This window comes from Scardinius erythrophthalmus, assembly GCF_964197995.2.
Source record: "Scardinius erythrophthalmus genome assembly, chromosome: 10".
In the NCBI taxonomy this organism is placed as follows: Eukaryota; Metazoa; Chordata; class Actinopteri; order Cypriniformes; family Leuciscidae; genus Scardinius; species Scardinius erythrophthalmus.
The window spans coordinates 9,259,824-9,331,912 of NC_138230.1; the positions used below are offsets into that span (position 1 = coordinate 9,259,824).

Genomic DNA, 72,089 nt, shown 5'->3' on the forward strand with positions numbered 1-72,089 from the left:
TATCTCACTATGGGATAAAGACAACTCCCGTATTGCCGATATGCTGACGAAGCAGACTGAACGAGAGGGTTAAAGAATAAAACTGCATCACTGACCCAGACGGAGAAACAGAATAGCCTGAGAAATTCAGATTCACCCTCTCACGGGCCAGGCCCAGAGAGCTAGTTTCTGAGGGGAGGGATGGAATATTTCCCCCCGTGTTTGTGAGAGAAGATCCCTGCGTGCTGGTAACAGCCATGGCCGGTCGTAGAGCAGTTGCTCAATCTCCGCCACCCACAGTCTCCCTGGCCAGTAAGGCGCGATCTGAATCATCACATGTCTGCATTCCCGAACCCTCCGTAATGTCGGCTCGATCAAGCTCAATGGAGGGAACGCGTACAGAACCCATCCACACCCAATGGTGCATTGTCGCCGGCCAGGGAGAAGAACAGGGGACATTGCGCGTCTTTGCGTGATGCGTAGAGATCTACAGCAGCCTGGCCGATTCTCTCCCATAACATGAGGATCACCTGAGGGTGGAGTCTCCACTCCCCGTACAGAGGATTCCCTCTGGATAGTAGATCCGCTCCCCTGTTCATTATTCCCGGGACATGTGTCACGCGTAATGAGAGGAGAGACCTGCTGCTCCACATTATTAGTCTCTTCGCTAACATGTGACTCCTCCCTGCCGATTTATGTAGGCAATCGCCGTTGTATTGTCTGTCCTGACCAATACGTGATGATTCTTGAGAAAATGCACAAAATGTCTCAGAGCTAGAAACACTGTCAGTAGCTCTAGAAAATGTATGTGCCTCTCTCTCAGTGTCGGAGACCAAACTCCTCTCACTGTTCTGCCCTCGAACACTGCGCCCCAGCCTGTGAGAGATGCATCTGTCGTCACTACTTTTCTCAGTACAATAGGGCCTAGAGGGCATCCTGTCCTGAGAAAGGATGGGGCTCTCCAATGACGGAGAGCGCTCGCGCATTCTGGTGAGACGCGCACTCTGCGGTTGAGGCGGCTCTTGGGGCGAATGCCTTGTGATGCTGTCCAGTTCTGAAAATCTCTCATTCGCAGTAGTCCCAGGGGAACCCCGGACACCGTTGAGGCCATCAGTCCTAGTAGCCGAAGACACATCCTGACCGAGACTGATCTCCCTCTTTGAAAAAGGGAGAGGCAGCTATGAATCGTCTTGATGCGATCCTCTGATAGGAAAGCTCGAAACGTCACAGAATTCAACCTGAGTCCCAAGTAGACTATTTCCCGAGACGGAGATAGACAACTCTTCGTCTGGTTTATTTTGAAACCTAATCTCTCCAGATGCGTCACTAGTGTGTGTGTGTCGCTCTCTGCCTGGCGCTGGCATGGCCCGCAGATGAGAATATACACAATGGCCCTCATTTATCATTCTTGCGTAGAAACGGGCGTATATATTGGCGTAAGATTATGCTTACACTCCTCTCATCGCCTGATTTATGAAGCTGTGCGTACCTTTGAAATCCAGGTGTACGCAATACCTGCCCTTGATAAATGCCGCGGCTGAAAACGATCGTCATTAGAATAACACGCCCCTATATATTCAAGTCTCCGCTCCCCCCACGCCCTCATTTTACGCCATGGACACACGGAAGACGGCAAAGAAGAGAAACTTCTTTGAGAAAGAGAAAGCGAAACCAGGGAAGTGGAAAGAAACAAAATTGATTTCTAGATTTTTATTGTTAATGACGCTTATTGTTATTTAGAAGAAGAATGTCGTTATTATTATTTGTATTATTATTATTATTTAAAAGAAGAAGAATGTCATTTTTTTTTTGGTCATTGAAAGCCTTTCATTACTAAACCCAGTCCGTGCACATCTGCCGGGCCTAACCCTGGCCTAACCATCGTTTCAAAGAATAGTACAACGGCGAGCGCGTCGAGTATAAACGCATCGTCCGTTTGGGGAGGTGCGCGCGCAGTCTGTGCGGAGACTCGCGCTGCGGAGCCAGGCGAAAGTATTTAACAAGACTTGAAACGTCAGGTAAAGCGCACAGGCTCGCAACTTAAGGAATACATATGCCTACAAATCAAATGCTTTGGTAAAATCACAAAAAATAAAACATTGAAGTCCATGTTGCACAAAAATAAACACTGAAGTTTATAATTACTATGTTGTTGTTTTTTTTACAGTGGGTCATAATATATCATATCTTTTAGTTTGTCAGTGCGTTTTGTGGTGTTAGGAATTGTTTTTCTGTGCATTCCCGCACTCAAAACGTGCGAAGGCTACACTACACCACCTCCTGAGCTGGCGTAGGATTTGAGCGTGCCGTACGCCAACGTCCATATTGATAAATCTCAAAGTCACCGTGGTTTTGGGTGTACGCCAGGTGTACGCTGGAAATTTGGTGTACGCACTTTTGATAAATGAGGGCCAATGAGTGTATATTAGCACCGTTTGTTGTTTGTTTTATGCATCTGATAGAGCTTCTGGATTTGGAAACGGTGACGTCAGACTTAACAAGCTTAACAAAACTTAAGTTAAGTGAAGATGCACATTTTTAATTAGGGTAGTCAAAATGTTAATAATTTTTTTTTTTAACATTGATTTATTAAATGGAACATGTGTTTCCATGCATTTTGTTGAGATGTCTTTTCTTGTGTAGCCTATTGTATATACATGGTTGATTATTCATGTTGCTTATGCATTATACAATTTTTTTTTGTGTGTGTGTGTGTATTCACTGATGTTAATCTATTACTAGCTTTTTTTCCCAAGTGCATGGAAGTGTATGTATTAAAATGGATCTAAAATATGAAATCATTCTTATTTTGTATTTGGTTCAGTTTGTTAATTATAATAGAAGTTAATGATAACCATAGCAACAACATTTTTGGTTCCTGGAGGCACCCAAAACTGTTCCACACAGTGCCTTATATAAAAGTTCCTCTGGAAACCTGTGTGGTTCCTCAGAGAACCGGCCCTTTTTAAAGGGTGCCTAGAGGATCTACAGACGGTTCCGCCGGTGTGGCAAAGTGAAGAACCCCAAAAGGTTCCTTCAGGCACCTTTTATCATTAAAATAGAAACAAATGCATACTGAAAACATCCCACCCTTACCTTCGTGCCGAGAGCAGTTTTCACCCGAAGCAACTGGTGAAAGTGTGAAATCAGTATTTTCATAGATTGGATCCATTTCATGAGCCTGACAGAAGACGTGTCCGCTGAGACTTCAGTTCTGCTCGAGTTTGTTCAGAATAAGGAAGTCACATTCAATGTCATCCTTATTAATACAGACTGGAAGTAATGAAGTTATGAGGCTGACAAACAAATTGGGCAACTACATGTTTGACTACCTCTAAAAAATAAGGTATAATTATATGTTTGTGTTCTCCAAAAGTGAAGAATGAGGCTGATTAATATTGATTTACAACCCCCAACATTAAGCATAAAATCTCATATTGTTGGCATTTAGATTTTGCTGCAGCAGATTTTGAAACCTTTTAAAATAAATTTCAACATAATTTCAAGCCACATTGTGTCACATTTGGATTGGACAATATTACACTTTAGTATATGTATAGTATATAAGTTCATACATGACACATGTTGCATAGGATCATTCTGTGATACTTTTGTATCTTTTTTTTTAAAGCTTGATGCTGGTAATTATTCACTGCCATATAGATAGACGAGCACAAGCTGAACATTTAAAAAATATATATGTTGTGGTCTGAAAAAGAAAGAACAATATACTGCATTAACAACACCAGGGTGAGTAAATGATGAGCATTTTCATATTAGGGTGAACAAACCAACTTTGCTTTGTTTTGTTAAACCTAGAACTCAATGTTAGGGCTGTAAAAAGACTGAAATAATTGAAAACAATTCAGCAGATTTTTATGAAACACATCCAGCTACTTTTTAAGAAAAGAAAACAAAATAAGTAGTTCTGTGTAACATAATGGTATATAAAGACTATGGACAGATATATTATTGCTGAGTTGTTCTTTGTTTCTATGAGACTTTTCCCTGTTTTCATCTCTTCAGATGTCTCACACAATCATACCAGTATCAGACTAGAGTAAGTAATAAAATATCATAACATTTATTCATTTATTACACTCTTTTATCATTAAAGTAACTTACAAATTATGAACTTAACAAGCAATGTATCATACTCGAGCCTGCAATAAAGCAGACAGAAGACATTTCATTATGGAAGTATTGTGGAGAAAAGAACAGAGAAATACAAAGTGACAGAACAGGCAAAAGTTGCATGGTCTAAAAATGCTAAATTATCAAATTATTAGTGATTTAATTCCATTCTGTTTTTCACACAAACCTATAATATGGCCTCAAAAGAGTAGCGCACATTACATTTACAGTATTCCTTTAGCTATAGCACACAAATCTTATAGTTACACTATTAAAAAGGCTGGGTTGTTTTAACAGAAATATGGTTAATGAAAAACACAACCGTTGTGTTAAAAAAATCTATTTAAAAAATTTAACCGTACCACGATGTACATTTTAGGACTACTAACTACTATTGCTACTAGCTAGCTTGTATGTTGGCAAACTATTGTGAAGTGAGAGAAATATTTCGAGACCTGTTGTTGTTTTGTGTACAGAGGTTTACAAGAGGTTTTGTGTACAGAGGTTTTCTTGGGGAAACAGGTTTTATTTCTGCTGACCAGTGTAGGCTATTTAATTAAAACTAAGAATAAAATATCAAGTACAGCTTGAAAATCATCACCTGAGGCTCAACCATCTATGGAATTCTTGGTGTTTTGAATTGTTTTTCTTCCTTATTTGTAAGCTGTGAAAACAGGGGTAATATTTGTTGTGTCATAGAGAGTTGCAAAAGTATATCTTGAACCTTCATTTTTGGAGTCTTTTTCTTTGGAACTATATTTTTGACAGATAAAACTGAAGTGGTTGTAGAAATGTAAATGCTTTTCTAAAGCAAACTTTAGTTCCAAAAAAGGTCTTGCAGTTCAGTCAGCCTCTATTCTCAAAATAGCTTAGCAGCAAAGATGATGGTCTTTAACACCGATGTTCACACATCTAAACCTGTGAATCCACAGACTGCAGATGTACGAGTTCCTTCACACCGCTACAAGCGCTGCAACATATAGCCTATCTTATGGCATTTGGAGTCAATTCTTAGAATTGTGTTAAGGCCTAGTGTTCTTTTGTGACCCGGGGCCAGGGGCGGATCTAGAAAAATATTTATGGGGTGGCGAGAGGGGGGCAGGAATTTTTGAGGGGTGGCAACATATGGCAGAAGTATATACTGAATTTAAATCGCAGTTAAATTGGCCATAACTTTTAATTCGTTGCTGCCAATAGGGATGGGTATCGTTAAGGTTTTAACGGTATTACTACTCTTACCAATACTCCTTATCGATCCGGTACTTTAACGGTATTCTTATCGGTTCTTTTTGTTATATAAAAAAAAGGGGGAAAAAACTATTATGAACACATTTAATATTGCTTTATATTTTGAAATGTAAAATAAATATCTATAGCAAAAGAAAAAGCAATGCTTTAACAAAACAAATAAAACATGCATGTTATGCAGAAGGGTGCAGGCTTTTGTGTTTTATTCAGAAGACATAGGACACCAAAAACAAAGTACAAACACATGGTCAAACAAAAAAAGTATGCAATTAAACAAATATACAAATTATATACCCAGTGCTTTAATTTCAGTAATGTCGGCATTACTGTTCAGGAGTAATATGGGCTAAAAAGACATCTAATAAAGTCCGATTTAAAATAACACTGCATAGGTTATCATAGATTAAAGTTATAAAAGCCAAAATTATTCATTCAAGAGCTGCGACTGATTTTCTCTTTGCCTTTTGTTGTTTGATTCACATTAATGGAGCAATCGTCAGCAGGTTTATTAGACTGCTGCCCCTTTAAGACCAAATGCAGATCTAATCATTATTACGCATCATATTTTCTCCCAACTATTAACACCCATTTAAGACATAAACTGTATTTAAGTGAATAAACTGTTTAGTGAATCTCCAAGACAGCCATTTTGACATATTTGATCGTTTAGATGTGCACACGAAGCCCAAAATATACGTTGCTTGTCTCGGTAGTTGAACTTTTCTATTGTAAAACAGTCAAATATAAAACAAAAAATTCTACTTACATTTTACCAGGCATTCGTTAACTTATTTAATCATTTTGACATTGATGAGCTATACCGCTGAACTTTTAGTCTTCCTAACAACAAACAGAGCGTTGCGTAATGTAGTGCATCAGAGCAGCATCAATAATAATATCAAGTGAATCTCTTATTTGCATCTTAAGTTTATTGCCAATAATAATGACAGGTTTGCGAACGTGAACTCGCGCAAAACACATCTTCAGCACAGCGACTCATTTAAACGCCTCTGATTGGCCGATGTGATCAACAGACATGTCTGTGATTGGCTACAATGCTCAACGCTGCAAAAGCACGGCAAAAGTACCTTCAATGCAAAGGGAAAAATATAAATAAAAATGTAATATGCACTGTTCATGATTAGGTAATCGCGGCCGCTGTAATCTTATTCACATTTGTTTTTCTGATTAATTGCTTTGCTCTGTGAGAAAGACAATTGAACAACATATTCGGGGCTTTAGGCTACTAAAAACATTCGGGGCTTAAGCCCCCTTAGCCCAGCCCTAGCGCTGCCCCTCAATATTTTATATTTTTTATTAAGCTGTTCTTGTCTTTACTAAAATCAAAATTAGGCTAATCAAAGGGAAGAGTGCTCTTACAAATCACGAGGGAGCGATTTGACCGCTGATTTTGGCTAACGTAATAGACTCGCTATTTTTGCTGATGCTGAATTGTCTTTAGCATACAATACATTCACAAATGTAACTTTAAGTTAAACATGTGTTTAAACTACACCTGGGGAAACTCACAGAGGCTCTGTCAGGGGCAGCTCAGTCTAGTCAGGTTGCAGGACCACCGCACCACAGCAGACTTGCTGTGTGTGTGAGCCAGACTGAGCGAACGCCGCTCTGCACGTTTGAATCAGGGACGTAACTATTTGAGGGGCAGGGGGGAGGGGCGAATAATACATTTAAAATTAAAAATTAAATTGTTCACTTTTGGTAAATGTATTGGACATAGTGGTGGGTTGTTTTTGTAAGTACAGTTTTTGGATCATCAAAGTTAGGGGGGCAGCTGGGGGGGCAAGGCTCTAGAGTTGGTGGGCACCTGCCCCCCCTTGCCCCCCTGTAGATCCGCCCATGCCTGGGGCCTCATTTATAACCGTTGCGTACGCACAAAACAGGCCCTGAAAGAGGCGTACACCACTTCCGACGCATAAGTTGTGATTTATAAAAACAAACTTGACAGGAAAATTTGCGCACCTGCACGCAAACTCTGACCCATGCGTAGCCTATGAACGTTTTGGAGATGGAGCAGTTTGGCGACACCGATGTTGAGCTGGAGTTAAATGTCTTTTTGGTCACTTTTAGACAGAAAATCTAAAGAAAATTAAACATATACAGAAAGATAATACAAATATAATTTCACTCAAGCCTATCACTTGAAGCAAATATCCATCCCTTCTAAAAAGTCCGCGCCAGCGAGTACGTTGGGCCGTTTAGTGAAACTGACGCAAATAACAGTTTAAATAAATACAATAATGATTTAAACTATGTTTTACTTCTGATTTAAACATTTAGATTAAATATGCCATTCAAATTAATGGAGTTAAACACTTAAACATGAAATCATTACTGAGAAGTTACAACATTTTTTATATTCAATCAATAGAAATATTTGTTGTGGATGCGATGTTTTTTTTTTAACACTTTTCCTGTGGCGTGCTGTGTTTAAATGTTTTAACCACAGAGATAATTGCTTATCATGATAATACCAGATTGTCTGAGAAAAAAGTTTCGTGCAAATAATGCCCAAGGCCTATCTATTTCCATTAAAAATATAAATCAATTAAAAATACAATTCAGCCAGTGGAAAAGATTGAGAAAAACTTTCTCTGATATGTATTTTACACTATTTGATTTATGTATTCAAAAACAAGGCAAGGATAGTCAACTACTTGATTTTTATTAATGTAGCCTAATGTGTCTTGTACCGTTAAACGTTATCACGTGGATGAATAATCATATGCAAATGATATGCAGATGAGGATCTGCATAGTAAAACTATAGGCGTTGTAAGCTCCATATAATTATTTCGGGGTGGAGACGCATGTGCGCACAATCTTCCGCTGACTGGGATTTATAAAGTGAATTCTGCGCAGGTTCTGGCGTACGAACGGTTCTATAAGTCTGAATATTTTTTGGCCTACGCCATTTTTGGCTTTTAGGTGCACGTACACTTTTAGTAAGGATCCTACGCACATTTTTATAAATGAGACCCCTGATCTGTGTCTTTTGCAAATAATTGCCAATATTTCTATTTCTATATTATCCCCAAAACACTGAGACGGTTGATGTGACATGTTCAACAACACATAAATAAAGCTGTAGACACAAGTATTAGTTTGCATGATTTGAAAGCATTTATTTGAATGGCTTTGAAGTATTCAAAGAAATAACAGGGTCAGAGTTAAAAACAGAAATCTGTTATACTCTTTTTATTTCATACCAACTCTACATTTAGACAAACTAGCCACATATCCAGGCCCAAAATGCTGCTGGTAAATTTCTAATGGTGGACCACTATGATTATTCCTTGACGTCAGGCTCATCATCACAAGCCATGCTTCTAGAGGTGGACTTGCATCTGCTTTTAAAAGATCCAAACAGTCACCGTTAAACAGTGAGCTTTCTTTATTATATTTGCTCTTCAGAAAGTCCTGTAATTCCTTCAGGGTCTTTACACTGATCTTTTTGTCTTCCTCTTTTTTCTCATCTATGTTTTCAGCCAACATAATTTAATGTGTCAATCATTCAATATAATTTAGTGTGTGACCACAAGTTATGTTCTGTTAGCTTTATGGAAATAAACTTTTTGCAATACGATATTGTAAAATGTACAATGAATGATATCAATATATCTTTTTTTAAAAACTCTTTCTGTGTTCTGAAAGCCTACATGCAAAATTACTGCAGCATCTAAGCTGACATTAGTAGAGTGATTTGCTTGTCACTTGTGCAAGCTGTGAAGACTTGAAACGACTGTGAATGTCCCACTTGCTAATACCAAAAGTAAGCGAGTAACTTCTCTCACGCTCTGAACAGCAGGATTTTCTGCGAGGGGAAACAGATTAAAGAACACGTTGAGAATGCAGTGGTGAGAAAGCACTCCACCACTGGACTCTAGAGTAGTGGAGACGTGTTCTCTGGAGTGCCAAGTGTAAAGTTTGGTGGAGGTGTTTATGGTGTTTATGGTGTTTTTCAGGGGTTGTTTTTAGTTCCAGTGAAAGGAACTTTGCGGGAACAGATTGGGGATGTTCCTGTTCCAGCATGACTGTGCACCCGTGCACAAAGCAGGTCCATAAAGACATGGATGAGCGAGTTTGGTGTGGAGGAACTTGACTGGCCTGCACAGAGTCCTGACCTAAACCCCATAGAACACCTTTGGGATGAATTAGAACGGAGACTGCGAGCCAGGCTTTCTCGTCCAACATCAGTGCCTGACCTCACAAATGCGTTTCTATAAGAATGATAATAAATTCCCATAAACACACTCCTAAACCTTGTGGAAAGCCTTCAAGAGTTGAAGCTGTTATAGCAGCAATGGATGGGCCAACTCCATGTTAAACCCCATGCGCTGAGAATTTGCTTTTCTCCACTCACATTTTATTTTAAACATGTGGACCTCTAGTCAAAATGTGCTTCTCAGTTCCTTATTTGTACATCCTTGTTTCCTTGTCTTGTATCCTACTGTAGTTCCTACTTCTTTGGATGCAAGGAAAGGAAACAGATGAAAGGATTGAAGGAGCATGTATTTGTAATTTTAAATAGCCTTGTTCAGTCAAACATCCATTCAAAGTAACATCAGTTGCACTTAAAGGATCTGTCCTTGTGTTGTTGGTGTTTGCTTAATTAAGAAATATTAAAGGGATAACTTGAATTAAAAATATAGCAGCAAGCTGCAATCATCAGGATTCAAGCACCAATAGCTCATGTGGACAAGGGGATACAATTGAAATGTATCTTTTCAAATATGCAAAGTTATGCCATGAAACTCTAGATGGTGCAAGCTGATTCGTCCTTAACTCAATAGAGTGATGGAAGATGTTTTTTGTAGGCCAACCCCAGAAATTAGAGTTAACTTAAACTTAACTTAATCCTCTTCATCCCGTGTGAGCCATGAGGCCACTATAGCTCTGTCCATCTATGTCTGTCCTGAGCTGTGAACTGTGCTTCTCCCTTTGAGAGCCCCATTTCTTCCAGCTCGGTCACCATGTTGTTCTTTTCTCTTGCCAGGCAGTGTCCAAAGCAAAGCCACTTTAGATATCCTTTCTTGAGACATCCTGAGTCAGTCCGAACCATCTTAATCTGTGTATCTTGATCTCCTGATAGGCTATATGTTTTTTGATCTTGTCTTTTTGTACAGGTTGACATTAGAGATGGTATTGGGCAAGTAGATATTGCAGATCTTCCTAAGGCAACTGTTATGAAAGGCTTCTACCTTGTTCATGTTTGCTTTCACTATTCTCCAACATTCAGAGCCATTCAGAAGCACTGATTTAACACAAAACCTTTAAAAATAGTGCACAGAGCAGGAGAGGATTTTTTTTAAACATCACTGAATCAAAGTGAACTTGGACTAGAATAATTTGCTGATTTACATCTCTGCTGATTTATAGGCAATTTGAAGAATTATTATTTAGCATATTATAGTGCCTTGCAAGAGGACTTCACAATACCAATTCTCATATTAACACGGTCGTGAAAGGACGGAGAATATTTAGATTTAGGAATATGTAGTGAAAATTTCCAGCGAGTCATCTATTCACAAATAAGAATAGGTGTGAAAAGGTCTTGAGCGAATAATCTGTTCTTTTCATGTCTCATGATACTCATTAACACTAGGTCATGAGTCATGACCAAGGCAATATTTAACTTCAGCCCCTGCAATCCAATATTTTTCTTACCATATATGTTTTTTAAATATGAAGCAGAAAAATAAAGCCTCAAAAAGTCCCGCTGCGACGTGTCAGCCAGTGCCCGAAGAGGTCAACGCGGACCCTCGCCCCGGAAGAGGAACCCCCCAGTGAGCCTGAGACCACGACATCAGTGGCCGAGGGTATATTGGTGGAAACTGAGACTGAGGAATTTGCTGATGGACTTCTAGCCTATCCCACCCCATGGTTTCTCATCTTTTTCCCAATTTTATGCGCACACACAGACAGGGTATATGTTGATTTATTATAATATACAATAAAACAGAGGAGAATAGAGGAAAGAGGGGGAATTCCCACAACAGCTGAGAGCCTACTTATCCTATACTGTTACGAAGTGCTATAACTCGGTTTGAGGATTACTTTGCATACTCATAAGTATATGAATTACAATAATATAAAATATAGTAGGGCTGCAACAACTAATTTATAAAATCGTCCATTATCGATAATGAAAATAATCAACAACAAATTTGAGTCTGTATAATCGACAGATTAATCAATTATCAAAATAATCATTAGTTGCAGCGCTAAAATATATTGTTATTATATATAATTATATAGAAATTACATAGCCTAACTATACAGTTATAAGGATAATATTATAAGTAGGCTATATAATTTTTTGTAGGCTGAAACCTGAAAACGAGTGCATTTTTAGCACTTCCGGTCTACGTCCTGAAGTCAATGGGGTTTTTAAATGGATTTTTGGTTAAATGCCTAAAATAAGGTTCATGGTGAACACAAGATCAAGATGTTTTTACATTTTATTCTATGAAATAAAATACATCACTAATACCCCCTTGTGATTTAAAAAACAAAACATCCACAAGTGGCTAAATTGGATTACAGAGGTTTACGGGACATTAAACATCATCACCGAACAGGAAAACTCGTCGTTATGTTTACAATCACGTAGCCTACAAACCATTCTGAATTTAGGCTTCAAAATTTACAAAAGTTATCTCAATTTGTGAAGGTTTTCATGATGAATAAAACATGCAAAAATCATATACTTTTGTTGATCACAGTGGTAATTTTCTGCAATAACCCAAAAGCCAATGGAATTTTTTTGTGTATGTGTGTGTGTGTGTGTGTGTGTGTGTGGAGGGAACCAGTGTAATGCTGACTTCAGTTGTCAGCTGGTTTGATCTGTTGGATGTGTGTCTGCTGCCCTCTGCTGTTTTTAACCAGTACTGTGTCTTTGTCCAGCTTGTACGGATTGCCAAAGTCCTGGGCACAGAGGACCTCTACGACTACATCGACAAATACAACATTGAGCTCGACCCACGGTTCAACGACATTTTGGGAAGGTACGTTGAGATGTGTCATTGTTTATCCATGAAATACTTTGACCTCACTTTAAGCATTTTACTAACTCTCTCTCTCTCTCTCTCTCTCTCTCTCTCTCTCTCTCTCTCTCTCTCTCTCTCTCTCTCTCTCTCTCTCTCTCTCTCCAGACATTCCCGGAAAAGGTGGGAACGGTTTGTCCACAGTGAGAACCAGCACCTGGTCAGTACCGAAGCGCTGGACTTCCTGGATAAACTGTTGCGCTACGACCACCAAGCTCGCCTCACCGCCCGCGAGGCCATGGAGCACCCTTATTTCTGTGAGTGTCTTCATCTACAGACACTATGAAGATCAACTGCTGTGCTCCTCATGCTGGAGTCTAGGATCTCTTAAACATTTACATTTACATTTACATTTATTAATTTAGCAGACGCTTTTATCCAAAGCGACTTACAAATGAGAACAATAGAAGCAGTTAAACTAGCAGTAGGACAACAAAATGCAAGTGCTATTACCCTTCTCAGTTTAATTCAACGCAATTTTTTTTTTTTTTATGTTATAGAACAGAATAGAGTAGTAGAGAGAAAGTGTTAGTATTACTGGATCAAGTGCTGTCGAAAAAGAAGTGTCTTCAGCCGTTTCTAAGTGGCTATTTATTTACTAAACCTAGTAAATAGCCAAGGAAGCTGAACCAATATCCCAATCTGATTCAAAAACACATTGGTTTGCAAAGTTGACATTTACATCAGTTATGTGATGAAATGATTGAGAAGTGTGAACAATGTCTCTGTAGGAACTAGAGCGGTTGTCATGTGGACACAGGATTTTCTCGCTCATTTGAAATAAAAGGTTAATGTACTCTATTGATTGCATCATCACTGTGCCCATATGTGAAGCGCTTTGAGGACCCAGAAAAGCGCTATATAAATGTAACGAATTATAATTATTATTATTATGTTTCGTGTCAGATCCCATTGTGAAGGACCAGGCGTTGATGGGATCCACTTCTATGAAGGTATACAAGTATTTGGTGCAAATCAACTGAATGCCTGTGACAGTGAAATTTGTAGTTGTAGAGAATAGCCACACATGTGTATCAGTAAATTTGAAGTCACGGGGAGAAATGTTTTTTAGCGTTGCAAACTTGTAGACTTTTTTTCTCTTCCACAAACACAACACAACAGTTACACATTCTCAAATTCTTCATTGCAGGTGGACAAATCCTATTCTACAAATCACAAATTAAGAAACTCGTATGCTAACATTTTTGCTACAGTTGCTGCTAGGGTGACCACCATCAAACAAACCAAATGTGGGATGATTATAGGTGCAAGAACCATTATTACATTCATGCATTTGCAGATGCTTTTATTCAAAGTGACTTGCATTGTTTTCTAAGTTTACATTATATTCCTTTTGGATAGTAATGACTCAACTTTCTAAAGGAATTACTAATTATTTGGATCAGTAATCTAAAGTGAAGATCCTGGTAATGACTCAAGTGTTACTAAATCCATCGGAAGGAATTACTATCCAAAACCTTACAAAAAAAGTTTACAATGAATTCAGTCTTTAATAGGATTATCATCTTTAATAGGAGAGTCATTGCTAGTGCATTACCATGATCTTCACTGTAGAATTAATTATACATCATGCATTATTCATATTAAATATGAACCTGTATATAGTAACCTGTATATACAGGCATCAGAGCAAATGAAAGCCTTATTGGTAATTAATTTAATTGTGTATGCTATTGTCGAGTTAAAGTTTGATAAAAAACTTAGACTGTATAAAAGGCGTTATAGGAGAGGTAAAGCTCTTGAAATTAAGATTCTTCAAAATACTAATCCACAGCATTTTTGGAAAGAAATAAACAAGCTTGGTCCAAAGAGAAATAAATTAATTCCACTTGAAATAGTCACAGAAAGTGGGGGGTCTGTATTTGAAACAGATAAAATATTGGAAAGATGGGAGAAAGATTACAGAGATTTGCACACTTGTTCTAGCTCTCATCAGTTTAATGATGCATTTCTAGCTGAGATATGTAAATTAAAACATCTACTTGAAGTTGGATCTGTTATGTTGGAAACACCCTATTTTAGTAGTGTGCTAAACAATGATATTTCTTTGGAAGAAGTTCAGAAGGCAATTGATAAAACCGAACCTTGTAAAGCTGTAGGTGTGGATGAACTTTCTAATGAGGTTCTTAAATGCCCCAAATTGTTAAATACTCTGCACATGTTATTCCAATATTGTTTTAAAAGTGGGACTGTTCCCTCTGTGTGGTATAGTTCGATCATTAAGCCTATTCCAAAGACCACACAGGCTGACCCAAGAGTACCTTTGAATTATAGAGGAATAAGTTTGTTAAGTACAGCATGTAAAGTGTTTTCTGGTATTCTTAATAACCGACTCAGTGAATATATTGAAATTAATGGAATTTTGGTGGATGAACAGAATGGGTTTAGAAAACACAGAGCATGTATTGATCACATTTATGTTTTATCATCTGTCATTAGAGCAAGGTTGCAGGAAAATAAAAGTACTTTTGTGTGTTTTGTTGATTTAAAAAAAGCTTTTGATTGGGTTAATAGAGATCTTTTGAAATATAAGTTACTCTCAATTGGTATTACAGGTCACCTGTATAATTCCATCAGAGCTCTGTACAAGGCGCCAGTGGCCTGTGTGCAGATTAATGATATGAGGACAGGATGGTTTCCCACTCCATTCGGGGTCAAGCAGGGAGATGTTCTTTCACCCACTCTTTTTGCGCTTTTTGTGAATGATCTGGCTCAAGAGATAAAGTTAGCAAATTTGGGTATAGACATTGATGGCTTTAACCTCAGTATTTTATTATATGCAGATGATATTGCTGTTTGCACAGATGAAGAAATTAAACTACAAAGAATGTTGGGCATTGTGAAGGATTGGTGTAATAAATGGAGACTTTCTATAAATGTGGATAAAACACAAGTAGTCCATTTTAGAAAACCATCTGTGTCACGCAGTGAATTTGATTTCTTTTTTGGACAAACACAGCTTATGTACTCCAGAACTTATAAATATCTTGGTTTTCTTTTTCACGAAAATATGATATTTTCAGAAGGGAGAAGGGTTTTGTCTGAGTCTGCAGGGAGGGCCCTGGGAGCCGTTATTAATAGGATGAAGCTTTGCCCTGAAATAAGTTTTCTAACATTTACCCAGCTGTTTGACAGCATGGTGGGAACTATTTTGTTTTATGCAGCGGGGGTCTGGGGCTTTGAAGATGCTCCTGAATGTAATAGATTGCAGAGCAGGGCCATGAGGTGTTTCCTTGGAGTACACAGGTTCACTACTAGAGCTGTGCTAGAGGGAGATATGGGTTGGGAGCCTTGTATGGTGAAACAAAAGGCGGAAGTAATAAGATTATGGAATCGTCTTATTAGATTACCTGATTATAGACTTACTCGTAAAGTTTTTGATTGGGATAAAGCTCACAACTATCCTTGGTCAATGGAGGTCTTTGAAATATTCTCATCAGTAAAAGCACAGTATATATTTACAAATAGGCTAATTTACAATGTGATATATCTCAGGTTAGACAGTTTTTGTTTAATTCCTATAAAGAGCAATGGCAATGGCAGGTGTTAAATAAGCCCAAATTGAGAAGCTATGTTCACTTTAAAAATGATTACTCCACAGAGCCTTATATTAAATGCTGGTTAACTAGATTACAGAGGTCTTTGTGTGCCCAGCTCAGAGCAGGGGTGTTGCCCTTGCAGATTGAGGTGGGGCGCTATAAAGGTGTCCCAGAAGAGGACAGATTATGTGTTTTGTGTGATCTAAAGGTTGTTGAGGATGAATGGCATTTTTTGTTGTTTTGTCCTGTATATCATGATTTAAGATTACGTATGTTTGAGAGAATTCAACATAAAAAGCCTGATTTGTTTTGGATGACGGATGGGGATATGTTGAGTTGGCTTTTTGAAAATGAAATTTATAGTTTGGCTAGATATGTAGAAAAGGCGTGGAAACTTAGGCAAAGGAATTTATATCCTGACTTAAACTGATAGTGTTCTGTTTGTCTATATTGTGAAAATGATGGTAATGTACTGTACTTTGTATGGTGGTTATCTTCCTTTTGTATTTTGTATGATGGTCATCTTTCTGTATAATGTTCTGTATAATGTTTGTTTATGTTAATAGTGTCTTTTAAGCCTATTTGGGCTGGGCACGTAAGTGCAAGACACTTTAATAAAAATTCAATTCAATTCAATTCATAAAGTACCTGTAGTACCTGTGTGATACAGCTGAGATATTTAATGTGCATCTGTAATGGGTTTGTAGAGACGAGGCAGAGAGAGAACCCAAGTGTGCACATAACTTTATTAGCAAAAGACAAAAACACAGATAATCCAGAACAGGAAAGAGGCAAATAGTCCACGTGAACACAAAGAGCAAAACCAGGACATCCAGGCACCCCACGACCAAACACCATAAGAGCAAATGACAACTAACAAAACACGACCGAAGCAGAAGAGTTTGAATACACAAGGAAATCAAGCATGATTAACTACTGGTGTGGCTGATGACGGTATAGAAACTAACGAGGTAATCAAAGAAACAGAAACACAGGAAAGAAAATCAGACAATGGAAACTGAGAATACATTTCAACACAAAAGTCCTTATAAAACACAGAACCACGTGACAGCGTCCCACCTGTCGTTAAATTGTCTTCAGAATTTCCTGTTTCTTACAGAAGCTCAAACGTGCTGCGTAACACGAGAATGAACCTCATTGGTTCTTGCTGAAGCTCAAACGTGAATGAATCTCATTGACAGAATTACATTTTTGGATGAACTAACCCTTTAAACTTCAAATATTTGTGTTCTTTTTTTGCAGTTATTTTAGATACATAAACAAAAGAGATCTTGTCCATATACACTCTTATTTGTAGGCTACTTAAGCACTTGGTTATTCCAAGAAAAAACTTTTTATTCCAAGAAGAACTGCAAGGCTTCCCCCTGCTGACCGCAGCACAGTTTCATGAACAATATTTTTGGACAAAATCAGGCACAATCACACAAAAAAACTGAAATTTGCTGACAATCATTTTTTCTGTGCATTTACATGCTAGACCTCTTTAATAACATGCAGTGCCACTGATGGAGGTAAATTAATATTACTTTTCACAGATAAATTTTTTCTGTGTTTTACAAGAAGCATCATACCAAGAGTCTAAGTTCTGTTCCTTATGTCCCAGAGCAGCGCAATTACCATTTCTCCTGCCATTACGTTGTTTTGGATTCCTGCTGAACCAGAACCTTTAAGAGACAAACAAGCAATAATACACTTGCAATAATATTTTTAGAAAACAGTTAATGTATATTGATTAACATTCCTAGACATGATTACACAAGCAGATTTCTTACCGTACTCCAGTTTCAGTGAGAGTTTGGTAATTCACACAAACCCAGCGTCCTTCAGTGTCCAGATCATTGAGACCAATCCAGTGCATCTCTTTAATTTTAGACACCAGAAAATCCTAATAGGGAAAATGTATGTAAGTGATAGTGTAAAATAAATGTTTTTGGTAAATGTATAGGTTAATAGAAACCCTTTTCAAGCTTTGTTTTATTTGCGTGATCAAAATATATTCATTTCTAATTGATCTGACTTGCCTGTTCTGATTGGCTGGTTATGGTCACCAGATTGGCTTCTTTTGAAACACAGACATCTCGACTGCTTGTCCAGTTCAGTTTATCAGAGCTGAAGAAATACAGCTTTCTACGACAAGCTATCCAGCCACTCACAGAGATATTACAAGACTGAGCTGTGAAATATGAATAAAGTGTGATTAAACCTTCCATTATTTAGATAAAGTTAATCAAACTGGTTCCTGTGCAGAAATATTCACACTTTGTGTCGTTTGTAAACTGACACTCACCATTGTAAAAGGACAGCCTGAGTGTGGTAAGATCATTCAACTTTTTTTTCATGGCTGGTGAAAAGACAACAGGAGAACAAGCAGATAACGTTTCTCACATGGTGAGTTCAATAAACACTCAACACTATGAAACATGTCTGTGCTCTACCATTAATGAAATATAGTTTTCTCACCTGTGCTGTTGATCTCTTGAGTCGCCAGTTTCTTTGAAACCATGATGTGCTGCTCATTCAGTGATTCAAAATCAGCGAGCTTATGATTATCTGATTAAAGACAAAAGCAGCAGTGGAAAATGTGTGTTTTGAGGAAAGTCCACACAATCCAGTAAAGTTTGAATGGAGTTTGTAAATTTAGTCTTCAGGCTTAATTAATGGGAGTTTACACATTCAATATGGAGGTTTATTTGACAATATTTGCCTGATAAAACATCTTTGCTGAGAAGTATGATTTCACAAATAAAAAGCTACTAAAAATGGTGTGTTCTAATAACGCTACATGTGTTAAATGAAGTATAGAATTACATACAGTAACTCAGTCAATACAACCCTGAACAGAGCAGAGATCTAGTATCAGTTATACTTACAAATCCTCCAGAGAGTGCAGAGACCTCCGAGAGCAAAAACAAGAGAGAAACCCAGAACAATCAGAAGAACTTTAGTCCACTTAGGAGAAGTGACCTCTCTCCCTCTCTCTTCAGTGGAGTTACCTGGGGTTAAAATTTGATGAGATAAAGATAAATGAGATTTATTTCTGATTCCTTGAATCAGTCCAGCACTGCTGTCTGGAACTATTCCTGAAATTACAGATGACTCCTGAGAAGAGTTTAAAGTTTCAGTTAACTATTTTTTTCATCGTAGTTGACTCTGGTCTGAATGTTTGCCAGTGTGATTTTATTGTGACCATTATTACTGAAAAGATAAGAGAAAATGGAATAGAACATGTAGATATAAACGCAAGACAAAATGTGTATATTACCTTTAATGCAGTGCATGTGTATATAGCTTGTGAATGTAAAAGGTTTGCAAAGTTTTAACGACCAAAGTTCATGACAAAAAAAGTTATTGTCTCCTAAAGAATTATTTGATTATGAACTGCCGAAAGGAGTCGTCAGCAATTCCAGTCTCAAATCCTGTTACGGAGAATCCAAAACAAAACGAGAAACCTTTAAAACAGCACAACATGAGCACTTGAAACACTTCTAGACGGCTCACAGGAATTTAAATGGTAAACTTCACACCAGTTCACACATCACAGTTGCTTTAGGCCAGGGGTGCAAAAGTTCCTGGAGGGCTGCAGTCCTGCAAACTTTAGTTTCAACACATTCCTGTAGTTTTCAAAAAAGCCTGAAGGACTTGATTAGCTTGATCTGGTGTGTTTAATTAAGGTTGAAGCTGTGGATTGTGGCCCTCCAGGAACTCAGTTTAACACCCCTGCTTCAATCTAAACACATGTTTGTTTATACTTTTGGCAGATGCTTTTATCCAAAGCAACTTGTATTGCATTCATGTTTACTTTCTGAACCCATGACCTTCCCTGCTACAAATTCCAGCATGTTCACCAGCATAAGGTATGTTCTCTTTCATCATCTCGTTTCGAGATCCACCTATGGGAAGGGCATCCTGTACCTGATTAACGTTACGATAACGTTACGGTTGGATTAACGTTACGCTGCTCACTTTCGAGTCTTCAGGAGGACATATCGCCAGATCAGCCTCCGCCAGACGTGAGTGACAGTCGTTTCTTCAGCCTATCCGCTGTGTTTTTTGCGTCCGGAGCCGCCCGCGCTCTCGCTGTCCTTCACCTGCTCCTCCTTACATGGCTGCCCGCCACGGATTTTTCTGAGTTCTTCACCGCTGGCCCACCCATGGCTATGTGACCGTCTAAACCGCCGCTTCTCCGGGGAACAGCCTATCACGACGAGCCTGCCCGGCCGTGTGTGGTGCTCTCATCGCCGCTAAGGACCCTCTCGTTCGGCGCGGTCTGCTTGGGCTTAACACGCTCAAGAAGCTTTGGAGAACCCGGAGAATTGCGGTCATTGTAATTGCTGCCCATGTAACGTTAGCTTTTACTAAGCTGGCTTTTAGTTTACACGAACCAGCGCGCCGTGCTCGGCTTTTCTGACTCAGATGGGGGACACGGTGATGATGACGCGCTACCGGGGGACTCCCGGAGCGCCACCTCTCTAAAATATTTGAGCTTACATCAGCCAATCCGCATTCCCTGAAGAGGACATCTTCGCGGGAAAACCTCGCTCTCGTTGACGAACCGGCCAGTTCTGGCGATGGGGTATGACGTGGTCCTTTTAGCGTTCCCTAGGCTAGCGCTCACGCGGCTTTGCCTCAGTCCATCCTCCTGGAAGTTTGTGAGCGAGCGGCCGTTCGTCTCAATATTGTGTGGCCAGCTCCACAGAGCGCCACTGACCAGGATAGGAATATTTAGGACGGGTAGCGCTGGGACCACCGCAGTCTAAAAAGAGGAAACAACTCTTAAAACCGTTTTTTTTCCAGCGTTCGCGAAGCTCATAAGCACGGCTGTAGCGTCCCGCTAGACTGTTAACGGTCTCACGGGCCTTGATGTGTTATGATTACGTGTTGAGGCTTTCTATTTATGCCTTCCTAGGAAGGCGGCCCCGAACTCAAGCGGCCTGCCTGTTGTTCGACCTTTGGGAGTATCGAGCCCGCGGAACCCGTCCAAAAGACACAGGGTCTCCCACGGACGGTCGGTTAATCCCGTCTCGTGGCTGCCCAGCCCGTGTGTTTAGTGGACGTTGTGTGTCTCTCATACCCCCCCCCCCCTAGTTACAGGGGGGCTGTCGTGAGGTTAAGTACATAAGCAGTGTTACCTCATCAGTCGATCTGAAAGATGCTTTCTTTCACATGAGCATCTACCCTCCACACAGGAAATATCTTCGTTTCGCCTACCAAGGCATTTGTTACGAATTCACAGTTCTTCTGTTCGGGAGCAATTTGAGTCCCCGAACTTTCTATCTGTGTGCGGAGGCGGGCGTGGCACCCCTGAGACTATCAGGGCTGAGAATTCTGACTTACATAGACGATTGGCTCATCATAGCCAAATCGAAGGAGAAGGTGTCGCTGGACACCGGCCGGGTGCTCGCGCACATCACATCCCCCGGGTTCAAGGTGAATGCGAGCAAAAACAATCTGACTCCCAGTCAGATTGTCATTTTCCTTGGCTTGGAATTGAACTCAGTCTCCATGCGAGCGTGTCTCTCTCAAGAGCGCGTTCGCTCGCTGATGGACTGTCTGTCTCAGTTCAGAGAAGGGGCGAGAGTACAATATCGCACATGCCTCAGGCTGCAGGGTCTCATGGCTTCATCTATCCAAGTTGTGCCGTTGGGTCTCCTGAGAAGGAGAGCGTTCACGAAATGGGTTTGTCACTACATTTCAGCCCGATTCGTGATCTCTGCCGCTCGGTAACGGTGCGCCTGCTCGGCGGCCCCGCGCTACTGGGAGAGCGAAAACTTTTACGCACGGGGAACCCCCCTCGGGACAGTTACGATGCGCAAAGTTTTGACGACAGATGCGTCCTTAACAGGCTGGGGAACCACCCAGGAAGGCAGAACGGTGAACGGTCTGTGGCTGAGCAGACTAAGTTCAGTGCACATTAACTATTTAGAGCTTTTTCCATTTGGAAAGCTCTGAATCATTTTCTGCCTCGCCTGCAGGGACATCCCGTTCTAGTACAGTGCGATAATACCATGGCAGTGGCTTAGATCAACTGTCAGGGCGTCATGCGCTCATCGAAACTCCAGGCTCTAGCTTACAGGCTTTTGGTGTGGAGCAGACGGGTTTTACTGTCATTACGCGTGACTCATGTTCCGAGCATTCTGAACAGAGGCGCGGATCTGCTATCGAGGGGAAACCCAATCTACGGGGATTGGCGTCTTCACCCGCAGATAGTGGAGATGTTATGGATGAGATTCGGACAGGCAGCCGTAGATCTATTCGCCTCGCGCGAAAACCACCATTGTCCTATGTTCTTCTGGCTAAAGGACGTGGACGCGCCCCTCGGGGCAGACGCACTGGCCCACCCATGGCCCAAAGTGCTGCTGTATGCTTTTCCTCCCCTGTGCCTGATAATTCCCACACTGGCCAGGGTGAGAGAGCAGGGCCTGTCTCTCATTCTGATAGCACCCAAGTGGCCCAAAGCCCCGTGGCTGGCAGAGATAATCCCTCTGTTATACGCTGAGCCATGGCGCCTCCCCCCTCGCACGGACATACTGTCCCAAGCCAACGGGGAGATTTACCACCCCCACCCGGACAGGGTGGCTCTCTGGGCCTGGCCCGTGAGAGGACAAACCTAAATGCACTGGGGCTCCCGCTGCGTGTAATCGCCACTACTCAGAATGCCAGGGCCGTTTCCACGCTATCCCTATATGGCTGTAAGTGGCAAGTGTTCGAAGGGTGGTGTGATGGGCGTGGTCTCACATCTTATCAGTGCTTGGTGCCTGATATTTTGTGTTTCCTGCAAAACCACATGGAAAGAGGCAGGTCCTTTTCCACCATTAAGGTCTACCTGGCTGCGATTTCAGCCTGTCATGTGGGTTTTGAGGGCTCCACCGTCAGGCAGCACCCTCTAACCCGCAGTTTTATGAAGGGTGCACGCCGCTCCTTGCCGGTCATCAGGAGATCTGTTCCAGAGTGGGACATCTCCATGGTGCTGGAAGCACGGTCTCTGTATCCTTTTGAGCCTCTGGGTATTTCCCTTAAGCTGCTGTCCCTCAAGACAGCTTTGCTCTCGGCCTTGGCATCTGCCAAACGGGTCAGTGTGCTGCATGCACGCTCGGTTCACCCCTCTTGCGCAAAATTCTCCCTAAGTGGAGATAAGGTTTCCCTTAAGCCTAACCCAGCCTTCATGCCAAAATGCTTCACTGCGTTCACTTCGGAGGTTTTGGAGCTAATCGCTTTTCACCCTCCACCTTTTGCCTCCCCGAGGATCAGGGGCTGAATGCTGTGTGTCCCGTCCGTGCTCTGCAAGCATATATGACCAGGAACAGTGCTTTCCGCAAGAGCGACCAGCTCTTTGTTTCAAGGGCTCCCCCGCACTAGGGGAGTCCCATTTCAAAGCAATGCCTCTCACATTGGCTTGTGGACGCTATACTATGGCTTATGAAGCAAAGGGAGTGCAGCCCCTAGGGGGCATCAGAGCTCATTCCACAAGTGGCTTAGCCGCCTCTTGGGCTTTGTTCAGGGGAGTGCCACTGCAGGACATCTGTTCCGCGGCCAGCTGGGCCTCTCCTCATACCTTTGAGCGTTACTACCGGTTGGATGTCACCAGAACCTCTGTGGCACACTCGGTCCTAGGGGTAGGGTCCTCTTAGCCCTTTCCCACAGCCCCGTTGGGTTAAATAAAACGAGGAGTGAATGGCCGGCTGGCCATGTTCATTCCTGTCACCAAGCATTCGAATTCCTTCTTGGGTTTAGCTATGTGCATTAGTGGTGCGGGGGCCATTATCATGTATGTGTCTCATGCATGTTTCACGCCCTGCTTGTCCACAGCAGTTTAGCGTGGTGTCACCCTTGCAGGGTTATGTTTGTGGGACGTGCCAGGCACCGCCTCTCTGAGGTGACCGTCCTTCTCTGGCCTTCAGAACCTCACTGTGAGTGTATTGGGCAGTCGGGGAGCTGTCCATGTCTCTCCCATAGGTGGATCTCGAAACGAGATGATGAAAGAGAACAATAGGTTACTGTCGTAACCCCGGTTCTCTGAAACATCGAGTGGAGAGAACCACCAGCGTTGCCCCGCTTGCCGCACGAGAAGCGAATATACTTACTGAGGGGGAGAAGCGTGCCTGACAGCTATATGCCTTAGGTAAGGGGGTGGTGCCTTACCTGGCATTGGCTGCGCGCTTCTGTCTGTTAGCCAGACTTGGTGCAATTGGATGCTTCTGCAGAGGTCAGGTACAGGATGCCCTTCCCATAGGTGGATCTCTCCACTCGATGTTTCAGAGAACCGGGGTTACGACAGTAACCTATTGTTTTACACACTGGGTCCAGCTTGGGATGCTGTTTTTTGGGTGCTAGTATGATCCCAGCAAGACCACAACAAAACTGGCATGTGTTACATATCACGTTTCTTAATTTGCGTTCATAGTTAAATACAAATCACGAGAATTTTCCTAACTGAATAAATTAATAAAGAAAACGCATGTTTTCAGCAGAAGAAGCAGTCGAACAACAGGAGAGAACATCAGTGTTTACTTTTCTCAGTAGATTTTAGCGCAGTTCTTTGTTGCTAGGAAACTTTGTTTTGTTTACTGTGTTTTACCCTGGTAAAGACGCGCGCCCACGTGGCGTTTGTTTGTGTGTTGTGACTTTTGAGTTTCACTTGGCTAAATAGTAGGGCGTGGCCAAAGCCAGTTAAAGTATTCAACCCATCTGATAGAAGAAGCAGTCGAACAACAGGAGAGAACTGTATTCAATTATAAATAGGTTAGTGCACAACCGCGGCAGGCCTCGTGTGAAACCCTCATCGTGTGAAGCCCTCATTGTGTGAAGCCCTCATCGACTCCACCGAGCAAGGACACTGACAAGGCACTTGAGTATTAATTTCTTGTTGTTTATTTAATTTTTTTGTTGTTTCCTTTCTCTTCTACACAACTTTTCAAGTTATCTTTCTGTTTGTGAGCTGTCTTACACCATGTGTTTTCAAATCCCTACTATTACTAACATACGTAAATCTAATGTCAGACGTCGGAGGCAGTACAATATATTCTCTTTGCCTATTGGTCTCTGGAATTGCCAGTCCGCTGTTAACAAAACTGATTTCATTACATCTATTTCTAGTCATTCAGGTCTCAGCCTATTGGCCCTGACTGAGACCTGGATCAGACCAGAGGACACTGCCACAACGGCTGCCCTCTCCACTAACTTCACTTTCTCACACACCCCTCGCCTGACTGGAAGGGGTGGAGGTAATGGTCTGCTCATCTCAAACGATTGGAAATTTATACATTTACCGCCTCTGTATGACAACAGCTCATTTGAATCACATTCAATTACCATCACTAACCCAATTAAAATCCATTTTGTAGTTGTATACAAGGGCGTAGATTTGGTTTGAACATTGGGGGGGTTGAAGTTTGGGTATGCCTCCTTTTCATGTGATCATGGTATACATATTTGGGGGGTTGTAATGCATTGATTTAAATATTGGGGGGGTTATCTCCCCCAACCCCCCCACAAATTACGCCCCTGGTTGTATATCGTCCCCCAGGTCAGTTTGGCAGTTTCTTAGAGGAGCTTGATGTGCTACTCTCATCCTTCCCTGAGGATGGTACTCCTCTTAGTTCTTAAAGGCTTCAACATCCACCTAGAAAAACCTCAGGCTGCTGATTTCCACACTCTGCTTGCCTCATTCAACCTGAAACGAGTATCGGCTGCGGCTACTCACAAATCAGGTAATAAATTGGACCTTATTTACACACGCTACTGCTCCACTGACCATACACTGATCACTCCACTGCACACCTCAGATCACTTCCTCCTCACTCTCAACCTCAACCGGCCTCAGAACACAACACACACTCCTCCACAGGTCACCTTTCGCTGAAACCTAAGCTCTAGGGCTGCTCGATTATGTAAAAATCATAATCACGATTATTTTGGTCAGTATTGAAATCACTATTAACACGATTATTTCACATGACTTTGGGAACGTGTTGCATTTATTAAAAAGACACCTTTCAACAATTCTTAAAAAATTGAAATTTTAACATTTATTGTACTTTTTGAACTATATTAAATAAATAATATAACAGATAATACTTCAATAAGTATTATCTGTATTATCTTTTAAGTATAATTCCCGCAGGTCTACCACTTATAATGCGGGAAATTCCCTCGCAAACATTGATTCACTTTAGCATGTAGATTGTATGTGTAGCCTAAATGAATCCACACAGATTATAAAATCAAATCAGTAATTTTAAAACTTTCTCCAAGATGCAATTTCACAAACCATGTGAGTGTTCAGCGGTGCTGCATCTTCTCTCTCTCCCTGTCTCTCAAAATGGGCTGGACAAGGCAAGCGTACGAAACTACACTAGGAGTCGGGACATGATGGAATTGTCACTTGCACAATCGAAAATTACAGACCAGTATCTCCTCTTCCATTCGTCACGAAAACACTTGAACGAGTTGTTTTCAACCAGATCTCTTCCTTCCTTACACAGAACAACCTCTTGGACAACAATCAGTCTGGTTTCAAAAGCGGACCTATATATATATCAATCATGGGTTTGCATAGAGTACGTAGGAGTTCATAGGAGAAAAGAACCTACAAGGTTGAATATCTTAATATATATTTTCTTAAATAATTCATTACAATACTTTTTTTTTAAAAATGAATTTTTTTGTTATTTATGAAACGAGCTAAATTCAACAAGAAAAAAAGGAAAACATAAAGCAGTATAGCCACTTTTGCTTGTGGGTGAAAATGTTTGGATATAAAATAAAGAAATTAACAACATATTCAAGAGATGACAATTTTGGGATTTCGTAATAAAACAAATAATATCGGATAAAACGGTGGGTCACATTAGTAGGGTTAAATATAAGAACTTTAATCAACCCTAAATGTATTCACAAAATAAATGGGCAGCAGTTTCTTCAAAAAGACCACAAAATGAGCAAGTTTAATCAATATCAAAATATTTACAGACAGATGAATTAAACGTGTCGTCAAATCTTTTAAGTTGTTGCGCGTGTGATAACGCGTCGTAGGTCACATGATAACGTCAACATGGCAGATGTCCGGTTCGCATTCATACTCAACGAGATTTGGCTATAAAGTACCTACTCTTTTAGCGCTCGTTAAGTAAGTACTTATTGAAATTAAGTACCTACTCATTGAGTATGCGGTTTCGAACGCAGCCTACGCCTTGATCAGATCCAGAACGATGATCAAAACACAGGTGGAGTAGCTGCTAGATCGAGTCCAACACCCCCAAAGCTTCACAGTCGTTTTCTCTTCATGGGTTAGGCCTACGCTTCATTTCATTTGGAAACATTAAGCAGTTTTGATTTACAAGCTGTTTAATGTTTGATGATCACATTATTTTACATTTGAGTGAGCAATCTTCTATCACATGGTTCAGCTTCTTCTTCTCCTGTGTTTTGATCCAGAGATTCTGTACTAGAAGATGTGTCATAGCGCCCCCTACCGTATACCAGTGAAAACATGGATAGCTGGAAAATTCAGTCAATGGTGGGGAAAAGTTGGACTTGGACTCGGACTCGGACTTTTCTCTCAGTATAAGTCAAGTACACTTAAGTGTAATTAAGTATATTTTTGAGAAGTATATAAAATGTAGACTTGTTCTTTTTAGATGAAAAGAAGTATACTAATAGAAAACTTGAATAAACTTATTTTCCATGCTTATTTTTGTCATGATTCTTGTCTTGTGTTCCCCTTGTCTTGTGTGGACTTATTTCCTGTTCTGTGCCATGTTTTGTAGTCCTCTGTAGTTTTCTAGTTTATTAGTCTTCCCAGGTGTTTCTAATTAGCCACACCCCCTTGTTATCTTGTTTAGCTTGTTGGTCCCAGTGTATTTATAGCCCTTGTGTTTCACTTGTTACTTTGTCAGTTGTTGTACGTGTAATGGTTGTATCTTTCTGTGATTCCCAAGGTTTTGTTCTTTTGTTCTTTGAGTTCTGTGTTCTCTGTTTTGTGTTACTTTATTAAATCACCCTGCGTTTAGATCCTCGTCTTCGTCTGTCTTCCTCCGCAACATTACAGAACAACTGACCTAAATATGGATCTAGCAGGAGGTAAAGAGGATCCTTTAAAGGTGCTATGCTCCGTTTTTCAGGACGGTCAGCCTATTGAAGGGTATGTGGAGAAGTTTTTGACTTGCTGTCATCTAGCACCATTAGATGAATCCCAGCTTATGGACCTTTTTTGGAGCGGGCTGGACGAGAACATTGCCCAAATGATGATGGAAGAATATCCTGGCTGGACCCTGGCCCAATATATAAATCTGGCTCTGCGGTTGTGTGGATCTCCCTTCACCGTGGACGAAGTGGAGGAGGATTCACCCTTAAGACTTTTTTTTGGGGGGGGCTATACAGCAGAAGCTCCGTCGGCCATGGAGCGTGGTCAACCGCAGATCGCACCATCAGCCAGCACAATTGCGTCCACTGGACCCGTCCGAGGGTGGAGAGGACTGGTGTCCAAGCTGGCTGATCTGCCACTGACATCTGCCCGAGCAGCCGATATCCCGAGATTTTCACTGGTCTCAGCGCTCTCAATTCCCCAGGCCCCCATGCCAGAATCTCGTTCCGCCGAGACTGCTGATCCAGAGACTGTTCACGTCGCGTCTGCTGATCCAGAGACTGTTCACGTCACTTCTGCCGATCCAGAGCTTCACACCAGTCCAGCCGAGCTTGCACTTCACGGCAGCACAGAGCCCTCTTCACCGCTGGTCCCGTCCAGTTCAGAGCCCTCTTCATCGCTGGTTCCGTCCAGTTCAGAGTCCTCTTCACCGCTGGTCCGGTCCAGTTCAGAGCCCTCTTCATCGCTGGTTCCGTCCAGCTCAGAGCCCTCTTCGCCGCTGGTCCTGCCCAGCTCAGAGCCCTCTTCATCGCTGGTTCCGTCCAGCTCAGAGCCCTCTTCGCCGCTGGTCCTGCCCAGCTCAGAGCCCTCTTCGCCGCTGGTCCTGCCCAGCTCAGAGCCCTCTTCGCCGCTGGTCCTGCCCTGCTCAGAGCCCTCTTCGCCGCTGGTTCCGTCCAGTTCAGAGCCCTCTTCATCGCTGGTCCTAACCAGCTCAGAGTCCTCTTCGCCGCTGGTCCTACCCAGCTCAAAGCCCTCGCCGCCGCTGGTCCCGTCAAGCTCAGAGCGTGCTGATCCTGAGCCAGAGCTTCACGTCAGTCCTGCCGAGCCAGAGCCAGAGCTTCACGTCAGTCCTGCCGAGCCAGAGCCAGAGCTTCATGTCAGTCCTGCCCAGCCAGAGCCAGAGACTGTGTACACCACGCCGTCCACGCCTGTGTCTTCGGACAAGATGGCCGACTCCACGCCTGTGTCTTCGGACAAGATGGCCGACTCCACGCCTGTGTCTTCGGACAAGATGGCCGACTCCACGCCTGTGTCTTCGGACAAGATGGCCGACTCCACGCCTGTGTCTTCGGACAAGATGGCCGACCCCACGGTTGTGTCTTCGGACAAAATGGCCGACCCCACGGTTGTGTCTTCGGACAAGATGGGCGACTACACGCCTGTGTCTTCGGACGAGATGGCCGACTCCACGCCTGAAGGGTTGTCTCCGCCCTGGCTGTCTGAAGGGTTGTCTCCGCCCTGGCCGCCTGAAGGGTTGTCTCCTCCCTGGGCGCCTGAAGGGTCGTCTCCTCCCTGGGCGCCTGCACTGCCTGATCCGCCCTGGCCGCCTGAAGGGTCGTCTCCTCCCTGGGCGCCTGAAGGGTCGTCTCCTCCCTGGCCGCCTGCACTGCCTGATCCGCCCTGGCCGCCTGAAGGGTCGTCTCCTCCCTGGGCGCCTGAAGGGTCGTCTCCTCCCTGGCCGCCTGCACTGCCTGATCCGCCCTGGCCGCCTGAAGGGTCGTCTCCTCCCTGGGCGCCTGAAGGGTCGTCTCCTCCCTGGCCGCCTGCACTGCCTGATCCGCCCTGGCCGCCTGCACTGCCTGATCCGCCCTGGCCGCCTGCACAGCCTGCTCCGCCCTGGCCGCCTGCACAGCCTGCTCCGCCCTGGCCGCCTGCACAGCCTGCTCCGCCCTGGCCGCCTGCTCCGCCCTGGCCGCCTGCACTGCCTGCTTCGCCCTGGCCGCCTGCACTGCCTGCTTCGCCTGCTTCGCCCTGGCCTCCCGTCTTGCCGCAGGCTCCAGGTCTTGTTCCATTCCACGGACCTGGCCCTCCATCCCTCCCCCGTTCCACCTCTGCTCCATCACCCTCCTTGACCTTTATTTATTGTTGTGTGTGGAGCGTCTGGAATCCGCTCCTTAAAGGGGGGGCTCTGTCATGATTCTTGTCTTGTGTTCCCCTTGTCTTGTGTGGACTTATTTCCTGTTCTGTGCCATGTTTTGTAGTCCTCTGTAGTTTTCTAGTTTATTAGTCTTCCCAGGTGTTTCTAATTAGCCACACCCCCTTGTTATCTTGTTTAGCTTGTTGGTCCCAGTGTATTTATAGCCCTTGTGTTTCACTTGTTACTTTGTCAGTTGTTGTACGTGTAATGGTTGTATCTTTCTGTGATTCCCAAGGTTTTGTTCTTTTGTTCTTTGAGTTCTGTGTTCTCTGTTTTGTGTTACTTTATTAAATCACCCTGCGTTTAGATCCTCGTCTTCGTCTGTCTTCCTCCGCAACATTACAATTTTATTTACTCTATAAGCTATTCCACCCGAAAGTTTGTTACTATATAAAGCTGAACATGTTAGTTTATAAGACGGTATGTAATATTATGTTTTTTAAAAAAGTATTTAATAAGCTACTCAATCAAAATAGTAAACACAAGTACAAGCCAAGAATACTTAGAATACTTAATTATACTTTTAAGTATATCTCGATCAACAAGTATAGGCCAAATATACTTAGACTTTTCTGTCAGTATAAGTCAAGTATACTTAAGTGCAATTTGAAGTATATTTCTGAGAAGTATATAAAAAGTAGACTGAAAGTATACTTTTTATTTTTAGTTTAAAAGAAGTATACTAATAGAACACTTGAATAAACTTCTTTTTCGTAATGGAAAACAGACAAGTCTGTCGGGGCAGGACCCTGACACAATGCTTCTCCCCAAAACACTGCTTTCATAAAGACTGCGACCTACTCACACTCTACCCTACAAGACCATGCTGATAAACCAGCTTCACCAGCTCCATTTTACTTGAGAACAGAATGAATATGTTAGTCCACCAGCCAAACCAGCATAAACCAGCATAAACCAGCACTATACCAGGAACCCATGCTAGTTTATGCTGGATTTTTCAGCATGGTTGGTGTTGATATCATCATGACTTAGACTTAGCTTTTTTATTTAAATGACAGTGTTGACAGCGTTTGATTCCCAGGGAACGTGTGAATGGATAAAATGTATAACTTGATGTTGCTTTGGACAAAAGCACCCACCAAATGTGTAATTGTTAATAAAAAAAATTAAAAAAAAACCTTATACACCATTACTAGTGATTAAAATAGAAATGAATGCATACTGAAAACATCCCACCCTTACCTTTGTGTCGAGAGCAGTTTTCACCCGAAGCAACTGGTGAAAGTTTGAAATCAGTATTTTCATAGATTGAATCCATTTCATGAGCCTGACAGAAGACGTGTCCGCTGAGACTGCAGTGCTGCTCGAGTTTGTTCAGAATAAGGAAGTCACATTCAATGTCATCCTTATTAATACAGACTGGAAGTAATGAAGTTATGATGCTGACTAACAAATTGGGCAACTACATGTTTGACTACCTCTAAAAAATAAGGTATAATTATATGTTTGTGTTCTCCAAAAGTGAAGAATGAGGCTGATTAATATTGATTTACAACCCCCAACATTAAGCATAAAATCTCATATTGTTGGCATTTAGATTTTGCTGCAGCAGATTTTGAAACTTTCTAAAATAAATTTCAACATAATTTCAAGCCACATTGTGGATTGGATGATATTGCACTTCAGTATATGTATAGTATATACGTTCATACATGACACATGCTGCATAGGATCATTCTGAGATACTTTTGTATCTTTTTTTTAAAGCTTGATGCTGGTAATTATTCACTGCCATATAGATAGACGAGCAGGAGCTGAACATTAAAAAAAAAAAAAAAAATTGTGGTCTGAAAAAGAAAGAACAATATACTGCATTATAACAACACCAGAGTGAGTAAATAATGAGCATTTTCATCTTAGGGTGAACAAACCAACTTTGCTTTGTTTTGTTAAACCTAGAACTCAATGTTAGGGCTGTAAAAAGACTGAAATAATTGAAAACGATTCAGCAGATTTTTAGTTTTCTGTAACATAATATAACATAATGGTATATAAAGACTACAGACCCTGCTGTGTTGTTCTTTTTGTTTCTACAAGACTTTTCCCTGTTTTCATCCCTTCAGATGTCTCACACAATCATAACAATATCAGACTATTAAACATTTACACTCTTTTATCATTAAAGTAAATTACAAATTATGAACTTCACAAGCAATGTATCATACTAGAGCCTGCAATAAAGCAGATAGAAGACATTTCATTAGGGAAGTATTGTGGAGAAAAGAACAGAGAAATACAAAGTGACAGAACAGGCAAAAGTTGCATGGTCTAAAAGTGCTAAATTTTATCAGATTATTAGTGATTTAATTCCATTCTGTTTTTCACACAAACCTATAATATGGCCTCAAAAGAGTAGCACACATTACATTTACAGTATTCCTTTAGCTATAGCACACAAATCTTATAGTTACACTCTAAAAAATGCAGGGTAGTTTTAGCCCAAAATTGGGGTCAAATATGGACAAACCCAACTGTTGTGTTAAAAAAATGCAACCGTACCACTGTGTATATTTTAGGACTACTATTGCTACTAGCTAGCTTTTATGTTGGCAAATCTTTCGAGACCTGTTGTTGTTGTTTTGTGTATGTTACTGGGGAAACTGGTTTATTTCTGCTGACCAGTGTAACTGTTAGGCTATTTAATTAAAAGAATAAAATATCAAGTACATAACTTCGGTCTCTCTCTTTCTCTGCTTTTTTTTTTGTTCTTGAATGACAATTAGCCTACATACAGAACATTGCCAAGGGATCATATATATAGCTATAGATTCTACATTAACACACACACACACACACACACACACACACACACACATGTGTGTATAATAAATTACCTATAATAAATGTGACGTGAATAGACTGGAGTGCTGAATTGCAGAGCTGGTGCGAATATATCCACATCACTAACTACGATCAGATGCTTTCTGAACTGCTGTCATTTTTGTTGTGTGCTCATATTTAGAGTTCTGTCAGGACCACTACCGTCAAATACGATTGACAGTTAGCATACAGTTTGGATTAGCGGTATGATTCCGTTCTGGGCGAGAACTCCCTGTGCATCCATGCATCCTAGCATGGACAAGAGCAGGGAGAGCAGCAATAACCCCCCTAGGGGTAAACAGAACAGAACCAACATGAATGTTTGCAAATATATTTAATTCAATATTTTAAAGTACAACATAATTCGAGAATTTATTCTGATTCAAGGGGAATCAGAATGCCAAATCCTGACTGGGCGAGAGGAGGAGCTGGGGATGGAGGAGGGTAATTAGCTCCTGAGAAACGCGATAGCTGCTGATAATACTGAAGGAGCTTATATATGTATAGGGTGATAGGCTTCATATTCCCGTGGATCAGCTGAGAGTCAGCTGATGCGAGCTTGACTAACGTGACCTGCCAGAACTAACGCTACACTTGATAAATGCAGCTTTCAGCAGCGTGGACGGTGTCAGGATGTTCACTAACATTGTATTACCCTGCATATACTTCCAACTTTGTTTTACAACTTTGTTTCACTCTGAGGCACGAAGCTGTTTTGTCCAATGACTGAAGCCTTTTAGTCTGAGACATGATGCCTTTTCATCATATGAGTGAGATCTGAAGATGTCCTTAAATGTACAACATTTAACCCAACAGCTGTGTTTGCCCATATTTGACCCATTTTAACAGTGAGATCAGATGTAAGACACACATGGTTCAGAGCAGAGAATTAAACTATATGATCAACATAAAAACAGCTCTCAAACAATGCTGAAGTTACACTTCTTGAGAAAACTAAACCAAAACCATAATCAACTGAACTTCCTATAATTCTCTTCTCTGCATTTAACTTCTGCTTTATCTTATAATCTATCTTATACTTGAGACTTGGCATTACGTGCTGCAAATATTGTTAATTCTTATAACAAAATGTTTGTTAGGTCACTCATTTCTAAGTAACTTTGGATAAAAGTGTTTTCTAAACTAATAAATCATTTGCAGATGCAGAAATTCCTGTCTTTCATTCAGTTTCACTCAGAAATATGCTGCGTTATGGAAGTAAAAAGGGTTTCATGATTTTTCCAGCTTAACATTTTGATTTCTAAAATGTCCTCAATGGTCGCAAAGAAGTTTTAATTCAGGCCTTCCCTGAAAAAAAAAACAAAAAAACAATAAGTAAAATTTTCTTAATTTTGCACGTTTTTGCACGCATATTATTTAATTAAATTTCACAAATGTTATTTAGTAAACTCTACTTAAGTTAAGCAAAATTAACAATAACAAAAAAGTAATTACAACGTGGCCAGTGTCATGTAGTATGTTGTTGAGAGGCCTGGGAGAATTTAAGAAGGCCCAGTACAATGGAGTAGTTTTCCCAAAGTCAGCTGCGGTTTATTTTACAATCTGCATTTCACAAGGTGCATTCCACATAAAGTAAAAAAAAAAAAAAAACTTGATGCAACTTAAACTGGTGCTAAAAACACAAACACAAAAATGAGCAGCAAACCTGGCACTAAACAATGCCTAGTGACATATCCACAAGAATAACTGCATGTCTCACCTCAGACAAACATTCAAAAGCTTGCACAGTATACATGATGCAACCTCCCAGCAAACACATTTACTGTACATTGTGGCAATGTCTGTGGCACGTCGCATTTCTACTATGGAAATGTCACTGTCTACGTGCTCGCAATGTTGTTACCATAGACTTAATAAATACATAGACGTCCCATTGGCCTCCTTTGACCATTGCTGCGATACGTCAACGAGTCCACCATATTGATCAGAGCAAGACCGCTCTATAAACAAATAAACGGGAGCGATAACATACGGAAAACTTTGAAAAGGTTGTTCCTATTAATTAGGAATTGTGAAAACTCATGCGTATCAAGCATTGTTTTTGTTTGTTTTTCAAGGTTAATAATTGTAGAGATGTCCCTAATATAATATAATTTAATGTACATGAAATATGCATAATGTTTTATTATAATTCATACAACCGTTTGACAATTATGTGATATGGTGGATGAAAATTGTACAACTACAGTACAGTATAAATTGCATGAAATATAAGCGTAATATTAGGACAGATGTAATAGTTCAATATACAGTATATGGCAGTTTTATTCTATACAGTAGCATATTATTATTATTAGCCTTAAAATAGATTTGAGTATAATAAGTAAAATAATGACATTATAGTATGACATTTTTAACTTTTTATCGAACAGGCCACAGACTGTCAAAGTCCATGGCATTTCATCTTCGTCTATCATCCTTAACATCAGCTCCCCCCAGGGATGTGTCCTGAGCTGTACACGCTATTAACATATGACAGCAAATATTCGGGCAGTCATATTGTGAAGTTTGCTGATGATACGGCTGTGGTAGGATCGATATCCCACAACAACGAGAACTTGAAGACTGGTGCAGAGCAAACAACCTCTGCATTAATGTGGGAAGACGAAGGAAATGGTCGTGGACTTCAGGAGGAGAGATTACACCCCCTCTCCCCTCTTCATTGGTCTCCATTTTCAAGTATCTTGGGACACACATTTTCAGTGATTTAACTCTGTCATCAACACAGCCAGCAAAAGGCCCAACGACGCCTTTATTTTCTTAGGAGGTTGAAGCAGGCTGGTCTCAGCACTCCGGTTCTGTTAGCTTTTTTACTGGTGTGTGGTGGAGAGTATACTCACTTTTTCCATCTGGTATGGGAAACTGTTAAACTGTTCTGCAACCCCCATGGTGTCCTAACTTCAAAATTATTTGAAAGTCAACTATAAAAATCACATAATAATAGCCCTGTCTGAGAATGGTGCCACATTTATTAATGATACAAGATGAAGGACAGCAATGTTTGATGGTGGAAAGACTTTGTGAACACCCAAATGATGTGCTGCACTTTGACGACAAAACTCTGAAAAATAATTACAGACTCTGAAATAAAAGGATTAGGCTTTGCCTTTTCCAAAACTTCACTTAATGAAAAGCACCACTTATTTTGTTTCTCCATTCTCCAGTTTTTCATTTTACTTCACAGCAACTGTTAGCCTGGTCACAGACCTGAGAGTTGATTACCGAACTCGATGGAGGGGTTTAAGATTTCCTAACTACAGATAAGATGAGATCTTGTAAGATACCTAAATCAACTTAAGATTTGCTTCTGTAATACGAATTTGTGAAAAATCCTAAACGAACTTGACAGATCTTAAGACTTAGCCTACAGTAAGATAGGAAGTTTCTGTAATACACCCCCTGGTTTATATGTGAATGTGATGCTCTGCTTCTAAAACTTGCTGCTTAGTTATTTATTATAGGTTTTACTTTTCAGGTATTTCTTATTTTCAAAGTTATTTTTAAATTTAGTCTATTAAACTACTTTTTAACTTTTTTTAACATCCCTTTAAGTTTGCTTTATGAAACAGAATCAGCTGACAATAAGTCTGACTAACCAAAATAAGCCTGGCTTGTTTTCTAATCTTGTTTTATGGAACAGCCCTCAGGCCTATGAGTATAACCAATTATGACTTAAATGTTAGGACTGTCAAAATATTATAATGATAAAAAAAAAACAACAACAAAAAAATTAATTAGTGTATACTTCAAAACACTAGTTTTTTGTTTTTATTTTGAATCATTATATCTTTTGACAGCCACAAATTAAGTCATAAGTTCTAGATTCAACAAAAAGCAAAATTCATGGCATATAATGGTGTATAAAGACTATGGACAGATATATTCCTGCATTCATGTTTTACAAGACTTTCTCCTGTTTTCAACCCTTTAAATGTCTCACACAATCAAATCAAAATCTAAATGCAGTAATAAAATAACATTACTAAATCACATTTATTACACTCTTTTATCATTGAAGCAACTAACAAATGAGGAACTTTACAAGCAATCGATGTAGAGCTTTAGAGGACAACTGCATTAGTGACTTCTTGGCAGAACAGAACAAAATTGCTTGTTGTAAAAGTGCTGAATAAAAAATTGTCGCTTTTCTCACAAAAAAGTACTGTATTGCTTCACAAGACTTGAAATAGCTGTAACACACATCACATTAACATTTAGTCTAGTTGTAACACATTATTTTAGACACATGCACAAATCTTGTCCATGTATTCTAGTTGCAGGGAACTTATAGCAAGCACTTGTTTATTCCAAGGCTATTAAGACGAGGCTCTGGAACAGACTCGAGTTCACCGTTGCTAAGGCCGATGTGGAACGGGGACTCTCAGACAGCCAACATCCATTCCAGGAACGCCTTGTCGAGGAACGCAATTGTGTGAGCCTCGAGAGAAAGCTGGTCCTGATCTAGGCACAGTAATTGCACAGGATCCATCTTCAGTTTAGGTCGGTTCTTCTGTTCTGGATGGTGGTGCTGAGAAATGCTCACGACGAGGAAGAACGTTGGAAGGAAAACTTTAATCATCAAACACTTTGGAATAGGGGAAACCGCAGGAGAATGGTTGGACACAACCAAACATCAACGAGAACCAACCAAGACAGAGGGAAAACACAGGGAATATATACATTAGACAAACAAAAAGAACTAATGAGATGATTAATTACACACAGCTGAAACAATTGAACTAATGATGACGTGACCATGGAAACAAAGGAGTGGCGAGAAACTGAACAAATGCAAACAGAAAGAAGTCTAAAAACAAACTGACATGTAACAGTTTCACTGATGGAGGTAAATTAATATTTCTTTTCACAGATAAACATTTTCACTGTTTTACAAGAAGCATCAAACCAAGATTGAAAATTGCCATTTTCATCTCCCAGACTAGCACAGTTCTCTCCAGACGGATCCTGTACTCTCCAGTTATCAGGTTCACTTTGTCCCACGCTAAACCAAAACCTTTAACACACAAACAACCAATAATGCATTTGGTCTGTGGTTGAACCAAGACATTTTTTTTTTCTTTTAACACCAATAAAATTAGGTTATCACACAAAAAGAAGAAAATTAAAAATGATCAAGCAACCAATTTTACCACTTTTGAACCATTGAGATGGAATTACCCATTACCATTGAGAAGGATAAATAAATAAATAAATAAAACAGATTACACATGCAGAGTTCTTACTGTAGTCTGGTGTCAGTGAGAGTTTGGTTATTCACCCAAACCCAGTGTCCTTCAGTGTCCAGATCACTGAGACCAATCCAGTGCGTTTTGTTAATTTTAGACACCAGAAAATCCTAAAGGAGAAAATATATTCACAGGTGATAGTGCAAATAATTGTTTCGCAGTTAAAATTAGAGGTACAAAAAATCCTTTAAAATAAAACTTTCAACTGTGTGATCAAACCTTAAATCAAGTCAGCTGTAAGTCAAATTTTCATAACACTTGCATAAAGTGTAAATTAATTCATCATTGATCTGACTTGCCTGTTCTGATTGGCTGGTTATGGTCACCAGATTGGCTCCTTTTAAAATACAGACATCTCGACTGCTTGTCCAGTTCAGTTTATCAGAGCTGAAGAAATACAGCTTTCCACGACAAGCAATCCAGCCATTCACAGAGAGATTACAAGACTGAGCTGTAAAAAAAAAAAAAAAAAAAAAAAAAAAGGAATAAAGTGTGATTAAACCTTCCATTATTTAGATCATAAAGTAAATCAAACTGGTTCCTGTGCAGAAATATTCACACTTTATGTTGCTTGTAGACTGACACTCACCATCGTAAAAGGACAGCCATTCTCTAAGTGTGTCGTATCTGGCTATACGATCATTAAACTCTTTCTTCATGGCTGGTGAAAACACAATTAAATGGTAAAGGAGAAACAAGCAGCCATTTAGAAAATTTAAGTCAGAACAGAAGACTGTGGCATTTTTAACCCTTGTCCTGTGTTGAAAACCCTTTCACACTTGTGATATTCCATGCCTGCAAAGAAATTGCTTATAAAATCACTTGCTACACTATTTTATCACCAAATACAACAAGGTGCTGAAAGCATTCTTTAGAAATGTTGGCCCATATTGATAGGATAGCATCTTGCAGTTGATGGAGATTTGTGGGATGCACATCCAGGGCACGAAGCTCCCGTTCCTCCACATCCCAAAGATGCTCTATTGGGTTGAGATCTGGTGACTGTGGGGGCCATTTTAGTACAGTGAACTCATTGTCATGTTCAAGAAACCAATTTGAAATGATTCGAGCTTTGTGACATGGTGCATTATGCTGCAGGAAGTAGCCATCAGAGGATGGGTACATGGTGGTCATAAAGGGATGGACATGGTCAGAAACAATGCTCAGGTAGGCCGTGGCATTTAAACGATGCCCAATTGGCACTAAGGGTGTGATGAAACAGAGAGGTCCAGAGACGAAAAGCAGGTACAGTTCTTTTAATAGAAACAAGGTAAACGCCATTCAGGCTGATAACAGAAAGTCACTTCTCAAACAATCAAACAAAGGTATCGTTCGCTGCTTCTCTCAATGTAAGTAGATACTGAAGAAATAACAGTCGATCTGGACCACTCCTGAGTAGCGAGGACAGGGAAGCAGGTGAGCAGTGGAACCCTCTGCTATTCTCGACGGAGAACACTGGGTACAGCACAGAAGAGGTAACTCACAGCAGTTGATAACAGTAGCACAGTAATCAGCAGGACCAGACAGGACAGGATAAGACAAGGTATTTCTTCAGAGCAATAACAGCCGACGTGCATCACAGTCAAACAATAATCCGACAACACAGACACGAAAGAGAGAACTAGAGACAAAAGAGACAAAAGAGGAAGATAGAGAACAGGTGTGTAGAGGATGAGAATGAGAACCAGCTGATGGTGATGGGATGTGAATGAGAACCAGCTGATGGAGATGAGGTGAAGCGTAAATGAGTGTGTGCGTAAGTATGTGAGAAAGGAGGTAGTAAGGCGTAAAACAGCCAGCAGAGGGAAACAAAGGAAAGAAAAAGAGAAGGAAAAAAAACAGGATCATGACTAAGGGGCCTAAAGTGTGCCAAGAAAACATCCCCCACACCATTACACCACCACCACCAGCCTGCACAGTGGTAACAAGGCATGATGGATCCATGTTCTCATTCTGTTTACGCCAAATTCTGACTCTACCATCTGAATGTCTCAACAGAAATCGAGACTCATCAGACCAGGCAACATTTTTCCAGTCTTCAACTGTCCAATTTTGGTGAGCCCATGCAAATTGTAGCCTCTTTTTCCTATTTGTAGTGGAGATGAGTGGTACCCGGTGGGGTCTTCTGCTGTTGTAGCCCATCCGCCTCAAGGTTGTGCGTGTTGTGGCTTCACAAATGCTTTGCTGCATACCTCGGTTGTAACGAGTGGTTATTTCAGTCAAAGTTGCTCTTCTATCAGCTTGAATCAGTCGGCCCATTCTCCTCTGACCTCTAGCATCAACAAGGCATTTTCGCCCACAGGACTGCTGCATACTGGATATTTTTTCCTTTTCACACCATTCTTTGTAAACCCTAGAAATGGTTGTGCGTGAAAATCCCAGTAACTGAGCAGATTGTGAAATATTCAGACCGGCCCGTCTGGCACCAACAACCATGCCACGCTCAAAATTGCTTAAATCACCTTTCTTTCCCATTCTGACATTCAGTTTGGAGTTCAGGAGAATGTCTTGACCAGGACCACACCCCTAAATGCATTGAAGCAACTGCCATGTGATTGGTTGATTAGATAATTGCATTAATGAGAAATTGAACAGGTGTTCCTAATAATCCTTTAGGTGAGTGTATATATATATATATATATATATATATATATATATATATATATATATATATATAGGACATAATGGACGGAGGCCATTGGGCAAATTTGGCCAGGATGCCAGGGTTTTTTTAATGACCACAGAGATTCAGGACCTCAGTTTAACATGGCATCCAAAGAACAGTGGTCTTTTGACAGTATAGTGTCCCCATCACTATATTTGGCTGTTAGGACCCACACAGACCACAGGGTGAACAGCACCCCCTACTGGCCTCACTAACACCTCCTCCAGCAGCAACATGGTTTTCCCAGGAGTCTCCCATCCAGGTACTGACCAGGCTCAGCCCTGCTTAGCTTCAGTGGGCAATCAGTCTTGGGCTACAGGGTGATATGGCTGCTACTGTGAATGAAACATGTCTGTGCTCTACCGTTTATGAAATACAGTTTTCTCACCTGTGCTGTTGATCTCTTGAGCCACCAGTGTCTTTGAAACCATGATGTGCTGCTCATTTAGTGAATCGAAATCAGCAAGCTTATGATTATCTGATTAAAGACAAAAGCAGCAGTGGAAAATGTGTTTTTGAGGAAAGTCCACACAATGCACACTTAAGACTGAAATTATCTCCAAAACAAAGTTTGAATGGAGTTTGTAAATTAAGTCTTCGAGCTTAATTAATGGCAGTTTACACATTCAATATGGAGGTTTGTTTGACAATATTGCCCAATTAAATTTATTTTACAAATAAAAAGCTACTAAAAATTGCGTTGCGATTTCTAATGATGCTACATGTTTTAAGTCAAGTGTAGAAGTGCTTACAGTAACTCAGCCAATACAACCCTGAACAGAGCAGAGATCTAGTATCAGTTATACTTACAAATCACCCAGAGAGTGCAGAGACCTCCGAGAGCAAAAACAAGAGAGAAACCCAGAACAATCAGAAGAACTTTAGTCCACTTAGGAGAAGTGACCTCTCTCTCTCTCTCTTCAGTGGAGTTACCTGGGGTTAGAAATTTGATGAGAAAAAAGGCAATGATTTCTGAACCTTGACCTCTAGATTTCTAACAGAATACATTTTGAAAACATTGACCGTACATGACATTTTATGAATTGTACTCTAGTCCTGATGATTAAGTTAAAATTGAACTTCATCATATTGACTATTGTCTTAATGTTTACCGGTGTGGTTTTATTGCGATCATATCAAAACAATTTTAAAAAAAGAAAGAAAAAAAGAGAAATTTTAGATTGAAGGATATAATTTAAAAATATATATAAAGTTTCAAACTGGAATAGAACTATAGAACATGCAAAACCCACTGCTATAGAAAACAAGCATTTGTGTAATTAAATGTCTGACTCAAAAGCTTATACAGTTGTAAGTGTAGTAAAGATCTTGTGACAACTACGCCCATATGAAACCTTTCTATAATGACACATGAGAAGAAGAAAAAACTCTGTTCTTTAACAGTCCGCTGCATGCGCGCGCACCTCCCCAAATGGACGAGGAATTTATACTTGAGGCGCTCGCCGTTGTACTATTCTTTGAAACAACAGGGGGCAACTCGGAGTAAAGGTCCTTGCACACTGAGTCCAAAATTTTCTCGTATTCGTCATTCGGTGGCACTGAATTGTCAAAACACCTCTCAAAATGCTTGCTACGAATGCGAAAAATACAGAAAATTTAACCAGATCCAAAACATTTTTTATGATGGACAAAAGTTTCAGAGGCAGTGTGTAAACGTGATTGTCACGACCAAAACCCTACTACAAAAGAATCGTGTAAAGCAGTAAACCTTGGGATAATTACTTGTGACATTAGAACAAAATAAATGGATATGAGAACATAGCCTATTCAACTAAATTAACAATATACATATTTTCTAATTTCACTGAACATTTTCATTTATTTTGTGAACCACTTTAAAAAACATTTACCTTTTTTTAATTTAAATTGTAGGCTCATTTTGTAAATGTAAGCAATTAATTTAGACTTACAAACTGGGTGCCGGTGTGGTAAGACTTACATGCTCGGCCAGATTCGGCTCAAAGTCGAAAAAAAAGGAGCCGCGGGAAAAAAAACCCACGCATTTTCTCAATGCTCTTATTTCACAAGGTGGCCTTTTTGGCGATGCTGTTGAGGAGCGTACCCAGAAGTTCTGAGCAGTCCAGAAGCAGGCTGAGGCAATCAAGAGCCCACTCCGAAATGCTACCAAGCCATCGTGAGCTGCGCCTCAGTCTGCTCGTCGCCAAAGGCGTCTGTTCCACTGCGGGAACAAAGCAAGCACTCTGGTGTGGCCAGCTTAGCCGTGACGTCAAGCCTCCGCAGGAAGACAATCCCACCCATTTCAGCCACTTATCCTCCAAGTGGTCGGTGAAACACCACCCCTGAGACGGATGACTGGAGATGGTTGGAGCTGCTCTTCCCGGGTGGAGAATCTTTTTCTCAGTTTTACTTCTGTTCCGCCACTGGCTGCCAGCAGTACCCACATTTTCAATGAAAGAGCAGTTTCTTCCATCTCTGGGTCCCAGGAGGGGGTGTTTTGCGGTGCATGACGGTATGCCTTGCCACCCTCTTTGTCACCAGCGGACAGCAGCGTGTGCTTTGAGGATGCATTCAAGCCTTCTCACGCACCCCCTGCCCAATCTTGGAACCAAGTAAGTGTTGCACCGCACACTCAGACCCCACTTCGTGCAGCTATGCCGCCCGAGCATTCCACCACACTTCGCCACTCCGGATACGTCTGTGGTCCCTCTGAACCCGCTTGTACGGTCTCTGGTGGCCTGGCTAGCTCTTCCCAGGCCCTCTCGCTGGCACATTCTGACCATCAGACTAGGCTATGCAATTCAGTTCACCTGGCGTCCCTCCAAGTTCAGGAGCATCGCTGGCCAGCACGGAGGTGAACTGGATGTCCCTGTCTTACGGGAGGAAATCACAGTCTTACTGGCAAAGGACGCAATGGAGCCGGTCCCTCCAGCCGATATGAAGGCAGGTTCTACAGCCCCTCCTTCATTATACCCTAGAAAGGCGGTGGGCGGCCAATCTTGGACCTGTGAGTTCTGAACCGGGCCCTGCACAGGCTCCCATTCAAGATGCTAACACAGAAACGCATCTTCGGTTGCATCCGTCCGCGAGATTGGTTTGAAGCAAACGACCTGAAGGGCAAGTAGCTTCATGTCTTAATTCTCCCTCGACACAGGCCGTTCCTACGCTTTGCGTTCGAGGGCCAGGCATATCAGTGCAAAGTCCTTTTTTACAAAAGACAGGCTGTCCCTGTCACCTTGAGCCTTCACGAAGGTTATGGAGGAGGCCCTTGTTCCCCTGAGAGAACACAGCATTTGAATCCTCAACTATCTTGACGACTGGCTCATAATGGCTCAGTCTTGGGATCAGTTGTGCGAACACAGGGACATGGTGCTCAGTCACCTCAGCCAGTTGGGGCTTCGGGTCAACTGGGAAAAGAGCACATTCTCCCTTGTGCAAAGGATCTCTTTTCTCGGTATGAAATAAGACTCGGTCAACCAGACAGCACGCCTCACAAATGAACGTACTCGATCAGTGTTGTACTGCTTGAATTCGTTCAAAGGCAGGACGGCGGCCCTACTGAAACTTTTTCAGAGGCTTCTGGGGCATATGATACGTGTCTGTGTATGAGTGAGCATGACTGTCCTGTTTTGTGTGTGTATAGATAGATAATGTAGAAAAAGTCACAACATCTTATGCCACTGAGATGAAGGGAACCATGTTATTTTAACTAAGGAATAGTCGATTGGGATCATATTGACTCCAAACACAATATGAGGGTTAAATGACAGAGTTGACAGCTTTGATTCCCAGGGAACACATGAATAGATAATACCTTGAATGTAATGTAAGCCGCTTTGGACAAAAGCATCTGACAAATGCGTAATGGTTGAATGAACATAAAAAAAATAAAAATATCCCCAGCCTTACCTTTGTACTGAGAGCATTTTTCATCTGAAGAAACTGTTGAAAGTTTAAAACCAGTATTTTCATAGATTGAATCCATTTCATGAGCCTGACAGAAGACGTGTCCACTGAGACTTCAGTTCTGCTCGAGTTTGTTCAGAATAAGGAAGTCACATAAAATGTCATTCACATTAATACAGACAGGAAATAATGAAGTAATGAGTCTGAAGAACACATCTAGCAACTAATATTTAGACAGCCGGAACGTTTGTATTAGTTTTTATCTCCTACTTTAACTTAATAAAAAATTTAGAGTGCAGAACACTTAAAACTTTTGATTATAGATATATAGGTCTTGGCACCTAATTAGCTGGAAGAGAAAAGTGAGTGCATTGATTTGAATAATTAAAGGTTTTAAAGGGATTCAAGAGAATAAAGAAAAATAAATCAGAAAGTTCAAAAGTTCCAGGTCTAATTGTAGTTATGAAGTAGCTTGCATGTGTGGTAGATTTTTCTTCTTACGCACCTGACTCCTAATTGCCTGGGATGTCTCCAATCGACACCCAAGTGTCTACAGTCAACACTTAATATCTATATTTGGGGCGTCTCCAATCGAGAGCCAATAATCTTTATACTCTAGCACTATGTCTACAGTCGACAACATGGCTTCGAGTTGGACGACGTCTCGTCCCTTTTCCTATAACACTATCAAAATGTCTAAACTTTCCTAACTAACTTGCTTTAATCACGGCCGGAGGATCTCAGACAAATTTCAGAGAGAATTCCACCACCAAAAAGAATACAACAGTTTTTATGGAAAAGGAGCATGGCAAAAATGACATGAAACATTACATAATTTCCCTACAATTTGATTGGTTCTTCATATGCAAACCCTTCTGTTACTAGGTAAAAGCAACTTAGATCTCAAATCATTAAAAAATTTAAAAGGTTAGAATTTCAGTTGATTACTCAATATGTCATGAGACTATTTTTGATATTGTCTAGCCAATCTCACATTCTTATATGAGAATGTGCTAGCTTGAAGTGTATTACATTAGTGTTTGTTTTATTCATACAACATCTCTAAATAAGTGTCTTTTATAGAAATCTTATACTATACAGTCATGGTCAAAATTGATGGCACCCCTGATAAATATGATAAAAAATGGCTGTAAAAAATAAATCTGCATTGTTTATCCTTTTGATCTTTCATTCAAAAAATTCACAAAAATCTAACCTTTCATTGAAGTAAAAGAATTTAAATTGGGGGGTAAATCACATTATGAAATAAATGTTTTTCTCCAAAACACGCTGGCCATAATTGTTGGCACCCTGTTATTAAATACTTTTTGCAATCTCCTTTTGCCAAGATAACAGATCTGAGTTTTCTTCTATAATGCCTGATGAGTTTGGAGAACACCTGACAAGAGATCAGAGACCATTCCTCCATACAGAATCTCTCCAGATCCTTCAGATTCAGAAGTTCATGTTGGTGCTTTTTCTCTTCAGTTCACTCCACTCATCAGGCCAGGAAACTGGGACGCTCATGGCAGAAGCTTCATTTTATGCTCAGTTACCCATTTTTGTGTTGATTTGGATGTTTGTTTTGGACCATTGTCCTGATGGAAGATCCAACCACGGCCCATTATAAGATTTCTAGCAGAGGCCGTCAGGTTTTGATTTTTTATCTGTTGGTATTTGCTAGAATCCATAATACCATGTATCTGAACAAGATGTCCAGGACCTCCAGCAAATAAATAGGCCCACAACATATGATCCAGCAGTATATTTAACCGTAGGCATGGGGTACTCTTCATCCCTGTGTGCACCAAACACATCAGCTGGGTTTGCTGCCAAAAAAGCCCTATTTTTGTTTCATCTGACAATAGAATCCGGTCCCTTTTGAAGATCCAGTCGTGTCTGACCACTGAATATGCTGGAGTTTGTTCTTGGAGGAGCGAGGAGGATTTTTCTTGAAACCCTCCCAAACAACATGTGGTGATGTAGGGGTTGTTTGATAATTTTTTTTAGGCTTTCTGACCCCCAAGACTCAACTAATCTCTGCAATTCTCCATCTGGGATTATTGAAGAGTCTTTGGCCACTCAAACTTTCCTCCTCACCGTCCATTAAGACAATATAGACACATGTCCTCTTCCTGGCAGATTCGTAACATCTTTAGTTGATTATAACTTCTTAATTATTGCCCTGATGGTCAAAATGGGGATTTTCAATTCTTTAGCTATTTTCTTACAGCCACTTTCTATTTTGTGACACTCAACAATCTTTTGCTGCACATCAGAACTATATTCTTTGGTTTTCCTCATTGTGATGGATGAGCAAGGGAATTTGGCCTTTGTGTTTCCTCATATTTAAACTCCTGTGAAACAAGAAGTCATAGCTGGACAATTTCATGTTCCTAGTCCCCCTGGTGTGCTAAAAAAGGTAAATATTAATGGGAATATACTTCAGAGATATTTTTCTCATAGAAAATTCTTGGGGTGCCAACAATTATGGCCAGCGTGTTTTGGAGAAAAACATTTATTTCATAATGTGATTTACCCCCCAATTTCAATTCTTTTACTTCAATGAAACGGTAGATTTTTGTGAATTTTTTGAATGAAAGATCAAAAGGATAAACAATGCAGATTTATTTTTTACAGCCATTTTTTATCATATTTATCAGGGGTGCCATCAATTTTGACCATGACTGTATATGAATTTAAAAGAGACAAATTCAATTGTATCTTCATTTTAAATGGACAGCAATATAATTAATCATGTCTGGCAACTTGACATATGTTTTCAGTATTAATGGTATATCAGTGCATTACAAATGAACTGGTTCAATGCATTTATTTCCATTCAAAGTGATGAAAACGTTGTTTTTCCATGAAAATGTTGTATTTTAAACATAAATGAAGCTCTTTGCTGAATCAAAGTGGCTGGTTGTTTACCCAGACCCAGTGTCCCTCAGTGTCCAAATCATTAAGACCAATCCAGTGCGTCACTTTAACTTTAGAGGAAAGAAAATACCCATGGAGAAAAAAATTAACAGTTTTAAGTTTAACAGTGAGATCAGATGTAAGTCGCTTATGGTTCAGAGCAGAGAATTATACTATTTAGGTCAACATAAAAACAGCTTTCAAACAATGCTGAAGTCACACTTCTTCTCAGTGAAAACTAAACCACAACCATAATCAGCTGAACTTCCTATAATTCTCTTCTCTGCATTTAACATCTGCTTTATCTTATAATCGAGACTTGGCATAATGTACTGCAAATATCGTTAATTCTTATAATAAAATGTTTGTTAGGTTACTCATTTGTAAGTAACTTTGGATAAAAGTGTTTTCTAAATCATTTGCAGATGCAAAAATTCCAGCCTTTCATTCAGTTTCACTCAGAAATATGCTACGTTATGGAAGTAAAAAGGGTTTCATGATTTTTCCAGCTTAACATTTTGATTTCTAAAATGTCCTCAATGGTTGCAAAGAAGTTTTAAAGGGCACCTATTATGCAAAATTCACTTTTACATGGTGTTTGAACATAAATGTGTGTTGGCAGTGTGTGAGCAAAACCACCCTAGAATGATAAAAATCCACCCAGTAGTTTTTTTACTATCTCAATAAATCATAAGCACTGTCTCAGAACACCCTGTTCTAGATTTCCCTCATTGTGACGTAGAAATGAGCTAAGCCCCGCCGACGTGATTTGATTGACATCTGGTCTTGGCATAGACCCCGCCCTCGGTGATCTGCATCCTCCATTGTTTCAGCGACAGCCGGTAATGTCTCCTAAGAAGTGTAACGTTAGGTGTTCTGTTGTGGGATGTAAGAATGGACATACTAGTCTTCACTGACATCAGAGCCACTGAAAACGCAGCGGATGGATTTTATTTATGAAGAAAAGGCGCCACTTAAACTTCCTAAATACAAGAATCATGTTCTGACTGACTGTTTAGTTAACGAGGGTCAAAGTTAATCCTCAAGTGTGGATCGTTGCCTACAGTTCGCGATCCAACGTCACCTCCAGAAGAAGTAAGTGTATTTTATGATTTTTGAGCAAATAGTCATTTCAATCGATGTCAGCCAGTTCAACAACAAATGCGTCTAAAGCTATTGTCGTCGTCATAGGATGTCTCAACAAACAACGTCAGACAGTTTTATGTCACATAGGCATTTTTTTTGCAGCATTTACAAATGTAAATAAATTAAGGTCTGCTCTATCTCCATAGACAGTAGGCTATATAAACGTCTATCTCCCTCCCCTTAAGAAATAAATAAATAAATCGTTTGTACTTAGCAAACGTTATCACAGTAGTGTGTGTGTGTGTGTGTGTGTGTGTAGTTTCAAAAAATTGCGCGAACGTTATCACAGTTCGTGTGTGTGTGTGTGTGTGTGTGTGTGTGTGTGTGTTGCACATCCATAATGGCAAAGGGGACGCGATTAAAACTTTGTAAGTAACGTTACATAAATGTATCAAATAACCATTCCGAGACGTTTAGTCTATTCTCATTCGTGTTTATTCTGTGCCAGACTCTCTTCATCATCTAGGTCCAGCAGCAGGGCGGGGATATGCAGCTCATTTACATTTAAAGTGGTATAGACCGAAACAGCTCTTTTTAAAACAGGCCCCAAAAATGACATTTTCAAATGGTTATAATAAATTAACTGTGGGGTATTTTGTGCTGAAACTTCACAAATGCATTCTGGGGACACCCAAGACCAATATTGCATCTTCTAAAAAGGGGCATAATAGGTGCCCTTTAATTCAGGCCTTCCCTGAAAAAAAAAAACAACAATAAGTAAAATTTTCTTAATTTTGCAAGTTTTTGCACGCATATTATTTAATTAAATTTCACAAATGGAATTAAGTAAACTCTACTTAAGTTAAGCAAAATTAACAATAACAAAAAAGTAATTTCAGCTTGACCAGTGTCATAGTATGTTGTTGAGAGGCCTGGGAGAATTTAAGAAGGCTCAGTACAATGGAGTAGTTTTCCCAAAGTCAGCTGCGGTTTATTTTACAATCTGCATTTCACAAGGTGCATTCCACATAAAGTAAAAAAAAAAAAAAAAAAAAAAAAAATACAAACTTGATGCAACTTAAACTGGTGCTAGCAGCAAACCTGGCACTAAACAATGCCTAGTGACATATCCACAAGAATAACTGCATGTCTCACCTCAGACAAACATTCAAACACAGTATGATGCAACCTCCCAGCAAACACATTTACTGTACATAGTCTATGGTAACAACATTGCGAGCACGTAGACAGTGACGTTGCCATAGTAGACGTGCCACAGACATTGCCACCTATAGGCAGTTTTGATTTATTTGCTGTTTAATGTTGATGATTGCATTATATTACATATGTATCTGCTTACATATGCTATCACTTGTTTCTGCTTCATCTTCACATGTCTTTTTATCAGGAGATTAATTCCTCTTTCAGAAGATGTGTCATAGCGCCCCCTAGCGTATAAATTATAAATTATAATTTTTAAATGAAATAAAAAAAATTATTCTGTTTATTTATTTTTGTCATGTCAATTAATTTGTAAATAAAATAAATAAATTGTTCTATACATTTTTACTTACAGTACTTTTTACAACCATTTACAAAAGTTAGTATTTCAGTTTTCGCTAGATATGCTGCTGCCGAACGCCTCGGTTTTGTAGCCTATATAACCCTCCCTTTCAGTCGGTCACGTTCAAAGTCATGTTGATGTACAACGAATTGGGATCTCAATTCGTTGGCTCAAGCCTTCGTTTTAAGCTCTAAAATGACGTTTTGGAATTAGCAACAGTGCGTTTTAAGGACAAAAACCTGACAAATGTCTTGAAATAGCCTACATCATCTGAACAGTGTTTTGAGGCGTGGTAACCATAAGCGGAATAATTCACTCAGGGGTGTTGTATTATTGAAAAATTATGAAAAAATAATTATTGAAAAATAATGTAAAGATAATTAGGGACTTTTGTCCATATTAATTTAATGGTATTCATTAATTATTCCTTTCTTATTCCCACAATACTTTTGAACTCTATCTCGTCTTCTGTCCAAACATGCCACACCATTGTTACCGGCCTCAGACTATAGGTGATATCTGGATATATGGTTATAAGGACACACAGGCAGTGAAGCACTGTGTAGCCTACCTGTGAAACAATAAAAGAGTGTCTTTTGGCGCGTCAGTTTACTTCTGAGATCACACCCGGGAGAAATAGTGTGCTTCACAGTAGCGCTCAGGAGCCATGCAGATCTGGCAGTGAACCAACATATAACACCGTGTCTTAGACGCAACGCGACACGCGATAAAAGGTATTTTCCATGTAAATCAGAGTTTTTGGTCTAACCAGCTGCAATGGCGACACACAATGATTCTATTTTAGAAACGGTTTCTATCTCTGCGATGTCATAGCTAGAACAACAACAAAAAGTATGATAATCTAAGGTACTGTTTATGTGCTTTATTTAATGTTAAAAGTGTCTGTGTGAGACTGAATGTCATTTTGCATGTATTTTATAGCCTTAGGCCTACTTATCTTCAAAATAAATAAAAGTGAACAAGAATGTTCAAACTGTCAACTAATTGTCTATGACAACGATTGTTTCAGTGCAGTATGTATTTTTTATAATGTTAAAATGGTGTAATATTCATAAATTTGATTATGTACTGAACTTATCAATTTTTTTGCGAGTGCAGTGAGCTTGCCGAGAGAGCCCGCCCACACGCTCTTCTGATTGGCTGTGATTTTTATTGAGGGTAATGGAAACGTTGCAACTGAGGGCATTTCTTCTCATCAATGGAATTCAGTGAGTATTCTTTGCAGACATGTGGTCATGTGTCCTAATAAAATATACATTTCAGTGTTTTTTCTTTCTTTTCTTCTTTTCTTCTTTAAAGTTCTGTTAAATAGCTTCAAAATCAGATCTGAACGATTTCGGATCTCAAAGGCTCTTTCAGTTAAAACCTCACTGAACCAAGAAACGTCTGTTTCGATCGCAATGATCGACCTTAAGTTAAGGCCCGAGCCTTTTGGGGGCCCTAAGCAGAATTTGATTTGGGGGCCCCCTCCCACCATGCGGAGTCACCTGTGCTTGACGATTATTGACACAATGTCACTCTATAATATAAATTAATACAATGAGGTTATGTATTAATACAAAATAAATACTTAATAAAAAATAGATACTTAAATAAAAATGTTTTAACTTTTTCTTTACTCTTTTACTTACTCTTTGAAACTTCTGAGAACAAATTGTCACAAAACATATTAAAAAAAATTATTTGCAAAATATCCTCCAACGTTTTGCAACACTTTGCAGTTTGAATGATGTCTTGTATGAACATGACGGAGTATGTTTCCACTGTTCGATCGCGCCCGCGCCTCACACACACACACACACACACACACACACACACACACATGTCTGGTGCACTATCTTTGTGAGGACTCTCCATAGACGTAATGGTTTTTATACCGTACAAACTGTATATTCTATCCCCTTACACTGCCCCTGCCCCTAAACCTACCCATCACAGGAGACATTCTGCATTTTTACATTTTCAAAAAAACTAATTCTGTATGATTTATAATCTTTTGTACCCATGGGGACCTCAATTTAGGTCCCCACGGTGACACGAGTCCCCATGAGTCTGTGTGCATTCAGGTTTAAGTCCCCACCGGTGTAGAAAAACATGTCCACACATACACACACACACACACACACATATTCCAGCATTGCAATCTTGACATCGCAGCCTGTTCGTTATAGCCGTAATAAAATATAATAATAAAATAGTCAACCTAACATATAAAAATTACACTGCTCTGTTTAAATAGTCAGTAGTAGCCTACAATTCATAGCCTACCACTCAGCGCTGTGTAGCCTAAGCACCGCTCCACTGTGATGTTTCCAAGCACATTTTTGCGCATGTGAAGAGAATTATTTTTTTCCCTCGATATTGGAACGTGGGTGAAGTACAAAGGCTATAATAAAGAATAGTTTACCATCCAAATCCATCGCGAATGTTGAAACATTTTGATTATAATGAGAGAAATACGTGAGCCCAACGTCGCTTTCACTTTCGCTTTAAATTATTTCGTTTTGGCTTGTTTATAGTTATTTTTTTATTCTTGTTCTGTTCTGAATATCATTAAATTTAAAGGATAAATCATTGATCAAATAAAATTTTTGTGACATGGCTTAACATTACCGTGACTGCGCACGAATTGTCTATGCACGCAAGGTTATGCACATGACTCAAACACTGCCAGACCAACGCTATCTCACGACCAATTCGTACGAATTCGTACGAGTAATTAAAAAAGTGGCTAATTCGTACGAATTCGTGCGACCTCACTCGTACGAATTTGTACGATTTGTCTAAACCCACGTGATGGGTAGGTTTAGGGGCGGGGTCAGGGGTAGGTCATTCGTATGAATTCATACGAATTGGCAATTCGTAAAATATGTACGATTTAGCAAAAATCGTACGAATTCGTACGAGTGAGGTCGTATGAATTCATACGAATTAGCCACCTCGTAGAATTCGTACGAATTGCCGTGAGATCAGGCTGGCCAGACACAGCAGCAGTTGTAGGCAGGTATATTGATCATGAAATCAGAATTTTCTTGTCTTGAATTATTAATCCATTCATTCATTTATGTCACTTGTTTAATTTAATTAATATGTAAAAAAAAAAAAACTCGCTTGGGGGCCCCCTGGAACCATTCACCCGTGTACTGAATCTTCAGTCCAAGTCTGCAAAACTACAAGCACATTATACACTTTAAACTCAGTTTGCAGTTTGCTGGGGGGTCCCAGGAATCCATTGTTTAAAACAGATCATCTGACCTTTGACCTATTTAGGCCTATACTACAGTAAAGGAGTGATTGAGTGATCAGTTAAGCAATTAGTGTTTGCACATGTGAGGAGTCTGTGTGACCAGGGGCCTGTTTCAGAAAGGAGGTTAAGTGAAAACTCTGAGTATGTTAACCCTGAAATGAGGGAAACTCTGGGTTTTCTGTTTCAGAATGGGAGGTGTGTCAAACCTGAGAAAGCAGAGTAAGTCAAGCCCGTTTCTGAAAGAGAGGTAACTTATACTTAGAGTCAGTTACCATGGTAACTTACTCTGTGAACCTAACCTGGTCGGGAGCAGGTTTTCTTCGGTAAACCCAGAGTTTATATCGGTCTCCTCCCCTTGTTTAAAGAGGAAGTGGTGTTTAAACACCTCATTCATTCTTTCAGTACATTTTTATTAATAAAATTAATCTTCTATTTTTACTGCAGTTTTTTTCTATTTTTTTAATAAGATGAAGTCTATATAACTTCTTTACTGGCAACTGAAAATACAGTAGTAGATTAAAGTTACATAATGTAGTTCTAAACAAATTCTACAGAATTAAACTGTGGCATTTACTGGAAATCACTGAACTGTGTTCATCTGTGCAACAGAAGTTGATAGACCGTCCTCCTGCTGTTCTTCCACACTCTGGGGGCGGGGGAGAGATAAAAATACCTGTTTATACTTAGATTTAAACTTTGATTCTATAGGCTACTCCACATAAAAATGTGAAATAATCTGAATGTGTAGACACATAATATTAACATTACCTCTGTAGGCCTCTCTGTGGCAGCAGAAACTCTTTATCCCCATCGTCCTGTGAAGATGAGCATTTGATTGAGTACACTTTATAACACTATTTGTCATAATTTGTGGTGTATTGAATAGGCGTCTTACAACTGCCTGGGGTTCTGTTGGGACAGGAGGCTCCAAAAGACAGATATTACCATCAGAATTGGTTGGGACCAACAAAAAACCCAACCCAAAGTAAAATAAATGGATATATCAAAATAGCCTATATAAAAAATAACACATATGTAAACCTCTTACATTTTATGAAGGCCCTTGGATCTTCGGGAGTGGCTGGCTCTTGAAGTCCCTCAGCCAAAAATGCTTCTGCACTGCTAGACACTGGATGCTATTTAGTTATTTAATATGTCAAATGTTTGTAAAGTAAGGTAGCCTACACCCATGATATGCTCAAGCCTTACTTGATTGAATTATGTTTTTATATTTAATTTTCAGCTGATGCCATGTTCTTTTAATGCCTGCAGGATTGCACCTACATGAAAATTAAAATTAGGTTGAATAACATACTGTTCTTCTAGTTTCACCTCTGATATTAAGTTACTTGTATTACTACTACAAATTACATCTTCAACAGTGTAATTAGATTAATGTAATAATGACTATCTTTAGAAAGTATTGGTCTACTACTTATTACTAATTACTAAATCCCATATCAACCTCAAACACTTGAACAATACAAGGAGAGACAAGAAACAGCACTTTTAATGATTTCAAATAAACAATATACAATTGCATGAATTATTCTTGAATTGACCAAAGTGTGTAGAGGGAGAAGGTTACATTAAACATATACCTTTTAAAAATGTATGTTAAATATACAGAATTGTTCTATAGTCTAATGCAATTACATCAGATTTTACTTTAAATTACAGAAGAATTAAGAGTAATCCCTTTAATTAAATTACAGTATTAATGTTCTAATACTGTAAAATTACAGTAATAATGTTCGTACTGGTGAGAAATATGAAGACCTCTTTTTGTCTGGCGCTGTTGCCATGGTGACTCATAATATCTGTGCTCCATTGATAATGGCTTTTTATAGTTGTGGTGCACGCGCTAAACTCAGAGTAGGTCAACTCAGAGTTGATTGAACTAACTCATTTCAGCTGTTCTGTAACCGAAAACTCAGAGTTTCCCATCTCAGGGTAAGTCAACTCAGAGTTCAAGTTTCAACTCAGAGTTGGTTGAACCTCCTTTCTGAAACAGGCCCCTGGTGAATAAGTGTAGCATTTTGATTGGTTGTGTTTGGAATAGATCCTGATAGATCTTTGTGTTTTAGGTAGAGAATTGTGTGTAGTGTTTTGCAAAAAGTGTTTTATGCAATTGAAAACTGAGTCAAATGCTGATAAATAGCTTATAGTTTTGAAGATTTGGCATGTAGTTTTGCACTTTGAGTGAGAGGTTTCAGAAATCGTGTGACATGAAAAGATTTTGTGTGTAAGCAGTTGGTAAAAACTGTAAGTGTTTGCTGCCAAAAAGCTCTTTTTTGTTTTGTTTCATCTGACCATTGAACGTTTGAAAAGTAACTGACACTACTGGAACTTCAAACGGGATGGGTTCTATGGTCAGATGGGAATCTGCAGGATCTGGAGAGATTCTGTATGGAGGAATGGTCTCTGATCTCAGGTCAGGTGTTCTCCAAACTCATCCGGCATTATAGGAGAAGACTCAGAGCTGTTCTCTTGGAAAAAGGAGATTGCAAAAAGTATTTAATCAAAGGGGGCAAATAATTGTGGCCAACGTGTTTTGGAGAAAAACATTTATTTCATAACGTGATGTTTGCCCCACTTTAAATTCTTTTACTTCAATGAAAGGTTAGATATTTGCTATTTTTATAATAATATATAAAAAAGATTAACATTGCAGATTTATTTTTTACAGCCATCTTCTGATCAGCACTGTGTGCGTGTGTGTGTGTGTGTGTGTGTGTGTGTGTGTGTTTTCATGTGCAGAGCTCCGTATGAAAATAAAATTTGTGGATCAAGGATTGGATTCTACAGTCATAAAAGAGTACACCGCAAATGAAGTGGAATGTCATCATCGGATACGATGGACTACCAAGAGAGAGAGAGAGTGTGTGTATTTTCCTATCATGTGCGGAGCTCTGTATACATTTTTGAAGTAATTACAAAGATTTAAACACCAAAACGACATAATATACGAGATGAGAGAGTGCGGTGCAAACAACCTTGTTGAACTGCATTATGCCAATAGAGCATGAATATATCTAAAACAAATATCTGCAACTAAAAACACAGGTGTTTTATACTGAGAATGAGAAAGCAGTGTGTGATAGGAACCAAACACAAATAGAAATTTGCAGGAAGTTGTAAAAACCTCAGACTCAGTGATCTCAATCACAGTTTTTTCCCCAAATTACTTAGACAGTAAAAGTGAAACTTGAGGTTCACTCAGTGAAAACATTCACTCATGTACCGAATCTTCAGTCCAAGTCTGCAAAACTACAAGCACATTATACGCTTTAAACTCAGTTTGCAATTGAAAAACAGACTTTTTGCAAAACTTTAAACACAGTTCACATTACACACATCATTCAAAAGCTCTTTTGTTTCATTTGGGAAACACAGCCATGTCACACTCATTTACTATATAAATTGTATAAATTAATTATATCAAATAATTATATAAATTGATCACTTAGAAATCAAAACTTAGTGTTTTGAGAAAGAAAGAAATATTGCTTCACAGCAGCTTCACAATAGTAACACATTCAAAACAAATTCTGCTGTAAAGCAGTGTCACAAGCCAAAATTGCCATTATTCAGCTCAAGGCAGTTCAGTATTGATTCAGTTCAGTTCCATAACTGTGCAAAATTAAGTTCTGTATATACAGTGTATTTGTGCACATTCATGTACGTGGGAGAAACTCATGTGACTCCACTGCACACTAAACAAGCAGCCTGGTCTCATTGTTAAAGGGGACCTATTATGCAAAATTCACTTTTGCATGCTGTTTGGACATAAATGTGTGTTGACAGTGTGTGTACACAACTCACTCCTTTTTTATTAATCCCCATAAATCATCAGCAGTGTCTCCCAACGACCTGTTTTCAGAATGCGGCTTTAGTGACGTCACTAAGCACAGGCCCCGCCCACGAGTGTTGACAGACACTGCCGTTTCAACATACACCCGCCCTGATCGAGTTCACAGTGAGTTGTACACATCCGCCATCGCTGCACTGACGAGAATGTCTCCCAAGCGTTGTAGGTGTTGTGTGGCTGGATGTATTAATCCACATAGCTCTCTCTAATTACTCCCGAAATCTGAGGCAGCCGCTGAAGACGAGGTGGAATTATTTTGTTTTCAAAGAAAATGCTCCCTCAACTCTACCGAAATTCGTTTATGTACTTAAGCACTTCTTATACTGTGTTTAACTTACTCAGCTCTTAAGGTGATTTTCTGGAGTGAGATGTACAATAAACTTTATTAAACTCATCAGTATATTTTTGATCATCATTCGGACCTGGTCCGAAACAGCAGACTTGTAGGCTATTAATAGTGGATACATACAAGTAGATGACAAATACGTTATAACCGTAATTAAACTAAACAATACCTGTTCCATCTCCATACAGCACTCTGACTCATCTGCCTACAGCATTATTGTCCGACTCCAGGTCGAAATGAACACCGTTACTGAGAGTTTCTGATATTATCATCATTCCGTGAGATGAAATTGTCCTGAGAGACTGAGCGCGAGCTCATGAAGCTCCGCCCCCTGTGCCGGCAGCAGCAGCTTATTTGCATTTAAAGGGCACACACTAAAACAGCACGTTTTTCTGAGCACCAAAAAGTGACAATTTAAACATGCTGTAAAAAATGATCTGTTGGGTATTTTGAGCTAGAACTTCACATACACACTCACATACAACACACTTATTTTACATCTTGTGAAAAGGGGCATAATAGGTCCCCTTTAATCACACTGTCTTCACAGAAGGTTGTGTTGGTTGTAGTCAGATGAATTGAGCTGTTTTTTAATATTATTTTTATTTTTTTATGTACCAGTGGTCACACTGCTATAGCTGAAAAAAGTATGTTTAACAAGATTTCATCTTTAATATGAATTAGTCTGAATCTGTCTGAATTTTTCATAGTTTTTACTTGTATACTTTTAAGTTGCATTTATTTGGTGCTTTGTTCAATCTCAAACCAATATGTTATTTTTATTATTAAAGCTACACTGTGTAACTTTTTTAGTTGATTGTTAGTGTAGCACTAAGAATGTAAAACGGGACAGATATCAGTGCACCCCCCCCCCTTTAAATTTCGAATTGTTAAAGTTATTGTTAGTTACTTGTATTACTTTATTGCATTGTGTTCAATTTGGTGAAACTCGGAGTCGTCAGCAGGGGGCACCCGGGAGTTGCGCGGCGCATGAGTGGCTGACTAGCTAGCAGCATAGAAGTAGTTTTCAGCACGAGATGAAGCGCGCAAGTGCAGAGAAATGTGCTCCTTGTTTGAACAGTGTTTCTATGTGTTTTATACAGGTAAGCTGACAATAATCTTTATACTAGTAGATTCATAACAGTATTGTATTCTTATAGAGCTGTAGTTCGTGCCTGAGACGTGAAGAAAAGTTGAGTTTTTACTGTGATTACAAGTGTCGTGCGTGAAATGGTGGACGATAGTGTTAACAACTCAAGAGGAAAATTAGTAACTTTTAATGTGAGCAAAACAGAGGAATAAAGGCTTAAAAAGATATATACTCGACATGTGAGTGCGTGACGAGGGATAATTAACCAAATAGATGTGTACGAACATTATTGAGTCGTGTGTAGTGACGTGTCTGGGCAGTCTGAGTTAACGAGGCACACGTGTCTGTTCTTAGTCCACGTGCATAGACCTGTTACCCTCATTTAGCATTACTTTGTCAGCCATTACATGTAAAAAACTATTTCAGTACTGTTAAATAAGAACTCCAGTCAGATTCAGAGGTAAAACACTTTTATTAATCATTTTGTGAGTTTATAGTGAGAACACAGTAACTGTTAAACGGTTGAAATATAGTTCATGATATAGTCAGTTCATTAGCATATTTCATGAAAGAGTAAAAACGGATTAAAAGATAATTTAAACAGTGATATGAAAGAGTATTAAAATATGTGTGCAGTTATCAATGCTAGAGTAATGTGAATGTAGACTAACTATTACTGAGATCTGAATATCTACTGTTTACTAATTCCAAATGCTATTTTCATGGTTATGTTTAATGATTCACTTGTATTCATTTTAATGCACATGTTTAGATCTATGTTAATATGTTTATGTATTTAGAGCATGTATTTCTTGAGAATTGAGTATTGTATAAAGAGTAATGCGCCTAGTGTTACGTACCAGTTTAGACATTTGCACTATCAGACATGTGATTGTTTATGATAATTTGTAAAGGTATCACAGAATAAGAGCATAGAAGTAGTTTTCAGCACGAGATGAAGCGCGCAAGTGCAGAGAAATGTGCTCCTTGTTTGAACAGTGTTTCTATGTGTTTTATACAGATGAATAAATGTGTTGCCCCAGGAAGTGACATCGCTTCATTCCTAAAAGTGTAACATATTTTGGCGAGCCAGCCAGGAGGAGGCGACAGAGTGACCAGCACCATTAACCCCCTCCTTCCCAACGAGTCGAACCTTGAACAAAATGGACGCCAGTCAGAACGTACGTGATAAAGTGAGTGCAGCTCTGTGGCAGCTAGGGGAAGATTCTCTCATGGATGTCTGCAGGTACCTGAAATGTGATAGCCTGGACAGTGGAGAGTCCCGCAGCAGGACACGGAGGGCGCTCATCAGGATGGCCGAATGTCAATTGGATGAGCTTGAGGAGAAACTAGACGGTGATGAAGGTGAACAGTACTGTGTTGATTTATTATCATTCATTGAAAGACAAAGTAGGGGGCGTGGTCAGTCAGATAAAGTGTACCCATCAGAGAAGCCAGCTACAAAAGAAGAACTAAAAAAAGATTTCTCACCACACGCCTCTCTTTTAAAGACTGATTCACCATTCAAGAGCCGGCTAGAGCCAGTTAGCCCATTGCCGGAGGTAACGATGCGAAGGGAGTTTAAAATTTGTGGGCAAATTGGAGAGAGTGGTCAGAGGGACAAATTGTCGTATCTCAGTTTAGTCTGCCAGATTGAGCTGGGAATACAAAAGGGGCACACGCAGACTGAAGTGGTTGAGGCTGTAATCAGGGCTGTCAGTCCAGGACTGCCGTTGAGAGACATGTTAGAGATCAAGCGTGGGCTGACCCTCAGTGCACTCCTCACCATCCTAAAGGGCCACTATCGAGTAGACAGTTCGACAGAGCTTTACCACCAGCTTCTTAACATCTCCCAAGAGCCCAAAGAGACTGCCCTGAACTTTGTATTCCGTGCGATCGAGCTGAAAGAGAAACTGTTGTGGAAAGCCGCGAACGAAGACACCGATGAGCAGTACAGCAGAGCTGTCATTCAGCGCAAGTTCCTCCGCTCGATCGAAACTGGACTGTTGAGCGATTCTGTAAAGTTCCAAATTCTACCCCACCTCAGCGATGTGAGCATAACAGATGAGGAACTGATACAGCAAGTGGATGAGGCGGCCAAAGTCGAAAGTGAGAGACAGGAGAAACGAAAAAGATCCACTGCTGGTAAAACTCCCAAAGTACAAGAGCTTCAAGCAGACTCTCAGGTAAAATCCACAGCTGGCCAGAGCCCCTCTAAGCACATGGAGTCCGACTCAACAGCGTTAATTAAAACAGTAAAGCGGAATGAGACTAAGCCTGACAGCATAAACGCGCAGCAGATGATGGAAGAGCTTCGCAAGGAAATGCAGCAGATGTTTCGGGCTGTAATGGAGGCAAGTCCCCGCCCTCCTGAACAGAAGCAGAGAGCGAAAGGCTGCAAGAAATGCAGGGATGAGAGAACAGGTGAGAGCTGTTTGCACTGTTTCAAATGTGGGCAGGAAGGCCATTTCTCTCGCGGATGCAGAGCATCGTCGGGAAACGGGCAGGGACTACTGAGATGGGGCCAGCAGTAGTCCAAGAAACAGCGCCCCAAAATGAGCAGCCACCACCCAGCTCAGTCATTCAACCTACAGCAGCCTTTGAAAAGAGAGCAGCTGGAGCCTCATCAGCTGTAAGTGTAGTTAACTATATACCACCTCGATACCAGCCACAGTTAGTAAGTCTTGTGGGTAGCCGATGCATTGTGGATTGCATTATGGACAATTGCCCAGTTAGAGCCCTGTGGGACACGGGAGCACAATCCAGCATTGTGAATGACCTCTGGCGACTGAACCACCTACCCCACACTGTTGTCAAACCCATCTCAGAGTTATTGGGGGATGAGACACTGACAGTCTTTGCTGCTAATGACACACCCATTCCATATATCGGCTGGATTGAAGTCAGTTTCAGGCTAGGCAGTGACCACACCAAGACAAATGATTTACAAGTGCCAGTACTAGTGTCAAGTGACCCAGCAGTTGCCAGTGACCCCATTATCGGTTACAACGTCATTGAGGCCATCCTCAACAGAAAAGAGGAAGACACTGAAGGTGAAAGGAAGCAGCTTGCACACAAAGTGAGTAAAGCTTTTGCGATAACAGTGAAGACTGCTCATCGTGTGGTGAAGTTGATGCAGAATGCTGATTCAGAGACTGGAGTAGTTCGTACTGGCGGAAAAAGAGTACCCATACCAGCAAAACAAGTCACCACTGTCTATATAAGAGCGCATGTAAGTTCACGAGCCCAAGGCCAACAGATGTTCTTTTCACCTGACATGCTTAATCCTCCACCAGAAGGCGTGATATACAATGATGTACTGGTGCAGATCCCAGAAAAAAGAGTGCCATACATACCCATCTCCATGACCAACACCACGGATCGCACCATCAATCTCGACCGTCACAGAGTGATTGGTCACCTGGAGCCCATCAAGACCGTATACACAGCACCTGTGCGAACAACAGAGAATGAGACGGCAGCCGTAATGAAGGACAACGAAGAGACAAAGTCTAGCAAAGCAAGTAGAGCACAGCCAGATAACAAGCAGGCAGGAAGACCAATGTTATGGGACCCCCCTGTAGATCTCTGTCATCTCCCAGAAGGACAGCAGGAGGCGGTAAGAAGGGTGTTGAGGGAGGAATGTGAAGCCTTTTCCTTTGACAGTGATGATGTGGGCTGTATACCATCCCTCAAGATGCATATAACCCTCCAAGATACCAGCCCTGTCCAAAAGACCTACATGTCTGTCCCAAAGCCTCTTCACAATGAGGTTAAGGAGTACTTGCAGGATCTATTGAGAAGAGGGTGGATCACACACTCTCGATCCCCTTATTCATCGCCAGTGGTGTGTGTCCGTAAGAAGGACGGTAGTCTTCGTCTCTGTGTTGACTTCAGAGAACTCAACCGTAAGTCAGTCCCCGACCGCCATCCGATACCGAGGATTCAGGATATGTTGGATGCTTTGGGTGGAAGCTCGTGGTTCTCGGTCTTAGACCAGGGTAAAGCGTACCACCAGGGTTATCTGGATGAGGAGAGCCGCCCTCTCACAGCTTTCATCACACCCTGGGGGCTTTATGAATGGGTGCGCATACCCTTTGGCCTGAGCTCGGCACCCGCAGAGTTTCAGAGGAGTATGGAGCACTGTTTGGCAGACCTGAGGGACACAATTTGCCTCCCGTACCTTGATGACAACCTGGTACACAGTAGGAGCTTCAAGGAGCACTTGGAGCACATCCGTCTTGTTCTCCAGCGTTACAAGGAACATGGTGTGAAGCTGACCCCAAAGAAATGTGAGCTGTTTAGATCGAGTGTGAGGTTTCTTGGCAAGTTGGTGACAGGAGAGGGTTACACAATGGACCCTGCAGAGATGGCTCCGGTGCAGGCGTTAAAAGAGAAGACCCCTGCCACAGTGGGTGATGTGCGCCAGATCCTTGGGTTCCTCTCCTACTACAGACCCTTCATCCCCAATTTCTCCCGTGTGGCCCACCCGCTGTATAACTTACTCACTGTCCCCAACCCCGAGAAGTGCACTCCAGACCCGACTGTGAAGAAGCCCCGTAAAACAGGAAAGAAAAACAAGGGTCACTTACCATCGCAGACACCTGTACAGTGGACCAACTCTCACCAGGAAGTGTTGAACCAGTTAATAGATGCACTAACGAAGCCCCCTGTCCTTGGATATCCGGATTTCACCCAGGCATTCGTATTACATTGTGACGCATCCCAAGTTGGTCTGGGCGCGGTGTTATACCAGAGACAGCAGGGGAAGATGAGGGTGATCGCCTATGGCTCCCGCACCCTGAGTCCAGCAGAGAAGAGGTACCATCTGCACTCTGGAAAGCTAGAGTTTTTAGCGTTGAAGTGGGCCATCTGCGAACGTTTCCGGGATTATCTTTACCATGCCCCATCTTTTGTGGTATATACAGATAATAACCCACTAACATACGTACTCACCACCGCAAAACTCAACGCAACAGGACACAGATGGGTGGCGGAGTTGGCCGATTATAACTTTACCATCCGGTACCGCCCAGGCAAGAACAACTCCGATGCAGATGGGTTGTCACGGATGCCCTTGGATATTGAGGACTACATGCGGTGCTGTACGGCTGAGGCCAGTCAAGATGTAATCAGTGCATCCATGGAGAGGGTCATAACGGAAAGGAGAAACCCTTGCCGGGGTGTGGGGTTGATTCAGGTCAGTGCTTTGAGCATGGTGAAGGACAGTGGAACCAGCCAACCTCTCACCACAGATCAAATCCGCAAAGCACAGGAGGAGGATGAAATCCTGTCGAGAGTCCTCTGGTACAAGTCACAGAGCAGGAGGCCAAGTAGAACTGAAGTGAAAGCAGAGAACCCTGCAGTGGCCATACTGCTGAAACAATGGCTCAAGGTTCAAGTTGGTCCAGATGGTGTCTTGCGCCGCAGAACCTCCCGTCGAGAACAACTGCTGCTCCCCAAAGCTTATCATCCGCTGGTCTTTAAAGAACTGCACCAGGACATGGGTCACTTGGGGGTCGAAAGGACACTTGACCTGATACGAGAACGGTTTTACTGGCCACAGATGAGCAAAGATGTTGAACATTTTGTCAGTAATGTGTGCGAATGTCTCAAGAAGAAGAAACCGAGTAAGCAGAGCCGTGCACCTCTGGTGCCTATCCAGACCACTTATCCCTTCCAGCTCGTCTCCATAGACTTCCTGCATTTGGAGAAATGCAAGCATGGCTATGAGTATATATTAGTGGTCATGGACCATTTTACGAGGTTTGCGCAGGCCTACGCGACAAGAAATAAATCGTCCAAAACAGTAGCTGACAAGATTTTCAACGACTTTGCACTCAAGTTCGGGTTCCCAAGCAGACTACATCACGACATGGGCAAAGAGTTTGAGAACAGACTGATGGCTAGCTTGAAAAAACTCTCTGGCATCCAGGGCTCGCACACAACACCATATCACCCCCAGGGTAACGGGCAGGTGGAAAGGTTTAACCGTACCCTGTTGTCCATGCTGCGTACCTTGGATGACGAGGAGAAGGAGGATTGGAAGGAGTCCCTCGCGAAAGTTGTCCACGCGTACAACTGCACAAAGAATGAGGCAACGGGTTACGCGCCTTATTTCCTTACCTTTGGACGTTCTCCTCGCTTGCCTATTGATCTTTTATTCAATCTGGAAAAAGGTGAGGCCCATGACACCTATGATGACTACGTGAGTCATTGGAAGACGAGAATGCAAGAGGCATACCAGATTGCGGCAAAAACAGCTGTCAAGGGGGCGGTTCGGGGAAAAGTCCTCTACGACTTAAAAGTCCAGGGGAGAGACCTTCACCCCGGCGACAGGGTTCTCCTCAGAAACCTAACTCCCAGAGGGGGTCCTGGAAAGATCCAGTCCTATTGGGAGGGCCAAGTGTACAAGGTGAAGGAGAGAAAAGCCGATGGCAGCCCAGTTTATGAGATCAGTCCAGAAAATGGTAAAGGAAGAGACAGAGTGGTTCACAGAAATCTTCTGCTGCCCTGTGATTTCCTTCCCCTTGACCAGCCACCAGCAGAGATTCGTCAGCCACAGAAGGACTTCCAGAGCTTTCCAAAGGAAAGAACCAAGCCAGGACGACAGCATCGGCAACAGCTAGAGCAGAGTGATACCTCCAGCGATGAATACAGTGGCAACTATCAGTGGCATCTCAGACCTGGCCGAGGGAGACGGCAAAGACAGGGTTCACTGAATCCTCTAGCAGAGCCTTTTCAGCCTCAGCAGAGTCCTCAGCGTCATGAAGAGGATGTGCCACTACATAGTGAAGAGGATGTGCCACTACATAGCGAAGAGGATGTGCCACTACATAGCGAAGAGGATGTGCCACTACATAGCGAAGAGGATGTGCCACTACATAGCGAAGAGGATGTGCCACTACATAGCGAAGAGGATGTGCCACTACATAGCGAAGAGGATGTGCCACTACAATCTCAGAGACCTGATGTGAGTTCTGACAGGTCTGAGAATGTTGAATCAGAGGCCGACCCGCTGGTTCGGACGCTAGGAGAGCGACAGGCGGTAGGACCGCGACCCCAGAGACTGAGACATCAGCCTGTTGTACTGAGTTATGATACATTGGGTCAACCGTCCTTGGTAAAAAGAGACTGTAAGGTAACAGAGAGTCAGGTAACACAAACCAAGGGTTACTGGAGGCCTTGGATGGCTGAGGTGTTCTAAAGAAATGTTCACTTGTTCCCAGAAATGTCAGGAGACATTTAATTTTGTGGGGGAGAGTGTAGCACTAAGAATGTAAAACGGGACAGATATCAGTGCACCCCCCCCCCCTTTAAATTTCGAATTGTTAAAGTTATTGTTAGTTACTTGTATTACTTTATTGCATTGTGTTCAATTTGGTGAAACTCGGAGTCGTCAGCAGGGGGCACCCGGGAGTTGCGCGGCGCATGAGTGGCTGACTAGCTAGCAGCATAGAAGTAGTTTTCAGCACGAGATGAAGCGCACAAGTGCAGAGAAATGTGCTCCTTGTTTGAACAGTGTTTCTATGTGTTTTATACAGGTAAGCTGACAATAATCTTTATACTAGTAGATTCATAACAGTATTGTATTCTTATAGAGCTGTAGTTCGTGCCTGAGACGTGAAGAAAAGTTGAGTTTTTACTGTGATTACAAGTGTCGTGCGTGAAATGGTGGACGATAGTGTTAACAACTCAAGAGGAAAATTAGTAACTTTTAATGTGAGCAAAACAGAGGAATAAAGGCTTGAAAAGATATATACTCGACATGTGAGTGCGTGACGAGGGATAATTAACCAAATAGATGTGTACGAACATTATTGAGTCGTGTGTAGTGACGTGTCTGGGCAGTCTGAGTTAACGAGGCACACGTGTCTGTTCTTAGTCCACGTGCATAGACCTGTTACCCTCATTTAGCATTACTTTGTCAGCCATTACATGTAAAAAACTATTTCAGTACTGTTAAATAAGAACTCCAGTCAGATTCAGAGGTAAAACACTTTTATTAATCATTTTGTGAGTTTATAGTGAGAACACAGTAACTGTTAAACGGTTGAAATATAGTTCATGATATAGTCAGTTCATTAGCATATTTCATGAAAGAGTAAAAACGGATTAAAAGATAATTTAAACAGTGATATGAAAGAGTATTAAAATATGTGTGCAGTTATCAATGCTAGAGTAATGTGAATGTAGACTAACTATTACTGAGATCTGAATATCTACTGTTTACTAATTCCAAATGCTATTTTCATGGTTATGTTTAATGATTCACTTGTATTCATTTTAAAAAGTGAGTTTGTAATACTTTAATGATGGTATTCATCAGACCTTTCCTTTTATGTCGTTTTATAGCAGGCACGGCACATGTTTAGATCTATGTTAATATGTTTATGTATTTAGAGCATGTATTTCTTGAGAATTGAGTATTGTATAAAGAGTAATGCGCCTAGTGTTACGTACCAGTTTAGACATTTGCACTATCAGACATGTGATTGTTTATGATAATTTGTAAAGGTATCACAGAATAAGAGCATAGAAGTAGTTTTCAGCACGAGATGAAGCGCGCAAGTGCAGAGAAATGTGCTCCTTGTTTGAACAGTGTTTCTATGTGTTTTATACAGATGAATAAATTTGTTGCCCCAGGAAGTGACATCGCTTCATTCCTAAAAGTGTAACATTAGCAAAAAACACTTAGTTCTTTCAAAAATATAAGTGCTCATTAATGTATATTTACTTCTTTCAAGTAATAAAGTATTCTCTTAAGTTTATAATCTGCCATTGAAAGTACATACGGGTGAGGGGTTCGAATGCCGGTCGCCATGTTGCCCCTCCATCTTAAAACTACATTAGCCAAAGAGGGACATACCTGTAAATTCAAGCTTCGCCTTTTGCGTTTTTCACTCAGTGACACCGTAATGAATGCGAGGGGGAGATTACTCGCGAGCTCGCGAGTGCCGGCAGATTTGAAAGATAGTGTGGTGTGTGTGTGTGTGCGTGCGTGCGTACTCACACTTGAAAGAGAGAATTAAAACGTCAACGCGACAGACAAATCAGCAAGACCATAGACAATATTGGAGTAACTTTTCCCAGATGGAAAGAGCTCATGAGGAGAAAAGATTTAAATCGGACACCGAGGTTGCCTGCTTTCTTCTCCACAGGTAATTCAGCCTGTTGTAATTCATTTGTGTAAATTCGAAGTTTTATAGTTGCTTGTCATGGTTGTGCATAACGCCAGAACGACCTCTAGTATAACTTCATCCTCACGTCAATGGTGAAAAAGTATTGTTTACCTTGTAACATAAATCTGTGCTGCATAAAAAATATTTTTTTTTACAGTCTATGGCTGCGACGGATCACAGGTGATGAATAGTTTTAAAGGCGCAATTTTTTAAGCTATATATAAAAAAAGGACAAGGTAAATTTTAGTTATTTTTAATTGCTTTTACTTTGTACACATTGTAACATTAGCCTAATCTGATTATGCTGGGATAGCCGATTCCAAGGGTGACGTTTACCTCCTGACATCTGTCCTGTAGTTTTATTCATTTTAGACGTATTGTTTATTATTGTCATGGACGAAGTCGATAACTGGAAGCCATGTTAATCTTGGAATAATACGGCCACCGTAGGAGTTAAAACGCCCTCGGAATTGAGAGGAACAGAAACAAATATTCACTGGGTAGTCATATACAATTTCACCGCTAGATGGGGGTAAAAATCACACAGTGTAGCTTTAAGATGTCTGCACAGAAGTTAACTGTGCAAACATTACATTTAGCTTAAATTAAATGTCTTGCTTTGGTCTACACTGGAAGTGTTCTGTTAGCTCTGCTAAACTAATTTTCTAAAACTAAAACTGAAGCTAAATGAATAAAAACTAAATAGAAATGTGTTTACAAAATAAAAATTAAACTAAAACTAACAAAACCATTAATGAAACTTACTAAAACTAAAACTAAACTGAAATTTAAAGCAAAATTGAAAATTATATTAAAATAAAAACTAATTTAAAAATGCAAAACCATAACCTTGGTGTGTATAGATAGAAAATGTAGAAAAAGTCACAAAATCTTATGCTGAGATGAAGGGAACCCTGTTATTTTAACTAAGGAATAGTCGATTGTGATCATATTGACTCCACACACAATATGAGATTTAAATGATTCCCAGGGAACACATTAATGGATAAAATGTATACCTTGATTGTATTATAATGTAAGCCGCTTTGGACAAAAACATCTGACAAATGTGTAATGGTTGAATGAACAAAAAAAAAAACTTACACAGTAACTGCGGTGCTAAATATTAGAAAAATAAATTTGAATGAATATTGATGATATCCCCAGCCTTACCTTTGTGTTGAGAGCGTTTTTCATCTGAAGAAACTGTTGAAAGTTTGAAGTCAGTATTTTCATAGATTGAATCCATTTCATGAGCCTGACAGAAGACGTGTCCGCTGAGACTTCAGTGCTGCTCGAGTTTGTTCAGAATAAGGAAGTCACATAATGTCATTCATATTTATACAGACAGGAAATAATGAAGTAATGACTCTGAAGAACACATCTAGCAACTAATATTTAGACAGCCAAAACGTTTGTATTAGTTTTTATCTCCTGCTTTAACTTCATAAAAAAAATTGAAGATTGCAGAACACTTACAACTTTTGATTATAGATATATAGGTCTTGGCACCTAATTAGCTGGAAGAGAGAAGTGAGTGCATTGATCGGAATAATTAAAGGATTAAAAAGGATTCAAGAGAATAAAGTAGTAAGACTGGTAAAACGTTCTAGGTTTAATTGTAGTCATGAAGAAGCTTGCATGACCCCTCCGGTTTGTTCAGAGACTCATTATTTTGAAATGAAATTGAAATTTGATGGGAAAAAAGGATTTGAAAGTGAGGGTGTCACGGTATTGTGTAAGATGAAGAAAAACATGAAGGCAGAAGATTCCAATTTAAACTTTTACTCACAATAGGTATTCCACAGGTACAGACAGGCAGGATTACATTACACCAAAAACCACTTAACAGACAAGAACGGACAAAGACTAACTGAACAGAAGGAACTAAATACACACACTGATGAAACAGAAACAGGGGAGACAGATGATGATGATGATGATGATGATAATTAACAGGACAGGTGATTACTGAACTGATAACGACAGGTGAGAAAACTGAACAAGACAGACATGTGACAGGTGACAGAGCAACACAAAACAAGTGTGACATTACTCCCCCTCTCCGGAAGGCGCGACCTCACGCCGAAGAGGGACCAAGACGGAGCAAACGAAGCAGGCAGCCAGGGCGGATCAGGCTGTGCAGGCGGAGCCATGGTGGAGGCAGGGCTGACGACTCCAGGGGGCCAACTGATGGAGGCGAGGCAGGTGGTTGAGGAGACCAGGGTGGAGCCGTAGAGAATGGGTGATGCTGACTGGGAGGACATGGCAACATCGACGGCTCTGGTGACCGAGGATCAGGCAGGGATCCAGAAGACCACGGCGGAGCCTGAGTGACCGAGGACCAAGGTGAAGACGGAGGGAGTGAGGAGCCCAACAGAGCTAGAGGGATGGATGGACGAGGCGAAGCCAGAGAAAAGGAGTCCTGAGGCAAGGGCAGGGCGATGACCAAGACGGAATTGGGGGGACGAGGGAGCCTGGTGGAGCTGGTGGGCTGATGGGCCATGGCGGAGGTGAGGGAGGTAAGAGCCATGGTGGAGGTAATGTACTGGCAGATTGAAGCAGAGTCCAAGTAGAGGAGGTCGGAGGCAGAGACCAGGGATCCACTGACCCTGGTGGAGTTGGTGGAAGGCAGACCCACGGCGACTCCACCTCCTCAAAGGTGGATAGAGGAGCAGAGGGGTTGCCAGGTAGTGGTGGAGGAAGGGTTGAGAGAAGGCAGATGAGAGGAGGTGGGAGAGAGAGGCTGGTTGGGAGTTCAGGCTCTGGGGTGGTGACAGGCTCAGGGCTGCGGGGGAAAAAAAGTCTCTGGGCTGGAGGGGACCAGCGGGAAAAAAAGTCTCTGGGCTGGACGGGACCAGCGGGGGGAAAAAAGTCTCTGGGCTGGACGGGACCAGAGGCGAAGAAAGCTTGGGGCTGGACGGGACCAGCGGCGAAAAAGTCTCTGGGCTGGACGGGACCAGCGGCGAAGGAAGCTCGGGGCTGGACGGTACCAGCGGCGAAAAAGTCTCTGGGCTGGACGGTACCAGCGGCGAAAAAGTCTCTGGGCTGGACGGTACCAGCGGCGAAAAAGTCTCTGGGCTGGACGGGACCAGCGGCGAAGGAAGCTCGGGGCTGGACGGGACCAGCTGCGAAAAAGTCTCTTGGCTGGACGGGACCAGCGGCGAAGGAAGCTCGGGGCTGGACGGGACCAGCTGCGAAAAAGTCTCTGGGCTGGACGGGACCAGCGGCGAAGGAAGCTCGGGGCTGGACGGGACCAGTGGCGAAGGAAGCTTGGGGCTGGACGGGACCAGTGGCGAAGGAAGCTCAGCGGGTATGCCGTTAACAGTCTCTGGCTCGGCGGGCATGACATGATGCGGAGGCTTGGCAGGACTGACGTGAAGTGCAGGCTCGGCAGCGGCCATCTTGTCTGGAGACACTGGCTGGGTGGCGGCCATCTTGTACGGAGACACTGGCTGGGCGGCGGCCATCTTGTACGGAGACACTGGATCGGCAGGCGTGACGTGAGGATCAAGCTGGTCAGGTATGTTTTCAGCGGTTCCCACAGTGAGGTAGGATCAAGCGTGCCGCACAAGCCCTGAAAAGTGAAGCCAAAACGTCTCGATCGCCGCCCAGTGACTGGTCCTAGTATAGGTCATAAGCCCCGCCTCCCCGTGTTATTCAACGGGACGCGAGACCAACTAAACAATTAAATTACACTTCAAATCTCTTTTTTCTAAAGGTGGTTTCTTTCACTTTCTGTCGTTTTTATCACGCTGATGCAACATCAAGTGTCTGTTTCAAAAATAAGTTGCTTTTTAGTTAGTTACGTGATG

The 72,089-nt window shown here is 41.0% G+C and overlaps 3 protein-coding genes across 3 annotated transcripts; 1 reads left to right on the forward strand and 2 right to left on the reverse strand.

Annotated features, from left to right (window-relative positions):
• Positions 1-930: 930 nt before the first annotated feature.
• On the forward strand, positions 931-13,410 carry LOC308697314 (casein kinase II subunit alpha-like; the record flags this gene model as incomplete). Its single annotated transcript, XM_081376497.1, has 5 exons — positions 931-969; positions 10,508-10,558; positions 12,270-12,388; positions 12,536-12,684; positions 13,334-13,410. 5 exons carry the CDS (start codon positions 931-933, stop codon positions 13,408-13,410), a joined length of 435 nt encoding a protein of 144 aa, XP_081232623.1.
• Positions 13,411-16,714: 3,304 nt separating this feature from the next.
• Positions 16,715-31,618, reverse strand: LOC308697469 (hepatic lectin-like). The gene is made up of 7 exons (XM_081376735.1): positions 31,491-31,618; positions 18,879-19,001; positions 18,469-18,558; positions 18,296-18,349; positions 18,030-18,181; positions 17,781-17,893; positions 16,715-17,672 (listed from the first exon to the last, which is right to left on the reverse strand). The coding sequence occupies exons 1-7, from the start codon at positions 31,564-31,566 to the stop codon at positions 17,531-17,533; spliced, it is 750 nt and encodes a 249-aa protein (XP_081232861.1). The 5' UTR covers positions 31,567-31,618; the 3' UTR covers positions 16,715-17,530.
• Positions 31,619-37,119: 5,501 nt separating this feature from the next.
• Positions 37,120-42,039, reverse strand: LOC308697470 (C-type lectin domain family 4 member F-like). Its single transcript, XM_081376736.1, has 6 exons — positions 41,871-42,039; positions 41,449-41,538; positions 38,985-39,056; positions 38,695-38,846; positions 38,393-38,505; positions 37,120-38,163 (listed from the first exon to the last, which is right to left on the reverse strand). The coding sequence occupies exons 2-6, from the start codon at positions 41,489-41,491 to the stop codon at positions 38,001-38,003; spliced, it is 543 nt and encodes a 180-aa protein (XP_081232862.1). The 5' UTR covers positions 41,492-41,538; positions 41,871-42,039; the 3' UTR covers positions 37,120-38,000.
• Positions 42,040-72,089: the final 30,050 nt, after the last annotated feature.

What these genes read in the sequence shown, in the direction of transcription:
- LOC308697469 (XM_081376735.1), bottom strand. Translation starts at nt 31,566, where the DNA reads ATGGATTCAATCTATGAAAATACTGATTTCAAACTTTCACCAGTTGCT. An exon ending in TCAAGAGATCAACAGCACAG is followed by an intron (nt 18,350 to 18,468) that starts GTGAGAAAACTA and finishes TCTTTTCACCAG; the next exon opens with CCATGAAAAAAAAGTTGAAT. An exon ending in CTCACTGAAACTGGAGTACG is followed by an intron (nt 17,673 to 17,780) that starts GTAAGAAATCTG and finishes TGTCTCTTAAAG; the next exon opens with GTTCTGGTTCAGCAGGAATC.
- LOC308697470 (XM_081376736.1), bottom strand. Translation starts at nt 41,491, where the DNA reads ATGGTTTCAAAGACACTGGTGGCTCAAGAGATCAACAGCACAG. An exon ending in ATGGCTGTCCTTTTACGATG is followed by an intron (nt 38,847 to 38,984) that starts GTGAGTGTCAGT and finishes TTTTTTTTACAG; the next exon opens with CTCAGTCTTGTAATCTCTCT. An exon ending in CTCACTGACACCAGACTACA is followed by an intron (nt 38,164 to 38,392) that starts GTAAGAACTCTG and finishes TGTGTGTTAAAG; the next exon opens with GTTTTGGTTTAGCGTGGGAC.